This window comes from Oncorhynchus gorbuscha, linkage group LG03 (genome assembly GCF_021184085.1).
Source record: "Oncorhynchus gorbuscha isolate QuinsamMale2020 ecotype Even-year linkage group LG03, OgorEven_v1.0, whole genome shotgun sequence".
NCBI classification, from domain to species: domain Eukaryota; kingdom Metazoa; phylum Chordata; class Actinopteri; order Salmoniformes; family Salmonidae; genus Oncorhynchus; species Oncorhynchus gorbuscha.
In genome coordinates, this window is record NC_060175.1 from 37821446 (window position 1) to 37893534 (window position 72089).

General features: G+C 45.3%; 2 protein-coding genes across 5 annotated transcripts in view; both read left to right on the forward strand.

Annotated features, from left to right (window-relative positions):
• The first annotated feature begins 10030 nt into the window (after positions 1-10030).
• LOC124031343 (kelch domain-containing protein 8A-like) lies at positions 10031-31064 on the forward strand. Of its 4 annotated transcripts, none has more exons than XM_046342442.1 (8): positions 10031-10388; positions 20755-21176; positions 21384-21594; positions 21757-21921; positions 23006-23224; positions 25929-26030; positions 29043-29191; positions 29391-31064. In XM_046342442.1, exons 2-8 carry the CDS (start codon positions 21012-21014, stop codon positions 29439-29441), a joined length of 1062 nt encoding a protein of 353 aa, XP_046198398.1. In that variant the 5' UTR covers positions 10031-10388; positions 20755-21011; the 3' UTR covers positions 29442-31064. The 4 variants fall into 4 exon arrangements, with proteins under 4 accessions (XP_046198398.1, XP_046198399.1, XP_046198401.1 ...); XM_046342443.1 differs by having other exon boundaries at positions 10031-10229; XM_046342445.1 differs by lacking the exon at positions 10031-10388 and adding an exon at positions 10402-10922.
• A 34079-nt stretch (positions 31065-65143) lies between these two features.
• LOC124031345 (solute carrier family 41 member 1-like) overlaps positions 65144-72089 on the forward strand; it is a 43215-nt gene continuing 36269 nt past the window's right edge. Inside the window, exons 1-2 of the mRNA XM_046342448.1 lie at positions 65144-65406; positions 66670-67858. Coding sequence (XP_046198404.1) covers positions 67376-67858 — 483 coding nt within the window. The 5' untranslated portion in view covers positions 65144-65406; positions 66670-67375. The remainder of the gene's footprint in view (positions 65407-66669; positions 67859-72089) is intronic.

Consider the following 72089-nt stretch of genomic DNA (forward strand, 5'->3'; position numbering starts at 1 on the left):
CACACATACTACACTGACACACACACAAAACACACATGCATATTGATGCCACATTCACACACTCACTAGACTCTACCCACACATACTACACTGACACACACACAAAACACACATGCATATTGATGCCACATTCACACACTCACTAGACTCTACCCACACATACTACACTGACACACACACAAAACACACATGCATATTGATGCCACATTCACACACTCACTAGACTCTACCCACACATACTACACTGACACACACACAAAACACACATGCATATTGATGCCACATTCACACACTCACACATTCACACTTCACATATGCTCCTGCTACACTGTTTATTATATATATTGATTGACTAGTCACTTTTACCCCTACCCACATGTATACTGACCAACCAAAAAAATGTATGCAACATGCAACAACTTCAGATATTTTACTCAGTTACAGTTCATATAAGGAAATAAATGCATTATCTATGGATTTCACATGACTGGGCAGGGGTGGGAGGCCTGGGAGGGCATAGAATTCGTTTTTCCCCACAAAACAGCTTTATTACAGACAGAAATAATCCTCAGTTTTCTCAGCCTGATGTGGACGTTCTGGACTTGTGGTCTGCTGATGTGAGGCCGGTTGGACGTACTGCCAAATTCTCTAAAACACTGTTGGAGGAAGCTTATGGTAGAGAAATGAACATTCAGTTATCTGTCAACAGCTCCGGTGGACATTCTTGCAGTCAGCATGCCAATTGCATGCTCCCTCAAAACTTGAGACATCTGTGGCTGTCGCGGCCATCAAATGAAGAGTACCAAAGTGCAGCGTGGAGAGCGTACATATTTATTTTTATTAGGATGATGCCGACAAAAACAATAAACCCTTTATTTTTTTATAAACAATGTTTAAACAACCGTGAGGCTTAATGGCTAAGTGCCCCAAACAAAGTTAACTTCCCACACTGAAAGGAGGGAAAGGGCTACCTAAGTATGGTTCCCAATCAGAGACAACGATAGACAGCTGTCCATGATTGAGAACCATACCCGGCCAAAACATAGAAATACAAAATCATAGAAAACTAAAACATAGAATATCACCCCACATCCCACCCTGACCTATCCAAATAGAGAAATAAAACGGCTCTCTAAGGTCAGGGCGTGACAATGTCATTGTGTTGTATGACAAACCTGCACATTTTAGAGAGGCCTTTTATTGTCCCCTCATGCTGTTTCATCAGCTTCTTGATATGCCACACCTGTCAGGTGGATGGAATTTCTTGGCAAATGAGAAATGCTCACTAAATGGGATATAAACATATTTGTGCATAACATTTGAGAGAAATAAGCTTTTTGTGTGTATGCAACTTTTATGGGATCTTTTATTTCACCTCATGAAACATGGGACCAACACTTTACATGTTGGGTTTATATTTTTGTTCAGTATACATACTGTATTACCTGAATTACCTCAACTACCTCGTACCCCTGCACAAAGCCTCTTTGTTTTTCCTTGGTAGGCCTACAATGTGTTAAAACGCTCTGAATAATTCCCTTCTGTTATGTTACTGTTATATGTTCTGGTTCTCATTGGAAATGTTTGGTTTTTCCTCCTGGCTTTCATCCCTTTTCTGTGGAACGCTGCGTGTTCCCTATTCTTCAGCTTGCTGTTCTGTTTATTCAGATAACGAGCGCAGCCACTCACATCCTCCCTACAGAGACACACTGAAGGATTTTATTCTGAGACTACTACGTGTGTCCCAGTTTTAGCAAAATGGCCTATTTGTGTACAGCAATCTCTCACTACAACACCTCGCCCCAAGGCTTGGGTTATTTTAAACAATGTGTGTGTAGGTCCCCCAGTGTGTTATTATCAGTATGCATGTGTCGTGTGTGTGTGTGATGTGTTGCTTTGGGAGGCCAACTCTCGCTCCACTCATCTGTCAGCTCTGTGGGGTTGCTATGGGAACTATAGAAGGACACGCAGAAGTAATGAGCATCCCATAATTGTTTAAGGTGACCTTGAAGATTCCATTAAGGTTGCATATGTGCACGTGTGCTACGCATGTGTGTGCAGATGTGTGTATAAAGTTAATTTAATTCAGTTGATACCCTGTGAATAGTTTCATGATGCACCACTGCCCCAGTCTTTCCCCTACCTGTCACTTCTCCATTCTTTCTCTCCATCTCTCTCCTAGCTAGTTGTCTCCTGTCACCAGTCCAGGGAGCTTCCACCTGCCACTGTCTGTCTGCCATCATCATCTGAATACCCTCTCCCCTGGGACTGAGAAACCGCTGCCTGTGGAGGACTGGAGTGGCAGCCAACAGATACAGGGTAGCATATAATCTCCCCCACACTTGCCAGCTCTGTCATTGCCATAATGGACAGATTTTCATCATCACCATAACAACCAGTTGTGTAGTGTGTGGCATTCTAAACTGGGTGGTTCGAGCTCTGAATGCTGATTGGCTGAAAGCTGTGGTATATCAGACCGTATACCACGGGTATGACAAAACATTTGCTTTTACTGTTCTAATTACATTAATAACCAGTTTACTCCACGTTGCGTCGTGCATAAGAACAGCCCTTAGCCGTGGTATATTGGCCATATACTGTACCACACCACATCACGCCGTATTGCTTAATTATAGTGGAGCATTATAGTGTGTAAGTGTATAAATGTAAAAAAGCTCTTGCCAAGTGGTCTAGACCTCTATTCCCTCTCAATGGTTAGTTACATCATCCTTGATTGCTGTTGGTGTAGAAAATTGTTTTATACTGTTATGCGGGTGAATGAGGACCCAAAAGCGACTTGGCGAAAACAGAGTTTTTAATCCAGTAAAGTTACTTTACAAAACAAAAGGCATAATACTACTCGTAATGACGAGAACAGACTGGAGACTTGATCAAGAACTGCAGGTTGCCTCGGGAAGGCACTTGAACGTAGCAGACTCAGACACCTGCTCACCACGCAGCATCTGAGGGAAACACGACACGACAGGGCAATACATAGACACAACACGGTGAATTATAGACAAGGATCCGACAGGGCAGGAACGGAAAACAAGGAGAGAAATAGGGACTCTAATCAGGGAAAAGGATCGGGAACAGGTGTGGGAAGACTAAATGATTGATTAGGGGAATAGGAACAGCTGGGAGCAGGAACGGAACGATAGAGAGAAGAGAGAGCGAGAGAGTGAGAGAGGGAGGGGGAGAGAGAGGGATAGAAAGAGGGAAAGAACCTAATAAGACCAGCAGAGGGAAACGAATAGAAGGGGAAGCACAGGGACAAGACATGATAATCAATGACAAAACATGACATATACGTCTCACCAGGTGTGAACACATTAACTGATCAGTTAACATGTTCCAGGAAGAAATTAAAACCTGCAGGACTCTCCAGGAACATTATTGATTGCTCCGAGTCCTCCTCACCTTGCTCTCATTTGTCTGAATAATTTGCTCTAATCCACCACAGTAGTAGCTGCATTGGAATGTAAATTCATAACCTGCACATGGGAGAAACAACATGAAGAACTTTCAAGCAGAACAGAGATTTCACTGCTATATTATAGTTACAGTACCTTGACATTTATCTCCAATGTTCATTAGTGTAAGAATCACTGGCCAATTTATTCCATATTATTCATAACTCTAAAGTTTGTGTTGAAAAGGCTGGCACAGGCTAACATTCCAGCCTTCCCCTTCAGGCTTTTGCTACTTACGTATGTCTTCATTTCTAGATATTTCCCCTGTGGCGGAGTAGCGATATCTTAGACTGAGTCTCTGTCCACTTTCATGTGGTGCTGAACTTCAGAATTCTGGTTCTGTCACTGTTCGCTTCAATGGTGGTGAATTTCGGCTCTGCTTCCTATTACAAATTACACCCTCGGACCTTCAGGAATTTCTTACCGACACCAATGGAGTAAAAAAAAAAGAATAATGATCAGCTCCCATTCAATCAGCCCACAATATCCACACTTCCTCATGACACATTAATATCTTATCGCCTGTTGAAACCTGGGATTCCTACTTTACTTGTAACATTACTGTCCTTTACTTTCATTGAAATATCCTCAAACTTTGTTGCGCTCCTCAGAATTGAAGGCCAAGCTATTCTTCTCTCTACCCCCATTCATATCTCCATGAACCTAGGCCAAACTATTCTTCTCTCTACCCCCATTCATATCTCCATGAACCTAGGCCAAACTATTCTTCTCTCTACCCCCATTCATATCTCCATGAACCTAGGCCAAACTATTCTTCTCTCTACCCCCATTGATATCTCCATGAACCTAGGCCAAACTATTCTTCTCTCTACCCCCATTCATATCTCCATGAACCTAGGCCAAACTATTCTTCTCTCTACCCCCATTCATATCTCCATGAACCTTGAAAAGATTCCTTTGAAAAACAACCCCCCTTAATGAACAAATTACCATACAAAAGCCTGGTACTACCCCAGACTTCACTATACTGCATCTCATCACAAGCTTGGGATTGTCATCGATTGAAGCCAAGCCTTTCTGATTCCACGCTGTTCAGCTCGATGATCAAAGTGGATCAGGGCAGAGAGTTAGTGAGAAGCCCCCAGATGTAGAAACCTGCCTGGGGCACACTCGGTTCTGTGCATGGGTAATGTGTTCTCTGGTTCTCTACTCTACTCTACTCTACTCTACTCTACTCTACAGTGTGTGTGTGTGTGTGTGTGTGTGTGTGTGTGTGTGTGTGTGTGTGTGTGTGTGTGTGTGTGTGTGTGTGTGTGTGTGTGTGTGTGTGTGTGTGTGTGTGTGTGTGTGTGTGTGTGTGTGTGTGTGTGTGTGTGTGTGGTGGGGGGGGCTGAGAGGTCTCAGTTTAGGAACACACAAATGGAGTTACTATAAAAATAACCATATCATGTCAGTTGATTCTTGGCAAAATTACAGTAGTTAAGTAACGTCCGTCGGAAGAAGTGGACCAAGGTGCAGCGTGGTACGTGTTCATGATTCTTTATTTCTCAGAACACCAAACAAAATAACAAAGGAATAACGACCGTCATGTTCTGTAGGCTTCACAGAGCTAACAAAAACAACATCCCACAACCTAAGGTGGCACAACAGGCTACCTAAGTATGATTCCCAATCAGAGACAACGATAGACAGCCGTCCATGATTGAGAACCATACCCGGCCAAAACATAGAAATGCAAAACATAGCATGCCCACCCTACATCACACCCTGACCTAACCAAATAGAGAAATAAAACAGCTCTCTAAGGTCAGGGCGTGACAAGTTAACCATACTGAGTAATGCAAGGCTAGCATTAGCATTGATGCCCAAACTACAATCGGAGTGAATGGGATCCAGTTAGCATGCTAAAGTCAAGTGTAATTACATCAAGTGTAATTGTGTAAACTATCCCTCTTACTGAGAGATGTGTGTGTATGCGATACTATAGTTGTTCACTCCGCAGGAGTTCTGCTCTGCAGACCTAAGTTCTGGCCGATGGATTAAAGACAGTGACATTTTGACAAACCAATGATAGTACCTCCCACCTGTGATCCACATTACAAGGTGTCAGAGGTCAGCCCAGACACAACCTCCTCCTAGGTTGATCTGTTGATCTGAAACAATTTGATGGCTACAGTATATGGTAGTTGCTCCATCTTGCCCAACAGCAAGGGTCTTGAAGTGATCGATGTGTGTGTGTGAGAGACAGAAAGAGAGAAGCACCTAGATCTTCTGCACAAATTCTGTCAGACTTGGGCCCTTAAAATAAATCCCAGGAAGACAAAAATAGTGGTGTTCCAAAAAAGGTAAATTTGCAAGGACCACAAATGCAAATTCCATCTAGACACCATTTCCCTAGAGCACACAAAAAAGGCAGGCATGTAGGAAGAAATGTAGAGAGGAACCAGACTCTGAGGGTGTCTAGTCCTCTTCTGGCTGTGCTCGGTGGAGAATAGAAGAGTACATGGCCATTAAGGCCAAATTGTCTTCAAAATGTTCAAACGTTCATAGATGACCAGCAGGGTCAAATAATAAACACAGTGGTTGTAGAGGGTGCAACAGTTCAGTAACTCAGGAGTAAATGTCAGTTGGCTTTTCAAAGCCAAGCATTCAGAGGTCGAGACAGCAGGTACGGTAGAGAGAGAGTCGAAAACAGGTCAGGGTTCCATAAGCGCAGGCAGAACAGATTAAACTGGAGCAGCAGGACAACCAGGTGGAATGGGGGCAGCCAGGAGTCATTAGGCCAGGTAGTCCTGAGGCATGATTCTTGGGCTCGCTCAGGTCCTCCGGGAGGGGAGGAAGAGAGAATTAGAGGGAGCATACTTAAATATATAACAGACAGACCCTAGCCCCCCGGTACATAGACTATAGCAGCATAGATACTGGAGGCAGAGACAGGGGTGGGACGTGGGACAGTGTGGCCCCGTCCAATGATACCACCGGACAGGGTCAACCAGAAAGGATATAACCTCACCCACTCACCCAATTTAATTAAATAAACTGAATGGCAAAAACAACAAAGAGCGTGAACGACACAAAACATTCCTGTAAGGTGAAAAAACAGGAAACAACTACCCACAAACACAGGTGGGAACAGGCTACCTAAGTATGGTTCTCAATCAGAGACAACGATTGACAGCTGCCTCTGATTGGGAACCATACCAGGCCAAACACATAGAAATACAACACACAGAACAAAACATAGAATGAAAAACATAGAATGCCCACCCCAACTCACGCCCTTACCAAACCAAAATAAAGACATAAAAAGGGAACTAAGGTCAGGACGTGACAGCTGTGTGTCATCCACATACAGTGGGGGACAAAGGTATTTAGTCAGCCACCAATTGTGCAGGTTCTCCCACTTAAAAAGATGAGAGAGGCCTGTAATTGTCATCATAGGTACACTTCAACTATGACAGACAAAATGAGAAAAAACATCCAGAAAATCACATTGTAGGATTTTTAATGAATTTATTTGCAAATTATGGTGGAAAATAAGTATTTGGTCAATAACAAAAGTTTATCTCAATACCCTTTGTTGGCAATGACTGAGGTCAAACGTTTTCTGTAAGTCTTCACAAGGTTTTCACACACTGTTGCTGGTATTTTGGCCCATTCCTCCATGCAGATCTCCTCTAGAGCAGTGATGTTTTGGGGCTGTTGCTGGGCAACACAGTCTTTCAACTCCCTCCAAAGATTTTATATGGGGTTGAGATCTGGGGACTGACTAGGCCATTCCAGGACCTTGAAATGCTTCTTACGAAGCCACTCCTTCGTTGCCCGGGCGGTGTGTTTGGGATCATTGTCATGCTGAAAGACCCAGCCACGTTTCATCTTCAATGCCCTTGCTGATGGAAGGAGGTTTTCACTCAAAATCTCACGATACATGGCTCCATTCATTCTTTCCTTTACACGGATCAGTCGTCCTGGTCCGTTTGCAGGAAAACAGAAAGCATGATGTTTCCACCCCCATGCTTTACAGTAGTTATGGTGTTTTTTGGATGCAACTCAGCATTCTTTGTCCTCCAAACACGACGAGTTGAGTTTTTACCAAAAATAAATATTTTGGTTTCATCTGACCATATGACATTCTCCCAATCTTCTTCTTCAGTCTTTTTCTTTGTAAATTGAAATTTGTTAGCAACACTTCCGCCTTTGCGGGATTCGCGGGGGATATGGTCACTAGTGTAACCAGGAGGAGAAGCCTCATTACAAATTCATCAGCCTTGAGGCATGTTTCAGTCAGGCCAATCACATCCAGATTATGATCAGTGATTAGTTTATTGACTATATGTCACATGGAATGACGCTGGAGAGTTGAAGCAGGTACGGGGAGTAAAACATTTAATAAATAACGGACATGGAACGAGACAGGAACAGCATCAGCAAACAGGTAACAAAAACAAAAGACAATTAATGCATCAGCAGGGAACTGACAAATATAGGGGAGGAAATAAACAGATGACTGAGTGAGTCCAGGTGAGTCCAATATCGCTGATGCGCGTGATGAAGGAAGGCAGGTGTGCGTAATTGATGACAGGAGTGCATGATGCAGGGCTGCCTGGCGCCCACAAGCGCTAGGGGAGGGAAGAGCGGGAGCAGACGCAACAGTATCCCCCCCCTCTTGGGGCGCCACCTGCGTCCCACCTGGGTGAACCAGCCGAGACATGGGCGCTGGGCAAGCCGGTTGGGGCATGGGAGCCCAACAAACCGTCAGGAGCGTGAGAGCCTGGCGAGCCGGCTGAGGCATGGGAGCCTCGATCTCGCCCGAAGATCCGGTGGAGAGTGAAGTGGGATGGGAAGCCGCCGAGCCAACCGAGGCAAGGAAACCTCTCGAGCCAGCCAGAGTGTGAAAGCCCGACGGGCTGGCTTAGGCACCACCGGTTACATCGACAGCAGAATCCACCCCGAAGTCACCAACAAAACAAAAAAACAAACAAAAAACTCCTGGACCGGCTGGTCAAACAAGAACTGACGATCCGGCTGAGGCCCGACGTGGGATGGGCACCATCCGAGCCAACCGGGGCAAGGAAACCTCTCGAGCCAGCTAGGGCGTGGAAGCCCGATGAGGTGGCTAGGCACCCCCCTGTTCCATTGGTGGCGACCCTGAGCCGATGCCACCATACCAGTCCGGAGGCCTCTGCGATGATCCACGGTTTGATTCCTCCGGCGATAATTCACGGTCCGGAGCTTCCGGCGATGATCCCCGCACCAGAGGCGCCACCGAAGTTGGCGGAGCCACGTACGGAGCAGGGTCTGCATCCTGCACCGGAGCCGCCACCGAGGGTAGATGCCCACCCGGACCCTCCCCTATGGGTTCAGGTTAGCGGCCGGAGTCCCCACCTTGGGGGGGGGGGGGGGGGGCGTAATGTCACGCCCTGACCTTAGAGATCCTTTTAACTCTCTATTTGGTTAGGTCAGGGTGTGACTAGGGTGGGCAATCTATGTTTTCTATTTCTTTGTTGGCCGGGTATGGTTCCCAATCAGAGGCAGCTGTCTATCAATGTCTCTGATTGGGAATCATACTTAAGCAGCTTTTTCCCACCTGTAGTTTGTGGGATCTTGTTTTGGTACTGTGCTGTTTAGCCCTACTAAACTTTACGTTTTGTTTGTATTTGTTGTTTTTTCGGTGTTCATTGAATAAAGTAAGATGTACGCCTACCACGCTGCACCTTGGTCCGATCCTTCCATCCACAAGCACCACCCATCTACCTCATTCCCATATTGTTATTATTATTTTATGCTCCTTTGCACCCCAGTATCTCTACTTGCACATTCATCTTCTGCACATCTATCACTCCGGTGTTTAATTGCTAAATTGTAATTATTTTGCCACTATGGCCTGTTTATTGCCTTACCTCCCTAATCTTACTTAATTTGCACACCCTGTATATAGCCTTTTCTATTGTGTTATTGACTGTACATTTGTTTATTCCATGTGTAACTCTGTGTTGTTTCTGTCGCTCTGCTTTGCTTTATCTTGGCCAGATCGCAGTTGTATATGAGAACTTGTTCTCAACTGGCCTACCTGGTTAAATAAAAAATAAAAACATTTAATTAAGTATAGATGAACAAAAGTGAAGTTATGAGAAAAGCTTTGAGCTTCATGATGTAGGCCTGCTGTGGTGTATGGCATTCCAGGCCATAAAATGTGCCTACAGAGGATATTATGATAGATCTAAACGAGTTCATTCAATGGCGCTGATACACAGACATTGACAGAAAAAGTTGAGTTAAATGACAAACACAAACAAAAGGAATATTAGATATAACATTTTATTGACACAATTCTGCAGAGCTATGTACTCACTATAAAATATTCATGCAGTGATTTGAGTTGAGTCACTGAAGGCAATACATGTCAGTCATTTACTTTTTATGCTAAACTAAATACATAAAAGTGTGTCAAAGTGCGATGTGGGTTATCGGTACAGCAGTCTCTTTCCGATTTCTACAGTTAATGTATGAATGACAATTAGTAGGCTACGGTGAAGGCAGAAATGTATACTTCAAGTGTGACCCACATAATGACGATGGATGGAAGTGGCTGGGTTTGTTTGAAAATGTTTTTTAAGAGTGCGGTACCACAAGAGCCTGCCCGTTTCACAGCGAGGATAGAAGAGAGAGGGTGTGTCTATTAGGCTACTTGAGTGGCTTATTGCACTGAAACCTCTCTCCATGTCTCAGCCTGGCCAGGGGAAACGCCGACGGATAGAAGGCATGGGAGCACCTGGACCACGTGAAGATCGTAATGTAACTGAGAAGGATTCATATAAATATTGTCGCTTTTAATGTGACCGGCCGATCGTTTTGTGCGCCGCATCCGCTTTGTGATCAACTTCTCTGGGGAGTGTGGGTGCACCTCTCGGTGTTCCGAAAACTCAGTCGCCGGAAGCTCTACAGCCTCTTATTGTATGTGGGGTCTTCCTATTCATAATAATAGCCTTACTTCTACATACAAAACGTTGTTTCAGTATACCAGTAATTTATTTTTGGTTTCCTGTGTCATTCAGACGAATTGCGGCGTAAATAAAACAACGTTGAATGGATATTGTAGGCTAAAGAAACAACAAAGTTATTAGCATCCTTAACGTTGTTTTGTACATACTTCAGTGTATATTGCGCTGACTGGATACATTGTCATTCAATTAGATCATACAAGGCCTCAAATATTGATCGTGTTCATAAATCTTCTGTTTGAATTTATACCGCGTTCAGATCATGTCGGAAACTCGGGACGTCCGAGTTAAAATGAACGTAAGTTGTTTACGTAGAGCTTCCTATTGGTTGGTTCTGGTTTATCCCAAGTGTGAAACTCGGGATCCGAATCTTCCGCCTAGGTTAGCAAGTCGGACATTACGTCTTTCCGACATGATATACATATGGAATCACCATACACTTCCGCTTATGCTCAATTACCCTGGGGATGAGATCCGTTTGAACTATGTGAGTATTAAAAGACTTTCAGGTCCTCCTGATGCACCTTAATACAAAACAGATAAAAGTGTGCAATACATTCAGTAGATTATAAGCCTATTATTCACGGTGATACACCTATTATCTATTTTTATGTTCTAACTTGTTATTTTTTACAAGTGGTAAGATGATGATGAGGATTGTGATGATGATGATGGTGTTGTTGTGGTGGTTGTTGTTGTTGATAAAGATGATGATGACTGTACTTGTAGTGATGAGGAGAATGATGCTGAAGATAATGAATTATTCTGTCTGAAATGTCATCTGTTTGTTATGCTGTCTGAATGTCTCACCCCCAGCCTAATCGTACGCTATACAGCTAGGAGCAAGGCTGAGAGATCTGGGACACTCTCTGAGCTGAATATAGACTGAAATCCCCTTCTATCTTTTCTTCTCGTCTCATCTCCTCCTTCTCACCTCCTTCTGTCCTCTCAGTGCTTATTGATTACTTACATTCATAAAAACCTTATAGATCAGTGGTCTTGTGCATTGAGCTACCCTATGGGATTTATGGTAAATTAATAAATATAAGATCAAGGCCAGAAATTAAGACCTGGTCCTGTAGGCTCTCGTTTCTCTCTCTCTCTCTCTCTCTCTCTCTCTCTCTCTCTCTCTCTCTCTCTCTCTCTCTCTCTCTCTCTCTCTCTCTCTCTCTCTCTCTCCCTCTCTCACACACACACACATACACACACACACACTAGTAATTAAGTATAAAACCCTAGGGATTGTGTCCCAGGCTTCCCAACCATCAATAACTCTACTTGTTCTTTATTGCTCTCTCAATAATCTCTCTCTTTCTCTACCTAGGCAAAACTCTCTCCTTTATCCCACTCCTCCTCAATACTCTCCTCATCTCTCTTTCCTTCTTTCTGCTCTCCCTGTCTGCACTCATGCCTTCTCTAGGCTGCCACATTGGATAAAGTCATTCTAATGGGGCTCTTTCACATCAGCCAGCGTACTGAGTATCCGTGTGTCTCCAAGTGTGTATGCGTGTTTGTTCCCAGGGGTAATGTGCAATATGTCTCAATTGAGTATACCGTCCAATGGCTTACATAACAGAATGCCTAAAGTATGTGTCCTCCGTTTTATGCCTTGATACCTACATGCATACAGTTTATTCTAGAGGTCGGCCAATTATGATTTTTCAATGCTGATACTGTTACCGGTTATTGCAGGACAAAAAAAGCCGATAACGAGTAATCTCCCATTTTTATATATATATATGTGTAATAATGACACTTACAACAATACTGAATGAACAATGAACACTTCTATTTTAACTTAATATAATACATATATAAAATCTAATCTCAAATAAACAATGAAACATGTTCAATTTGGTTTAAATAATACAAAAACACAGTGTAGGAGAAGAAAGTAAAAGCACAATATGTGCCATGTAAAAACACTAACGTTTAAGTTCCTTCCTCAGAACATGAGAACATATGAGTCTTCAATATTCCCAGGTAAGAAGTTTTAGATTGTAGTTATTATAGGAATTATATAACAATTTGTCTCTATACCATTTGTATTTCATATGCCTTTGACTATTGGATGTTCTTATAGGCACTATAGTATTACCAGCTTAATCTCGGGAGTTGATAGGCTTGAAGTCCTAAACAGTGCTGTGCTTCAAGCATTGCTAAGAGCTGCTGGCAAACGCAGGAAAGGGCAGTTTGAATGAATGCTTACGAGCCTGCTCCTGCCTACCGTCAGACTGCTCTATCAAATATCAAATCATAGACTTAATTATAATATAATAAACACACAGAAATACGAGTCCTAAGGTAATTAATTTTCAATCATTCATTTTAATCTCTGAAGCTGGAAACACTTATCTCTCTCACTAACTTTAAGCACCAACTGTCAGAGCAGCTCACAGATTACTGCACCTGTACATAGCCCACCTACAATTTAGCCCAAACCACTACCTCTTTCCCTACTGTATTTATTTTATTTATTTATTTATTTTGCTCCTTTGCACCCCATTATTTTTATTTCTACTTTGCACATTCTTCCACTGCAAATCTACCATTCCAGTGTTTTACTTGCTATATTGTATTTACTTTGCCACCATGGCCTTTTTTGCCTTTACCTCCCTTATCTCACCTCATTTGCTCACATCGTATATGGTAAAATCCAGAAACTATTATTTCGAAAACAAAAAGTTTATTCTTTTAGTGAAATACGGAACCGTTCCGTATTTTATCGAACGGGTGGCAACCTTAAGTCTAAATATTGCTGTTACATTGCACAACCTTCAATGTTATGTCATAATTATGTAAAATTCTGGCAAATTAACTATAGTCTTTGTTTGGAAGAAATTGTCTTCACACAGTTCGCAACGAGCCAGGCGGCCCAAACTGCTGCATATACCCTGATACTCTGTTGCAGAGAACGCAAGAGAAGTTACACAATTTCACTAGTTAATATTGCCTGAATTTCTAAATATACAGGTTTTTAAAAATATACTTGTGTATTGATTTTAAGAAAGGCTACTTTGCACATTCTTCCACTGCTTATGGTTAGATACATTGGTGCAACGATTGTTCTCTTTTCGAGAATGCGCTTTTGTTAAATCATCACCAGTTTGGCAAAGTTGAAGTAGGTTGTGATTCGATGATAAATTAACAGGCACCGCATTGATTATATGCAACGCAGGACAAGCTAGTTAAACTAGTAATATCATCAACCATGTGTAGTTAACTAGTAATTATGTTTAGATTGATTGTTTTTTTATAAGATGAGTTTAATGCTAGCTAACAACTTACCTTAGCTCCTTGCAGCCACCTGGTCCATTTGATGCTGCACTCGCGTAACAGGTGGTCAGCCTGCCAAGCAGTCTCCTCGCGGATTGCAATGGAATCGGCCGTAAGTCTGTTAATTGGCCGATAGAATGTCTCCCTATCTAAGTTTTTGATTATTTAATTTCTAACTGCCACACCACCTTGTATCCGCTTGTGCTGCCTGTATGTACGCTGCTGGGTTGCTATGGAAACTATTGGTCTGCTTTTACAGCAGCTGTTTACTCACATGCAGACAGCATACAAACACACACACACACAAGCGATGCCAGGAGGGCGAGACAGACAATAGCCTTTTAACAGAGAGAGATTGGATACTTACTTGGCCAACTATTCCTCCAACTCTGTCAACAATCTATCCCAACTCTCTTCTTGTCCTATGTTCTGAAACCCATATTCATTTATTTAGATAGATCTATGTGGGGCTGCTAATTGCTAATAAGAAATGAAGACGTTTGAGAGAGAGAAAGAGCAGTAGCAGTGTAGTGGAGAGAGCTGACATTCAATTCAAGGCCTCCTCTCAGCGTTGCTGTTGTGTATAAACCATCAGTATCGGTGTATCAGTCATCAGATATTGGTCATCGGGTCAAACCCCCTGAGAGAGCGAGAGAGAGAGGTTAGATTTAATGAGGGTTGTGTAGAGCCACTCAGTGTTCTGGCCTCTGCCCACAACCTTACAATCAGCTATTCTCCAACCTTGGTCCTTTAGTCCAGCACCACTAACGCACCTGACTCAACTACTCAACTGCCGGGCCTTGACTATCTCTATTGCTGTGTGGTACTGTTGGGCTCTAACAAAAGCCTGCGCACCCTATAGATCTCCAGGACCAGGGTTGGTAATCACTAAGCTCGGAGTAGAGCAGCTCCAAGAGATGCATTTGTCTGTTAAGATGTAGAAGATGTTGCTGAGAGTCAACATCTGTCACTGTTAGTTAATGTGTTACTGTGTGTGATGATATTGGTACACTCATACTGTACAACATGTTGTGAAGGAAAGGGAACTGCGTCCTATCAACAGCGGAGCCATTTAAACGAAATCAAACATCAATATTGTTGTTATTGCAATGTTCCTAGACAACAACAACAGCGAGGCACAAGGCAGGCACCATTTCGTTTGTCAGAAAGCGGGAGAGCATTGCTGATGCTAATGAATGCAATCAGAACAGAGTATGAAATTCTTCGAATCAACTTTTTTAATGATGAGAAGTAACGATGAGATTTTCTATATTTGGGCCTGTAGGGAGAGTGGTCTTCTTGCTCTTGGTCTTGTAATAGGCAGTAATGTTAGCCTTCAGGGTGGTATGACGCTGTGAGAGACTGCCTCCCTGAAATGTACTGTATTAAAGCTGTGTAAACAACTAATAATAGCATGAGCAGTATACTGCAGTATAGCAAGCCCTCAAGCTGGTAAATCACTATGGTAAAACTGCTGTGAGGAGTAATGTATGAAAGGGTACTACATAAGCAGTTTTAACGAAGGTTTGATTCTATCCTCCTCTGGTCTCTGTCTGGGAGTTTGTCTAATGGGGCCAGGACTGTTATTGAAATGTGTTTGGCATGAGTCATCCACCTTATTGGGAACAGTCTTGTATGAGTGGAATGAAGCTGTGTTGGACTGTATTTACAATGAATGACCAGCAGTGTTAGCAATGAGTGGCTCTCCTGGGTGTCAGTTCACTTTCAGCCCACCCCAGCATGAACACTGCTATTAGAGCAGGATTAAGACCTGTTACAAAAAAACCTGACTACTACCTCACACACACACACACACACACACACACACACACACACACACACACACACACACACACACACACACACACACACACACACACACACACACACACACACACACACACACACACACACACACACACACACACACACACACACACACACACACACACACACACACACACACACACCCCTTGCTCTGACTCCACTGCTCACACTGCAGTGGTTCTGAGGTGTGGGGAGTAAAGCACTATTTGAATACTGCAGGCTAATTAAATGTTAGTCGTTAAACAATCCCTTGCTTCACCCTGTAGGGAGAGAGAGAGAGAGTAAAAAAGGGGAGCGATAGGGGACAGATGGAGTGGGGGAGAGAGGAGAGACAATAGGGAGACCGTTGGGAGTATGCCATCAGGATCAAACCAAGCTCCTTGTATTTGAAACATTGACAAATAGCTTTGCTGAGGATAACATTATAACTAAAGTTGGCAGTCGACTCGTGCCTATATAGGGATCGAAGGAGACTAACTAACTAATTAAAAGTATGAAAAGATACTCATGCTGATTGTGAATGACTTCCTTGGGTGCTGGTGGGACTACTGTTGATCTCAAGCTGTTCAAGCAGTTCATTTAAAAAAAGATGTGGCGAAGCAAATCGGTTACTGATTGCAATTAATACGCTCTGCAAGGCACACCAGGAGAAAGCCATTCTGTCTCACTAACAAGACTCTGCCTGCCGGGGTCAGAGTGGAGAACAACACCACAGCTTGTATTTGCTGTTATGCTTTCCTTCTTTAATCCATTATTAAAACCAAACCAAGAAATATACTGGCTGGCTGGCCATCTGTACCCTGGCCTCGCAACTCCAAAACATGTCACTGTTTCTATGGTAACCCACTCCTGCCCTCAAAAGTTACACAGTGGAGAATTTTTTTTTTCTAAAAGAAGCTTTCTTTATTCTCTTTGTGCATGCATCCTTCCTTTTATTTGTCTATGGAGAGAGAGAGAGAGAGAGAGAGAGAGAGAGAGAGAGAGAGAGAGAGAGAGAGAGAGAGAGAGAGAGAGAGAATATATCTGATGCTAGTTCTAGGTCCCAAGAAACAAAGAGATCTTCTGTTGGATCTGACAATGAATCTTTATGGTTGTACAGTCATCTCAAATAAAACTGTGAAGGACCTCAGCATTACTTTGTTCTGACCTCTCTTTTGACAAACATATCAATAATATTTCAAGGACAGAGTTTTTCCATTTCCGTAACATTGCAGAAAAGCTAATCCATGCTTTTGTCATTTCTAGATTAGACTACTGGAGGGCTCTACTTTCCGGCTACCCGGATAAAGCCCTAAATAAACTTCAGTTAGTGCTAAACACGGCTTCTAGAATCTTGACTAGAACCAAAAAATGTGATCACATTTCTCCAGTGCTAGCCTCTCTACACTGGCTTCCTGTTAAGTCTAGGTTTTACTGCTAACCTGTAAAGAATGACGTGGTTTTGCTCCTACCTATCTCTCCGATTTGGTCCTGCTGTACATACCTACACGTACGCTACGGTCACAAGACGCAGGCCTCCTTATTGTCCATAGAATTTCTAAGTAAACAGCCGGATGCAGGGCTTTCTCTTGTAGAGCTCCATTTTTATGGAATGGTCTGCCTATCCATGTGAGAGACGGAGACTTGGTCTCAACCTTGAAGTCTTTATTGAAGACTCATCTTTTCAATAGGTCCTATAATCAGCCTTGTCTCAGAGTAGTAAGTTGGTGATTTGCGGATATCCTTTTAGTGGTGTTGGGGCTGTGTTTAGGCAAGGTGGGAGGGGTTATATCTTGCCTAGTTGGCCCTGACGGGGGTATCGTCGGTCAGGGTCACGGTGTCTCCCGACCCCTCGTGTCTCAGCCTCCAGTATCTATGCTGAAATAGTTTGTGTCGGGGGGCTAGGGTCAGTCTGTTATATCTGGTGTAATTCTCCTGTCTTATCTAGGACCATGCCTCAGGACTACCTGGCCTGTCCCCAGTCTACCTGGTCGTGCTGCTGCAGTTTCAACTGTTCTGCCTGCGGCTATGGAACCTTGACCTGTTCACCGGACGTGCTACCTTGTCCCGGACCTGCTGTTTTCGACTCTGTCTCTCTACTGCACCTGCTGTCTCAAACTCTGAATGCTTGGCTATGAAAAGCCAACTGACATTTACTCCTGAGGTGCTGACCTGTTGCACCCTCTACAACCACTGTGATTATTATTATTTGACCCTGCTGGTCATCTAAGAACGTTTGAACATCTTGGCCATGTACTGTTATAATCTCAACCCGGCACAGCCAGATGAGGATTGTCCACCCCTCAGAGCCTGGTTCCTCTCCAGGTTTCGTCCTAGGTTCTGGTCTTTCTATTATGTTTTTCCAAGCCACCGTGCTTCTACAGCTGCATTGCTTGTTGTTTGGTGTTTTAAGCTGGGTTTCTGTACAGCACTTTGTGACATCGGCTGATGTAAAAAGGGCTTTATAAATACATTTGATTGATTGAGAGATTGACTAACTAAACATCCATTGTTGAATGTGCCAAACTCACACAAGTTACCTCACAGGAAAAAATACATACTGAAATAAGCCAATTATGTTTGAGTGATGTGGACCCAAGCACTTCGTCTACTAAAGGCTTTTTGTCAATGAAGCCTAATGATATCCATGTTTTATATTACCCACCCACACTCTGTGTGATGTGTGGGGGTGTTAATGGGTTGTCAATGCTCAGTAGAAATAGATATTTCGTAAGTAATTCTGTGGCTACCAGAGTTTTAGATGTGGACTCTTACGTAAATTACATTTGACTTTGTAGTCATTTATCTTACGTAAATTACATTTGACTTTGTAGTCATTTACTGTAGCAGATGCTCTTATTTAAGATACTCTTTGAAAAGCAAGGGTTTCAGATGTTTTCAGAAGTTGGGCAGGGACTCTGCTGTTCTAGGTTTAGGTGTAGAAGGGCCAAGCGACCAGAGTTGGCAGAAAGTGGTGCTAGAGTTGCAGTTGTCCAGGCCGGGGATGTCTGTGGCCCTTCCTCTGTGAGGTATGGTCATAACCTACAAATGTTGTAGAGCATGAACATGCAGGACCGAGTCACTGCTTTGATGTTTGCAGAGAACATGTTGTCCTGGGTCATGCAAAGGCTTTTTTAACTCTGGGAGGGGGACACTGTGGAGTTGATCCTCTCCACTACACCTGGTAGGAGCGGGGAACACCGTGGACAGATCCTCTCCACTACACCTGGTAGGAGCGGCCTGCCAGGTAGAACGCGATCCAAGAGTGTGCAGAACCTGAGACACCCAGCCCTGAGAGGGTGGAGAGGAGGATTGGATGGTTCACAGTGTCAAAGACAGCGGATAGATCTAGGTGGATGAGAACAGTTGAGAGAGAGTCAGCTTTGGCAGTGAGGAGAGTCTCATTGACACAGAGAAGAGCAGTCTGGGTTGAGTGACCCGTCTTGAAGCCTGGTTAGGGTAGCGAGAGAGATGATCAAAGACAGAATGCTCAAGTGTTTTGAAAAGAAAGAAGGAATACCGGTCTGTAGTTTGAGTCAGAGTGTTGTTGTTTTTTAAAGGTGGAATGACTGCCAGTTGTCGGGGATAAGGAAAGTGAGGAAAGTGAGGAATGGGAGAAAGTCTCCAGGGAAGGGAAGAGGTGATGGGGTCAAGTGGGCAGGTTCTCGGGTGGACGAACCTCGCTAGTAGCAAAATTTCTTCTGGAGAGAGAGGGGAGAAAGAGGTCAAGGCGCAGGGTAGTTCTGTGTGAGAGTGAACAGTGGATTCAATAGGCTGAGTGAATGAGGAGCAGATGTCGTTAAACTTCTTTTCAAAGAGGTTGACAAAGTCGTCCGCAGAGAGGGAGGAGGGAAAGGGAGGGGCATAGGATGAAGGAGAGAGGAGAAGGTGGAAAAGAGTTTTCTCGGGTTAGAGACAGAAGGTTATAATTTAGAGTAATACAAAGCGCATACAGAGCAACAGAAGGTAGAGAGGAGGGAGTGGAAGGTTGATAGGTCCTCTGGAAATGTAGTTTCCCTCCATTTTCACTCAGCTGCCCGCAACCCTGTTCTGGAAGCAGTGAGCCACTCAGACAATGTTTCAGGAGGGGAGGGCCAAGACGGGTAGGAGGAAAGGGGACAGTGCGAGTCATAGGATGCGGGAAGTGATGAGAGTAGGGTTGAAGAGGCAGAATCAGGAGAGAGGAGGGAGAAGGGTTTAGCAGAAGGGAGAGATGATAGGATAAATGAGGAGAAAGTAGTGGGAGAGAGAGAGTGAATATTGCGACATGGTGCATGACCATCTGGGTAGGGGCTGAGTGGCTAGGGTTGGAGGAAAGGCAGACAGAAAAGGAAAATAGTGATCAGAGACGTGGAGGGGGTTGCAGTGAGATTAGTAGGCGAACAGCATCTTGTAAAGATGAGGTCAAGCATATTGCCAGCCTTGTATGTGGGAGGGGACTGGCAAAGGGTGAGGTCAAAAGAGGCAAGAAGGGGAAACAGAGTTGGAAAGAAATTACTTGAAGGCAGATGTCAAGAGGTTGGTCTCCAGGGAACGAGTGGCAGTGACAGCATGGAATTCAAATGAGGAGATGGACAGGTGAGTGAGGGAGAAAATAAAAAATCTCCACTTAGAAGAAACAAGTAGTTCTGTGCCACCACTGTGACGACCAGATGCTCTCGGACTATGAGAGAACACTGAGCTGATCCACCATGCGGCTGCTGCTGCTCAGTCACACTGTCTGTGTGGGTAGAAGAAATAGGATACAGGCAATAACTAGACACGGAGAGAGAGGAGGAAGAGGGTAGGGGGGGACTGGTTGCCTGGTTACTGATGGATGTTTCCTCTGCTTGTAAAGCCCAATTCATCCTGATTGTGTACACAGCTAAAGAGGGCCATGACACACACAGACACACACACACACACACACACACACACACACACACACACACACACACACACACACACACACACACACACACACACACACACACACACACACACACACACACACACACACACACACACACACACACACACACACACACACACACACACACACACACAGCCAAAGGCCACAACAGAACATCCAATCTATTCAATAGTAAATGGCTGTAGGTTGCTTTGATTAGAAGCATCTGCTAAATGACCATATTATTCTGAGTCAGTGGGAACTTAGATAAGTACTCTTCTATTGGATTATATTACATTGTCTTTCCTGTTCCATACCAATCATCCTTCCCTCTCATTTCCTCCAGGACGTAGTACGAGCCGGTGGTCAACTCCAGGGAAAGAGCCTCCGGTTGGGCTTTGCTGACCTTGCTCCATCCACTATCTCTGGTCCTCCACCTAGTTCTTTGGATCTCCTGACAACACCACTCTCTCGACTCTTCCCGTTGACACGGCACTATACCCAGGGGTGCTAACCCTGTCCATCTCCATCTCTGGTTTCCTGGACCCACCACTCCCTCATCTCTCCCCCAGCAACCCTTCCCCTCCCTGGTCCGAGATATAGATGTCTGTGCCCTCGGCCTTGGAGTTCCACTGGCAGAGCCTGGCTCGGCTGCCAAGCGGGCGTGTCTACCACTCCCTGGCGGAGGTGGGGGGGCAGATGTACATGCTGGGGGGCTGTGATGCTGCAGGGAGGCCCTCCCCAGCCCTGGAACTCTACTCTCCAGAGGTAGGTTGGAGCATACACACCTGCACGCACACACACACACATACACACACACACAGACAAACACACAACCCACACACACACAAACACACGACCCACACGCACACAAACACACAACGCACACAGGATTAAACACAGAACGCATCGGTTCAAACATTTACACAGGACTAATCGACCATGTAATTAATTACACTTTTTTGTTGTTTTCAGGGGGACCAGTGGTTAAGCTTGCCCCCCATGCCCACCCCTCGGGCGGGTGCGGCAGTGGCGGTGCTGGGCAAGCAGATCCTGGTGGTGGGTGGTGTGGGGGAGGACCAGCGCCCTCTCAAGGTTGTGGAGGTGTACAACACAGAGGAGGGGAGGTGGAGGAAGAGGAGCGCCCTCAGAGAAGCACTGATGGGGGTGGCCGTCACTGTAAAAGGTGTGTTGGGTAGGAGGTGGCTGTCGCTGTGAAAGGTATGTAGGGTGGCGGGTGACACAAGGACATATATACTTGCATTCTGTACATGGCCAGATCCATGTTAATGGCTTAGTTTCTCACCTCTCACTCCTCCACCTTTCTCTCTCTCACCCTTCTCTGTAGATGGGCGTGCGTTGGCAGTGGGTGGTATGGGTTCAGACCTGCTCCCTCGTAGTATACTACAGCAGTATGACCTGAGGAAGAATGTGTGGGCACTACTGCCCCCTATGCCCACACCGCGATATGATGCTACAGCACACCTACTGGGCAACAAGATCTACGTGGCAGGTAAGGAAAGTGTATGCGTGTTTGGGTGTCTGTTCATGCTTGTGTGCGTGTTTGGGTGTCTGTTCATGCTTGTGTGCGTGTTTGGGTGTCTGTTCATGCTTGTGTGCGTGTTTGGGTGTCTGTTCATGCTTGTGTGCGTGTTTGGGTGTCTGTTCATGCTTGTGTGCGTGTTTGGGTGTCTGTTCATGCTTGTGTGCGTGTTTGGGTGTCTGTTCATGCTTGTGTGCGTGTTTGGGTGTCTGTTCATGCTTGTGTGCGTGTTTGGGTGTCTGTTCATGCTTGTGTGCGTGTTTGGGTGTCTGTTCATGCTTGTGTGCGTGTTTGGGTGTCTGTTCATGCTTGTGTGCGTGTTTGGGTGTCTGTTCATGTTCGCGTTTGGGTGTCTGTTCATGCTTGTGTGCATGTTTGGGTGTATGTTCATGCTTGTGTGCGTGTTTGGGTGTCTGTTCATGCTTGTGTGCGTGTTTGGGTGTCTGTTCATGCTTGTGTGCGTGTTTGGGTGTCTGTTCATGCTTGTGTGCGTGTTTGGGTGTCTGTTCATGCTTGTGTGCGTGTTTGGGTGTCTGTTCATGCTTGTGTGCGTGTTTGGGTGTCTGTTCATGCTTGTGTGCGTGTTTGGGTGTCTGTTCATGCTTGTGTGCGTGTTTGGGTGTCTGTTCATGCTTGTGTGCGTGTTTGGGTGTCTGTTCATGCTTGTGTGCGTGTTTGGGTGTCTGTTCATGCTTGTGTGCGTGTTTGGGTGTCTGTTCATGCTTGTGTGCATGTTTGGGTGTCTGTTCATGCTTGTGTGCGTGTTTGGGTGTCTGTTCATGCTTGTGTGCGTGTTTGGGTGTCTGTTCTTGTGTGCGTGTTTGGGTGTCTGTTCATGCTTGTGTGTGTGTTTGGGTGTCTGTTCATGCTTGTGTGCGTGTTTGGGTGTCTGTTCATGCTTGTGTGCGTGTTTGGGTGTCTGTTCATGCTTGTGTGCGTGTTTGGGTGTCTGTTCATGCTTGTGTGCGTGTTTGGGTGTCTGTTCATGCTTGTGTGCGTGTTTGACAGTTTGCACGTGTAATGTGTATACTAAGTGTGTGTGTGTTCTTTTTAGGTGGGCGTCATTTTAAGCGCACGTTGAAGGTCTTTGAGGTATTTGATTCAGAGACACGCTCCTGGAGTACACTACCCAACATGCCGTGTAAACGTTCGTACGGTGGCGTGTTCTGGGACAGTTCGGGGAGGCTGTGTCTGCTGGGGGGGCTAAGGAAGGGAGGGGGCCACCAGAGCTCCAAGTTCACCAAGAATGTCAACATCTTTGATACTAACCAGGGTAAGAAGCACAAAAAAACACATACACAAAACACATACATATGCATTTAAGTGCACTGATTTCCTCTCCAGGTACACAATAAAGTTATATTTCTCTCCAAATAAAAGCTAGGTGCATGCTGCATACACACACACACACACCTCAAAAAACAACTTATCTTCCGTCTCACAGAAAATGAATATCAAATGGTCAAATTGAAAAGAGACCAGGAAGAGAAAAGAGCCATACCCAGGTAAAAAATTGATAAGTCATTTCAAACAATAGGGTGTTTTGTCACGCATTTTGATTTTTCTATTTTTACCAGTCGAAGCCAAATGAAAGAAGCAGTGGGAGTCTGAATACTAATCTAACACCACGGTGAGAATGTCTGTCTGGCCAGCTGGCAGGCTGGCTGGGTTTTACTCCAGAGATATCAGATAGACATTTACAATACCTTCCTCGTTACCTTCCTCCACACACACACACACACACACACACACACACACACACACACACACACACACACACACACACACACACACACACACACACACACACACACACACACACACACACACACACACACACACACACACACACACACACACACACAGTAAGCAATAAACAATAAGGCCCATTCACTCCCCCTCCCAATCTAATCTAAGTGGAGATGAGATGGGAGATGAGCTACAGTGAGGAGGAGGGAGGTGTTTAAATTACAGGATTCAGAAACAGATTGTGTTATTATCTGCCTTCCTCCACAGATGGTCATGCTGTCTGCAACTCTCACACTGGGATATTATACTCTGTAGCTCACTCATTGTTAGATTTACCCAGGAGACCTTTATTTAGACATCTGAATATATGGCTCTGGATTGACCTAGTATTCAATGTCTTGACAGAATGCTGACAGAATGTTGACAGAAAATGGGTGTGCAAAATAGCAACAACAAGGAAGTCCTGTGGGAGAAAACAGCTTGTTAATGAGATGTCGAAGGAAAATGGCAAGAATCGTGCAAGCTAACAGGCAGGCAAATAACGGAGCAGAATAGTGGTGTGCAGAACGGCATCTCAGAACGCACAACTCGCCAGTCCTTGTCATGGATGGGCTATTGCAGACCATACCAGGTTCCACTCCTGTTGAGGAGTGGAAAAACAGTCCCTGGTCCATTGAATCCCCGTTCCTGTTGCGCCATGCTGATGGCAGAATCAGGATTTGGCATAAGCAGCATGCGTCCATGGCCCCATCCTGCCTTGTGTCAACGGCACAGGCTGGTGGTGGTGTAATGGTGTAAGGAATGTTTTCCTGGCACACATTAAGTACCTTGATTCCAATTGAGCAACGTTTTCTTGCCCCAGAGAATTTGGGCTGTTCTGGAGACAAAGGGGGGTCAGACCCGATACTAGATGGGTGTACCTAAAAATAAACTGGCCACTGAGTGTAGATTACATTGATAAAAGTAGAATATTAAAATGACTCCAATATACAAAGACAGACATTGTGTAATATAACATAACTCATAACAAATTAGAGCACCGAATTTTCTAGTATCCAGAATTGGGTTCTCCATGTCTGACTGTAGCTCATCATGATCTGTTCAATGGAAAACCACTAACTACCAAAGCCTCTACAAAACTGTAGAAAATACATCACACTAATGCACACTCTCTGTAGACAAGATACACTCACACACAGCCCAGCACATACATTAACTACACAACTGCAATATCTCCAGTCCCTTCTAGTTCAGCTATCTGTAGTAGAGCAGCTAAACTCTGACCCGTTCTTCCCGCTAGTGTGTTAGTGTGTGCCCCTCCCTCTGAATCTGAAGGAAAAAGGGAACTTAGTGCTGAATATGATATGTTTTTAAAAGTTATTTGGAGGAAGCCCCTGAGAGTGCCAGCCAGCCAACACTTCAACAACAAAGGCCTTGGCAGTGAGTCGCAGAGCAGTGTGCCCGTCGCCAGCTGTGCTCTGCCTTATTCCCTTTCAAGCTCAAATATTGCCTGGATTGGCAACAGTTCATTAACAAAGTGCTTTTATCTGCTCTGGTTATGTTTTCGTCTCTGTGTCTCCCTCTCTTTCTCCCTCTGTATTTCTCTTCCTCTCTCTCTGTGGAGCTGATTGTGAAGTCAGAGACACTAAACTCACGCAGGCTTGGGTTTCTTACAGACAACATAAAAGCTTTAAAAGAGTCTTTGAAAAAGAAAAAAAAATCTCCCTAGTCGCTGTTTCTCTGAAATAGTTTCACTGTCTTTAGCAGCACAAATGTTTGCCTAAGTAGAACTGTAAATAATATGCCAATTTACTGTCATAGTCATCCCCTGCCAGACTGCTGGAGGAAAATAACTTGTTTTTCTCCTTTGCAATTGAAGTGTTCAGATTGGGTGGTTTTACAGAAATGTACCCTATTTTCTTATTTCCAATATCTGGGGTCATGACCTGGTAGCTTGGTGTGTGTGTGTGGACATTTGTATTCAAGGTGCACACTGTATTTCTTGTTGAGTTGTGGTGCCACCATCATTCAGGCACACACCAAATTGTAACTTGCAGAATTCAAAAACAAATGGAAAAAATAAAATTGTCACCTTGCTGGAGTTTTATGCAGTGGTCAAAGTTGATTGTATACACACTTCCCTGCCTCCCCCACCCTCATTAAAATGTGGTTTACACTTGCACACACACACACACACTCTGACATCGTCCTCTCCTGTCTCCCTCCAGGGTTGTGGTTGAAGTCAGAGGACACGGTGGCCATGAAGACTAAGAGGGCTGACTTTGCCTCATCTTTCCTCAGGGGCAGGATGGTCGTAGCAGGAGGACTTGGTGAGGGAGTGTGAATGTGTGTGTATATGTGCTCATATATGTGTGTTTTTGTTGAACGTTAGTTGGTCATGACAATGTGCGATGACCATACAGTGCATTCAGAGAGTATTCAGACCCCTTGACTTTTTCCACATTTTGTTACGCTACAACCTCATTGTAAAATGGATTCAAATTTTTTTTTTTTTATATTCATCGATCTACACACAATACCCCATGTTAACAAAGTCAAACAGTTTTTTAGAAACTTTTGCTATTTTATAAAAACAAAATAACAGAAATACCTTATTTACATAAGTATTCAGACACTTTGCTATGAGACTCGACATTTAGCTCAGGTGCATCTTGTTTCCATTGATCATCCTTGAGATGTTTCTACAACTTGATTGGAGTCCACCTGTTGTAAATTGATTGGACATGATTTGGAAAGGCACACACCGGTCTATATAAAGTCCCCCAGTTGACAGTGCATGTCAGCAAAAACCAAGCCATGAGGTCGAAGGGATTGTCCATAGAGCTCCGAGACAGGATTGTGTTGAGGCACAGATCTGGGGAAGGGTACCAAAAAAGGTCAGAGAGGTTTGGACATGATTTGAACAAGAACCCGATGGTCACTCTGACAGAACTCTAGAGTTCCTCTGTAGAGATGGGAGAACCTTTCAGAAGGACAACCATCTCTGCAGCACTCCATCAAACAGGTCTTTATGGTAGAGAGCCAGACAGAAGACAGAAGACACTCCTCAGTAAATGACAGCCCGCTTGACAGGACTCTCAGAAGATGAGAAACAAGATTATCTGGTCTGATCAAACCAAGATTGAACTCTTTGGTCTGAATGCCAAACGTCACGCCTGAAGGAAACCTGGCACCATCTTCACGGTGAAGCATTGTGGTGGCAGCATTGTGCTGTGGGGGTGTTTTTCAGTGACAGAGACTGGGAGACTAGTCAGGACCGAGGGAAAGATGAACGGAGCAAAGTACAGAGAGATCCTTGATGAAAACCTGCTCCAGAGCGCTCAGGACCTCAGACTGGGGCGAAGGTTCACTTTCCAACTGGACAAAGACCCTGAGCACACAGCCAAGACGCAGGAGTGGCTTCAGGACAAGTCTCTGAATGTCCTTGAGTGGCCAAGCTAGAGCCCGGACTTGAACCCGGTTGAACCCGGTTGAGAGACCTGAAAATGCCTCTGCAGCGACGCTTCCCATCCAACCTGACAGAGCTTGTGAGGATCTGCAGAGAAGAATGGGAGAAACTCCCCAGATACAGTTGTGCGAAACATGTAAAGTCATACCCAAGAAGACTCTAGGTCGTAATCGCTGCCAAAGTGCTGAGTAAAGGGTCTGAATACTTACAGTGCCAGTCAAAAGTTTGGACACACCGACTCATTCAAGGTTTTTTTTTTATGTTCACTATTTTCTGCATTGTAGAATAATAGTGAAGACATCCAAACCATGAAATAACACATGGAATCATGTAGTAACCAAAAAGGTGTTAAACAAAGATTCTTCAAAGTAGCCACCCTTCGCCTTGATGTCAGCTTTGCACACTCTTGGCATTCTCTCAACCAGATTCATGAGGAATGCTTTCCCAAAAGTCTTGAAGGAGTTCCCACATATGCTGAGCACTTGTTGGCTATTTTTTCTTCACTTTGCGGTCAACTCATTCCAAACCATCTCAATTGGATTGAAGTTGGGTGATTCTGGAGGCCAGGTCATCTGATGCAGCACTCCATCACTCTTTTTCTTGGTCAAATAGCCCTTACACAGCCTGGAGGTGTGTTTTGTGTCATTGTCGTGTTGAACAAATGATTGTCCCACTAAGCGCAAACCAGATGGGATTGCATATCGCATCAGAATGCTGTGGTAGCCATGCTGGTTAAGTTTGCCTTGAATTCTAAATAAATCACTGACGGTGTCACCAGCAAAGCACCCCCACATCATCACACCTTCTCCTCAATGCTTGACGGTGGGAACCAGACATGTGGAGATCATCCGTTCACCAACTCTGCGTCTCACAAAGACACAGCAGTTGGAACCAAAAATCTCCAATTTGGACTTATCAGACCAAAGGACAGATTTCCACCGGTCTATAATGTCCATTGCTCGTGTTTCTTGGCCCAAGCAAGTATTTTCTTATTATTGGTGTCCTTTGGTAGTGGTTTCTTTGCAGCAATTAGACCACGAAGGCCTGATTCATGTAGTCTCCTCTGAAAAGTTGATGTTGAGATTTGTCTGTTACTTGAACTTTGTGGAGCATTTATTTAGGCTGCAATCTGAGGTGCAGTTAACTCTAATGAACTTATCCTCTGCAGCAGAGGTACAGTAACTCTGGGTCTTCCTTTCCTGTGGCAGGTTTTTGTGACTGCACTTGAAGAACCTTTCAAAGTTCTTGAAATGTTCCAAATTGCCTGTCCTTCATGTCTTAAAGTCATGATGGACTGTTGTTTCTATTTGCTTATTTGAGCTGTTATTGTCATAAATGGACTTTGTCTTTTACCAAATATATTCTGTATACCACCCCTACCTTGTCACAACACAACTGATTGGCTCAAATGCATTAAGGAAAGAAATTCCACAAATTAACTTTTAACAAGATACACCTGTTAATGGAATTGCATTCCAAGTGACTACCTCATGAAGATGGTTGAGAGAATGCCAAGAGTGTGCAAAGCTGTCATCAAGGCAAAGGGTGGCTACTTTGAAGAATCTCAAATATAAAGTATATTTTGATCTGTTTAACACTATTATTGCTACTACATGATTCCATATGTGTTATTTAATAGTTTTGATGTCTTCACTATTATTATACAATGTAGAATATAGTCAAAAAAGGTTTTTGCTTTGTCATTATGGGGTATTGAGTGTAGATTGGAGATTTTTATTTTTTTAATCCATTTTAGAATTAGGCTGTAACGTAGCAAATGTGGAAAATAATCAAGGGGTCTGAATAATGTACTATCGAATGCACTGTATATTGACTGTATGAACACCGTATGATGACCGTGCGTGGTCCCCAGGTCACCAGCCTTCAGTTCTGGACACAGTGGAAGCCTTCCACCCTCAGAAGAGGAAGTGGGAGAGACTGGCTCCCATGGCAATGGCGCGATGCTCTGCCTCATCCATTGTCATCAGGGACCGCTTGCTGGTGGTGGGAGGAGTCAACCAGGTGCTGGAATATTGCTGTGCTTGTTGTCACACACACACACACACACACACACACACACACACACACACACACACACACACACACACACACACACACACACACACACACACACACACACACACACACACACACACACACACACACACACACACACACACACTCGCCATTTACTATCTGTCTCTGTCTAACTGTCTTTAAGGTCCCTAGTTCAGCCCATGAGATCCTGTATGTGAAAGAGGAGTGTCTGTAGGCTTGAGGACATGAGCCTTACAGGATGATTGACAGCAGGATGACCACAAGAAGATTCTGAATTCTAGAACATTCTATTCAAGATCAGTGGTTACAGTGCTTTCATAATGGCTGCTGGTCTGGGACAAGTGCAATATGTTTCCTAAGATCTACAGAGGAATAGAAACGATGGGGAAATAATGCCACAAACACAGAACAGTGCCCTCTCCTGGGTTGTCTATGCACACTCAACTCCAACACACAGTGAGAGAACTGATATCACACAGGCTACACACACAGAGAATAGATCCCAATTATCACCATACTGACTCACATCGTACAAAATTTTCTACACCAGGGATGGCCAACTTTGATGGGCGTAGGCCCACTAAAAATCTGAACTCATCATGAGGGGCTGTAGTTACTCGCGGGTCTGCGTACCCACGTGGGCACAACCACATTTCGAAATTGCGCCTTGTTTATTCTAAAAATCAAAGGTAGCCAGTTGCACATCCCTGTTCTACACACACGAGGAGCTGGCTTTCTCTGTAAATAAGTTATTCAGAAGAGTTTTAGTCATGTAAAGATTCCTCTTCACTGTGTGTGATCTCCCTATAGAGATTCTCAAGGTATTCAATATTTTTTTTACTTTTGCATCTATAGTTGTAGATTTACTGCTTGCCTTGCCTTAAACGTTTTTAACTGGACATATAGATGTGATCTTAACAGGGAGTAAAGACAAGAGCAAGGTAATACATTTTGTATTGTTACTGAGATAAATACTGTTTATTTGTTGTGTATGAAATGTGTGCAGTTTGTAAACAGTTTGATATTCCCTACTGTAGATGCAAGTGACATGTTAGTGTACACCCATCTCTAAGACCTAAGTTAGCCAACTCCGGACATACTGTACAGTACAGTATGCAGTCGCTTGGACTAGCATGAAGACATGCACTTAACTGGAGTGTGCTTATAGCATGCATGCAGACATAGCATGCATATATCTGGAGCAAGTCAAAATAATGTATATGAATTAACTGCACTACTGAAACAGAGTGTGCAATCATCAGGAGTTGACTATATCCACTGATGGAGGCCGCTGAGGGAGGACTGGAATGGCTGGAATGGACAGAATGTATTGGTATCAAACACAACCATGATACCATTCCATTTACTCCATTCCAGCCATTATTATGATCCATCCTCCCATCAGCAGCCTCCACTGAAACCTACATATTTGAATGGGTTGCCTATGGATTGCTATGGCAATAGGAATTATATAGGTGTGAGAAGGTTAATCATGTCATGTCTGGTTTAAAGTATATATCAAATGGTGTATGTTCTTTAATCCTATTTAAGATCTGTTGCTCTTTTTAAAATCCCCATTTAAAAAATATATGTTATACTCGTGATTACATGCAATACTGGTTTTCGGTTCATCTGTTTTGGTTTGTAATTAGTGCACTGTGTATTGACAATTGATTTCTGTCAAATGTACGTATTAATGAATAGCTTCATTCTCAGGATGTTATTAAAAAGCACAAACTACTGGATGAATACTTCTACAGTAAGTATGGCTTTAATGAGGTATTCTTCTAACTTGATTAGAAAATAAAAGCTTAACAAAAATAAAAATAAAGCTTAACAAAAATAATTCCATGGAGTGCATCCACTTCCTACCTGTATGTAGATTTCTTCTATATCATTCTTGTTTCATTCTTATTCTTGTTATGCAGGTGAATGAGGACCCAAAAGCGACTTGGCGAAAACAGAGTCTTTAATCCAGTAAAGTAAAAATACAATCATAAAGCACAATTTCCACTCGTAATGACGAGAACAGACTGGAGACTCGATCTTGAACTGCAGGTTGCCTCGGGAAGGCACTTGAACGTAGCAGACTCAGACACCTGCTCACCACGCAGCATCTGAGGGAAACACGACACGACAGGGCGATACACAGACACAGCACGGTGAACAATAGACAAGGATCCGACAGGGCAGAAACGGAAAACAAGGGGAGAAATAGGGACTCTAATCAGGGGGAAAGATAGGGAACAGGTGTGGGAAGACTAAATGATTGATTAGGGGAATAGGAACAGCTGGGAGCAGGAACAGAGCGATAGAGAGAAGAGAGAGAGGGAGGAAGAGAGAAAGAGGGGAACGAACCTAAAAAGACCAGCAGGGGGAAAACGAACAGAGGGAAAAGCAAAATGACAAGACAAAATAAGACAAAACATGACAGTACCCCCCCACTCACCGAGCGCCTCCTGGCGCTCTCGAGGAGGAACACTGGCGGCAACGGAGGAAATCATAGATCACAAACGGTCCAGCACGTCCCGAGAAAGAACCCAACTCCTCTCCTCAGGACCGTAACGAAAAACGATAAAAAGGGAAACTAGGGTACTACTCTAAAAAAAAAAATGAGACACGGGTAGAGAACTGAAAGCTTTAGAGCAAACAGGACCAAACAGGCCAGGAGAGTAACAACTAGGGACAGACTGAGACACAGCAAGGGCAGGAACAAGAACAGGAGAGATGCGATGGCAGGGAACAGACTGAGACCCAGCAAGACCAGGAGCAGAAGCAGAAAAAAAATTACCAGACTTCTTCTGCGCGCAGTCTGAACACGCAGCCACGAAACGGCGCGTGTCACGCTCCTGAGTAGGCCACCAAAACCGCTGGCGAATAGAAGCAAGCGTACCCCGAACGCAGGGATGGCCAGCTAACTTGGCAGAGTGAGCCCACTGAAGAACAGCCAGACGAGTAGAAACAGGAACGAAAAGAAGGTTACTAGGGCAAGCGCGCGGCGACGCAGTGTGCGTGAGTGCTTGCTTAACCTGTCTCTCAATTCCCCAGACAGTCAACCCGACAACACGCCCAACAGGAAGGATCCCCTCGGGATCGGTAGAAGCCACAGAAGAACTAAAGAGACGGGATAAAGCATGAGGCTTGGTGTTCTTAGTACCCGGGCAATAAGAAATAACGAATTCGAAACGAGCGAAAAACAACGCCCAACGAGCATGACGCGCATTCAGTCGTTTGGCAGAACGGATGTACTCAAGGTTCTTTTGGTCAGTCCAAACGACAAAAGGAACGGTCGCCCCCTCCAACCACTGTCGCCATTTGCCTAGGGCTAAACGGATGGCGAGCAGTTTGCGGTTAGCCACATCATAGTTACGTTCCGACGGTGACAGGCGATGAGAAAAATACGCACAAGGGTGGACCCCATCGTCAGTATCGGAGCGCTGGGACAGAATGGCTCCCACGCCCACCCCGACGCGTCAACCTCAACAATAAACGGTTTAGTGACGTCAGGTGCAACAAGGATAGGAGCGGATGCAAAACGCTTCTTGAAGAGAACAGGACAACAATCATACGACCGGTGAGGAGGAAGGGAGTTGGTTCTGGACCGACTGAAGACCGTGCGCAGACCATGATACTCCTCCGGCACTCCTGTCAAATCACCAGGTTCCTCCTGAGAAGAGGGGACAGAACAAACAGGAGAAATAGCAGACATTAAACACTTCACATGACAAGAAACGTTCCAGGAAAGGATAGAATTACTAGACCAATCAAAAGAAGGATTATGACACACTAGCCAGGGATGACCCAAAACAACAGGTGTAAAAGGTGAACAAAAAATCAAAAAAGAAATGGTCTCACTATGGTTACCAGATACAGTGAGGGTTAAAGGTAGTGTTTCATATAATATACTGGGGAGAGGACTACCATCCAAGGCAAACATGACCGTGGGCTCCCTAACTGTCTGAGAGGAATGTCATGTTCCCGCGCCCAGGCTTCGTCCATAAAACAGCCCTCTGCCCCAGAGTCTATTAATGCACTGCAGGAAGCTGCCGATCCGGTCCAGCGTAGATGGACCGGTAAGGTAGTACATGTACTTGACGGAGAGGACCGTCTAGTAGCGCTTATCAGTCGCCCTCCGCTTACTGATGAGCTCTGGCCTTTAACTGGACATGAAATGACAAAATGACCAGCGGAACCGCAATAGAGACAGAGGCGGTTGGTGATTCTCCGTTCCCTCTCCTTAGTCGAGATGCGAATACCCCCAGCTGCATGGGCTCAACACCTGAGTCAGTGGGGAAAGACGGTAGTGTCGGAGAGAGGGGAGACACAGTTAACGCGAGCTCTCTTCTATGAGCTCGGTGACGAAGATCTACCCGTCGTTCAATGCGAATAGCGAGTTCAATCAAAGAATCCACGCTGGATGGAACCTCCCGAGAGAGAATCTCATCCTTAACCTTAGCGTGGAGTCCCTCCAGAAAACGAGCGAGCAACGCCTGCTCGTTCCAGTTACTGGAGGCAGCAAGAGTGCGAAACTCTATAGAGTAATCCGTTATGGATCGATTACCTTGACATAGGGAAGACAGGGACCAGGAAGCTTCTTTCCCAAAAACTGAGCGATCAAAAACCCTTATCATCTCCTCTTTAAAGTTCAGATAATTGTTAGTACACTCAGCGCTTGCCTCCCAGATAGCTGTGCCCCACTGCCGAGCCCGACCAGTAAGGAGTGATATGACGTAGGCAATCCGAGCTCTCTCTCTTGAGTATGTGTTGGGTTGGAGAGAGAACACTATATCACACTGGGTGAGAAAGGAGCGGCACTCAGTGGGCTGCCCAGAATAACATGGTGGGTTATTAACCCTAGGTTCCGGAGGCTCGGAAGAACCGGAAGTAGCTGGTGACACGAGACGAAGACTCTGATACTGTCCTGAGAGGTCGGAGACCTGAGCGGTCAGGGTCTCAACGGCATGCCGAGCAGCAGACAATTCCTGCTCGTGTCTGCCGAGCATCGCTCCCTGGAACTCGAGAGTAGAGTAGAGAGAATCCATAGTTGCTGGGTCCATTCTTGGTCGGATCCTTCTGTTATGCAGGTGAATGAGGACCCAAAAGCGACTTGGCGAAAACAGAGTCTTTAATCCAGTAAAGTAAAAATACAATCATAAAGCACAATTTCCACTCGTAATGACGAGAACAGACTGGAGACTCGATCTTGAACTGCAGGTTGCCTCGGGAAGGCACTTGAACGTAGCAGACTCAGACACCTGCTCACCACGCAGCATCTGAGGGAAACACGACACGACAGGGCGATACACAGACACAGCACGGTGAACAATAGACAAGGATCCGACAGGGCAGAAACGGAAAACAAGGGGAGAAATAGGGACTCTAATCAGGGGGAAAGATAGGGAACAGGTGTGGGAAGACTAAATGATTGATTAGGGGAATAGGAACAGCTGGGAGCAGGAACGGAGCGATAGAGAGAAGAGAGAGAGGGAGGAAGAGAGAAAGAGGGGAACGAACCTAAAAAGACCAGCAGGGGGAAAACGAACAGAGGGTAAAGCAAAATGACAAGACAAAATAAGACAAAACATGACAATTCTATACTGTTAGATTTCAGTGCAGCCTTTTGTTAAGGAAACTTTTCATCCTCTGCCATATCATGGATTCAGAGCTACAGTGAATTCGGAAAGTATTCAGACACCTTGACTTTTTCCACATTTCTTTACATTACAGTCTTATTCTAAAAAGGATTCAATTGTTTTTTTTTGCGCTCATCAACCTACACACAATACCTCATCATGACAAAGCAAAAACAGGGTTTTAGAAACGTTTGCAAATGTATTAAACATATCTAAACAGAAATACCTTATTTACATAAGTATTCAGACCCTTTGCTCTGAGACTCCAAATTGACCTCAGGTGCATCCTGTTTCCATTGATCATCCTTGAGATCTTTCTACAACTTGATTGGAGTCCACCTGTGGTAAATTCAGTTGATTGGATATGATTTGGAAAGACACACCTGTTTATATAAGGTTTACAGTTGACAGTGCATGTCAGAGCAAAAACCAAGCCATGAGGTTGAAGGAATTGTCCGTAGAGGTCCGAGACAGGATTGTGTCGAGGCACAGATCTGGGAGAGGGTACCAAAAATATCTGCAGTATTTTTTGGTACACTTAAGCAAAGGGTGGCTACTTTGAAAAATCTCAAATATAATATATATTCCTCATAAAGCTGGTTGAGAGAATGCCAAGAGTGTGCAAAGCTGTCATCAAGGCAGAGAGTGGCTACTTTGAAGAATCTTTGTTTAACACTTTTTTGGTTACTTCATGTGTTATTTCATAGTGTTAATGTCTTCACTATTATTCTACAATGCAGAAAATAGTAAAAAATAAAGAAAAAACCTTGAATGAGTAGGTGTTCTAAAACCTTTGACCGGTAGTGTATGATGATGATTCAACCATATTATCAGGTTTGAAGGTAAGACCCAGGTGCAGACAGTGTGGAAGTAAACAGGAGATAAAGGGCTGTGAGACATGGGTTTAACTCTGCACATATGAAAGGTAGGATGTATATGAAGGCCCGGGGCAACAGAAGATGAACAGCAGAGGGGCTAATGATTTTGGAGATGGGAAACGGGCCAAAAAACCGAGGGTATAGATTGTGGGATTCCACCCGGAGGGGCAGATTCCGGATGGACAGCCATACCTTCTGCCCAAGACGATACCGGAGAGCCGGGGTCCGGTGGCGATCCGTTAATCGTCGATACCTGGAGGTGGTGTTGCCATCAGATGGGGGAAGCCCCGTGAAAACGTCCAGGGAGATGTGAGACCAGGGACGGTGAGGGACAGGCAGAGGTTGGAAGAAACGAGCCGGAGTCGAGGATTCTTGTTTGTGCATAAACCATGCAAGCGGCGACAAATGAGAGACATCAGGGTCACTGGCGTTCAGCTGGGAATGCTGCGCCTCCCGGACCTGCTTCCCTATACCCCAGCTGAATGCCGTCGCCAGGCACAAGGTGGGCAGAATGGTGTCGGGCTCTGGGTAATAGCCGCGGGGCTATAGTGGTGATCCGGCTTGACATTCTTGGATGCCGGCCGATATGAGGGGGAGAAGTTGAACCGTGTGAACAGCAGGGCCCATCTGCCTTGCCTGGAGTTGAGGGATTTGGCTGTGTGGAGATACTCCAGGTTTTTGTGGTCGATCCATTCAATGAACGGATGCTCTGCCCCTTCCAGCCAGTGCCTCCATTCCTACAACACCATCCTCACTGCGAGAAGGTCACGATTCCCTACATTGTAGTTTTTCCCTGTGGCGTTGAGGCGGTGGGAGAAGAAGGTGCAGGGAAGTAGCTTCAGGTCCAGGGCAGAACGCTGGGACAGGAACACCCCCACTCCTACATCAGAAGCATTGTTCTCCACCACGAACTGACAGGAAGGGTCAGGTTGAACAAAGATGGGAGCAGTGGTGATGCAATGTTTGAGGTCCCGGAACGGCCGGTCAGCAGCAGGGGACCATGTGAACAGAACCTTGGGAGAGGTGAGTGCTGACAGAGGGTAAGCCAGAGGGCTGTAACCCCGGGTGAAGTAGCGATAAAAGTTGGTGAACCCCAGGAAACGTTGCAGCTGCACCATGAACGTAGGCTGGGGCCAATCCACCACCACTCTCACCTTCCTGGGATCCATGATGTACCCCAGAAAAGGGATGGTGGAGGAATAGAACTCGCATTTCACTGCCTTAATAAACAGCTGATTCTCCAGGATTTGTTGAAGAAACTGACGGACGTGGAGCACATGTTCTTGGGAGGAGCAGGTGAAGGCGATGATGTCATCAATGTAGACAAAGACGAACCATTTTAACATGTCACGGAGAACATCATTTACCAGTGCTGAACACAGCAGGGGCGTTGGTGAGGCCAAATGGCATGACCAAATACTCGTAGTGGCCGCTGGCCGTGTTGAAGGCGGTCTTCCACTCATCCCCCTCCCGTATTCTCACCAAATGGTAGGAGTTCCGTAGATCCAGCTTGGAAAACACAGTGGCCCCCTGGAGCGGCTTGAAGGCAGAGAAGATGAGTGGTAGTGGGTAGCGTTAGTTGATGCACCGGCACAGGGTCTTGTCCTTCTTCTCCACAAAGAAGAACCATGCGCCGGCGGGAGACGATGAAGGACGGATAGATCCTGCAGCTAGGGAGTCCCCAATTTAGGTCTCCATAGCCTTGGTCTCCGGTCCCAAAAGTGAGTACGGTCATCCCCGGGGCGGAGTGGTGCTAGGAAGAAGGACAATCCCGCAGTCATGTGGTCGGTGTGGGCGAAGCGAAGCTGCTTGGCTCTTGTTGAACACCTCCTGAAGGTCCTGGTACTCTGCGAGAATGACGGGGAGGTCCATGGCACCTTTCGAGCCCCCAGGAAGATGTCCCAGGGCAGGTTGTGCTGACTTCAGACAATGGGCGTGGCAGAACGGACTCCAGCCAATGATGGTTTCCCCACAGCAGAATGGCCTGAAAAGGGGTGCGAGCAAGGGAAGCAGAAAAGTTCTCCATATGGCCCACCAGAATACTCACTCCTGCCAGTGAGCTTGGTCTTTTTTAAAGGACAAATATGGCCGGCTGTTGTTCCCATACAGCAGTATCCCAGGTGAGGGCCCTCCCAGACATCAGTGTGATGAGGTAGGCTATCTTGGAGCGATCCAAGGAGGAGAGCTGAAGCTCGAAGATGAGTGCACACTGAGCTAGAAAAGCCCGACTGAAGCTTTCCGGGGGAGGTATGCGTGGCTCCCGAGAAGGTGGAGTGCCTGATGAGACAGCGATGCTAACAGCTGAGTTACTAAGGGGCTGTGGGGTTACCACCATGGTAGGCTGCCTCCCAGACAACCTGTGGAATTGCTCCATCAAACTGTCCAACACCCGGGCATGGCGTTCAGCCAAGGTTTGGACCCCCGCCATAAGGCCACAAAGCAATTCCTTATGCCTACCAATGGTGGCCCCTTGGGAGGAGATGGCATTGCGTAGCTGGCTCAGGTCTGCTGGGTCAGTCATGGCCAGTTCAAACTATCAGGTTTGAAGGTAAGACCCTGGTGCAGACAGTGTTGAAGTTTACTAAATCGAACAGTGGCAGGCAAAGGTACAGGCTGGCAGGCAGGCTCGGGGTCAGGTCAGCCAGAGGTCGGTAATCCAGAGTAGTGGGGCAATAGTACAGGACAGCAGACAGGTTCAGGGTTAGGGCAGGCAAAGGTCGGTAAATCCAGAGTAGGGTGGCAAAGGTACAGGATGGCAGGCAGGGTCAGGGCAGGCAGATCAAAAACCGGTAAAACTAGAAAACCAGGAACTAAAGACAAGACAGGACCAAGGTGGAAACCGCTAGTAGGCTTGATGAACAAAACGAACTCGCAACAGACAAACAGAGAACACAGGTATAAATACACAGAGGATAATGGGTGACACCTCTAGGGGGGTGGAGACAATCACAAAGACAGATCAGGGTATGATACATGTACTGTGTCAGTAACCACAGCTATTGAAGTATCTGACACCCTTAACAAGGAGTTGCAGTCAGTTGTGGAATGGACACGGTAATAAACTGGTCCTAAACATCTCTAAAACTAAGAGCATTGTATTTTTGTACAAATCATTTTCTAAGCACCAGACCTCAGCTGAACCTGGTAATGAATGGTGTGGCTATTGAACAAGTTGAGGAGACTAAATTACTTAATGTTACCTTAGATTGTGAACTGTCATGGTCAAACATATAGATTCAATGGTTGTAAAGATGGGGGAGGTCTGTCTGTAATAAAGATAAGCAGAACTTATCTGCTTGGAACCACACTCTACAAATCAAGTCCTGCAGGCTCTAGTTTTATCTTATATGGATTATTGTCCAGGCATGTGGTCAAGTGCTGCTAAGAAATACCTAGTTAAACTGCAGCTGGCCCAGAACAGAGCGGAACATCTTGCACATCATGCACGTCATTGTAATCAGAAGGCTATTATAAATACTATGCATGCCAGTCTCTCTTGACTAAGAGTTAATGAGCGACTAACTGCATCACTTCTTTTCATAAGAAACATTGATGTGTTGAAAATTCCAAATTGTTTGCATAGTCAACTTACGCACAGCTCTGACACACTTATGCAACCAGACATGCCACCAGGGGTCTTTTCACAGTCCCCAAATCCAGAACAAATTTAAGGAAGCGTACAGTATTACTGTATATAGAGCCATTATTGCATGGAACTCCCATCTCATATTGCTCAAATGAACAGCAGACCTGGTTTTTTTTAAATGGATAAAAGCAACACCTCACAGCCTCTCTGCTATTTTTACCTTCATGTAACTAGACAAGTCAGTTTAGAACAAATTCTTATTTACAATGACGGCCTAGGAACAGTGGGTTAATTGCCTTGTTCAGGGGCAGAATAACAGATTTTGACCTTGGCAGGTCGGGGATTCAATCCACCAACCTTTCAGTTACTGGCCCAACGATCTAACCACTAGGCTACCTGATCTAACCACTAGGCTACCTGATCTAACCACTAGGCTACCTGATCTAACCACTAGGCTACCTGATCTAACCACTAGGATACCTGATATAACCACTAGGCTACCTGATCTAACCACTAGGCTACCTGATCTAACCACTAGGCTACCTGCCGCCACATAATTTGACCTAGATATTTTATGTGTATTCATTGATACACTATGTAGGGCATGTATGCTGTTTTTAAGTGTATCTAGGTCTGTCCTTGAGCTGTTCTTATCTATTAATGTTCTGTATTATGTCATGTTGCATGTCCTGTGTTGGACCCCAGGAAGAGTAGTTGCGGCTTTCTCAACAGCTAATGGGGATCCTAATAAAATACACTACATGGTCAGAAATATGTCAATACCCCTTCAAATGAGTGGATTCGGCTATTTCAGCCACACCCGTTGCTGACAGGTGAATAAAATCGAGCAAACTGACATGCAGTCGCCATAGAAAAAAAATAGCAGTAGAATGGTCTTACTGAAGAGCTCAGTGACTTTCAATGTGGCACAGTCATAGGATGCCACCTTTCCAGCAAGTCAATTCATCACATTTCTGCCCTTCTAGAGCTGTCCCTGTCAATTGCAATTGCTGTTATTGTGAAATGGAAACGTCTAGGAGCAACAACGGCTCAGGCGCTAAGTGGTAGGGAAAAACAAGCTTCCAAAACTGGACCGTTGAGTGCTGAAGCACATAGCATGTAAAAACTGTCCTCGGTTGCAACACTCACTACCGAGTTCCAAACTGACTCTGGAAGCAACATCAGCACAATAACTGTTAGTCGGGAGCTTCATGAAATGGGTTTCCATCGCCGAGCAGCCACACAGCCACGCAGCCTAAGTTCAGCCTAAGTGTTGGCTGGAGTGGTGTAAAGCTGGCGGCCATTTGACTCTAGAGCAGTGGAAACGCGTTCTCTGGGTGATGCTTCAAAAATAATCTGAGTTTGGCAAATGCCAGGGGAACGCTACCTGCCCCAATGCATAGTTCCAATTGTACAGATTGGTGGAGGAGAAATAATGGTCTGGGCTTGATTTTAATGGTTTGGGCTAGGCCCTTAGTTCCAGTTACTGGATTTCAGTTACCCCCAATTTTAGTTACAGACTTGTCTCATCACTGCAACTCCCATACGGACTCAGGAGAGGTGATGGTCAAGAGCCTGGTCAGCATGCACTGTGCCTGGCCCACCACAGGAGTCGCTAGTGTGTAACCCGGACGATGCTGGGTCAATTGTGCCGGCCACGGCCACAACAGAGTCTGGGCTCGAACCTAGAATTGATTTTATTTTACCTTTATTTAACCAGGCAAGTCAGTTAAGAACGCATTCTTATTTTCAATGACGGCCTGGGAACAGTGGGTTAACTGCCTGTTCAGGGGCAGAACGACAGATTTGTACCTTGTCAGCTCGGGGGATTGAACTCACAACCTTCCGGTTACTAGTCCAACGCTCTAACCACTAGGCTACCCTGCCACCCCAGAATCTCTGGTGGCACAGCTTGCAGCAGTGCCTTAGACCACTGCGTTACCCAGGAGGTTGTGAATGTAAATCTTAACGCCACCGCGTACAATGATGCAGAGCCCTGTGCAGGTCAGTCAATATTAATGCCAATGATTTTGGAATGAGATGTTAGACGAGCAGGTTTCTACATTGGTCATGTAGTGTACGAAATACCAAAATTATTTTCAGCCTCTGCTGGGCATACAGTTGGTGTTGAAAACTGCCTTGTAATCTCACTCTTCACCACTAGATGACAATTAAACACAACACATAAGCTATAAACTGAAGAAGATGATTCTTCTCTAGGACAGAATTGACCCAAACATACTGAACAGGCTGGCTGACTCTTTATGGTGTACTTATCTTTTTGTTCAACAGTCTTTTTATCGCAGTATAGCCATAGGTCAAAGCCTCACAATAACTATGCAAACACACGCTCAGTTCTGAACCTTCCCCCTCAATGTCAACAATACAGTGGATTTATACATGGATACACACAGTGCTCTGAAACACTTGTCTTTAAATGATACTCCTTCCTCACTAAGGTGAGAAAAATAGGCGACATTGGCGCCATGTGGAGTTGTAGAATGTATCGTGAACAGTTGAAGTAAATATGGCCTCATGTTATAAACATCAGTTACATTAACATTCTTCCAAATAGTATTTTTTCTGTTCATCTGCCACGGAGGAGATTTGTTGTGAATGGAAACGTTGGTTCTATTGATTCTAATGCTGTAACCAAGACTTCCTGTGCATGATGACTTCCTGTCATGTTTTGTCATTTATTATCTTGTCTTGTCCCTGTGCTTCCCATTCTATTCGTTTCCCTCTGCTGGTCTTATTAGGTTCTTTCCCTCTTTCTATCCCTCTCTCTCCCCCTCCCTCTCTCACTCTCTCGCTCTCTCTTCTCTCTATCGTTCCGTTCCTGCTCCCAGCTGTTCCTATTCCCCTAATCAATCATTTAGTCTTCCCACACCTGTTCCCGATCCTTTCCCCTGATTAGAGTCCCTATTTCTTCCTTTGTGTTCCGTTCCTGTCCTGTCGGTTCCTTGTTTAGTATTCACCGTGCTGTGTTTGTGTATCGCCCTGTCGTGTCATGTTTTCCTCAGATGCTGCGTGGTGAGCAGGTGTCTGAGTCTGTCTGGTTCAAGTGCCTTCCCGAGGCAACCTGCTGTTCACCTGCTGTTCAAGATCGAGTCTCCAGTTTGTCCTCGTCATTTCGAGTGAAAGTTGTGTTTTTTGTTTGTATTTACTTTACTGGATTAAAGACTCTGTTTTCGCCAAGTCGCTTTTGGGTCCTCTTTCACCTGCATGACAGAAGGAACCGACCAAGGAATGGACCCAGCGACTTCAGACGCTCGTTACACTGCCGTCGAGATCCAAGGAGCCATGCTCGGCAGACACGAGCAGGAATTGTCTGCTGCTCGCCATGCCGTGGAGAACCTGGCCGCTCAGGTTTCCGATCTCTCTGGACAGTTCCAGAGTCTACGTCTCGTGCCACCTGTTACTTCCTGGCCTGCCGAGCCTCCAGAACCTAGGGTTAATAACCCACCTTGCTACTCCGGGCAGCCCACTGAGTGCCGCTCCTTTCTCACGCAGTTTGAGATTGTGTTCTCTCTCCAACCCAACACATACTCTAGAGAGAGAGCTCGGGTTGCTTACGTCATTTCACTCCTTACTGGCCGGGCTCGAGAATGGGGCACAGCTATCTGGGAGGCAAGGGCTGTTTGCTCTAACAAGTTCCAGAACTTTAAAGAGGAGATGATTCGGGTTTTTGACCGTTCAGTTTTTGGTAGGGAGGCTTCTAGGGCCCTGGCTTCCTTATGCCAAGGTGAACGGTCCATAACGGATTATTCTATTGAGTTTCGCACTCTTGCTGCCTCTAGTGAGTGGAACGAGCCGGCGCTGCTCGCTCGTTTTCTGGAGGGACTCCACGCAGTGGTTAAGGATGAGATTCTCTCCCGGGAGGTTCCTTCAGATGTGGACTCTTTGATTGCTCTCGCCATCCGCATAGAACGACGGGTAGATCTTCGTCACCGGGCTCGTGGAAGAGAGCTCGCATCAACGGTGTTTCCCTGCTCCGCATCGCAACCATCTCCCTCCTCTGGCTCAGAGACTGAGCCCATGCAGCTGGGAGGGATTCGCATCTCGACTAAGGAGAGGGAACGGAGGATCACCAACCGCCTGTGCCTCTATTGCGGAGTTGCTGGACATTTTGTTAATTCATGTCCAGTAAAAGCCAGAGCTCATCTGTAAGCGGAGGGCTACAGGTGAGCGCAACTACTCAAGTCTCTCCATCAAAATCCTGTACTACTTTGTCGGTCCATCTACGCTGGACCGGTTCGGGTGCTACATGTAGTGCCTTGATAGACTCTGGGGCTGAGGGTTGTTTCATGGACGAAGCATGGGTTCGGAAACATGACATTCCTTTCAGAGAGTTAGAGAAGCCTACGCCCATGTTCGCCTTAGATGGTAGTCATCTTCCCAGTATCAGATTTGAGACACTACCTTTAACCCTCACAGTATCTGGTAACCACAGTGAGACTATTTCTTTTTTGATTTTCCGTTCACCGTTTACACCTGTTGTTTTGGGTCATCCCTGGCTAGTATGTCATAATCCTTCTATTAATTGGTCTAGTAATTCTATCCTATCCTGGAACGTTTCTTGTCATGTGAAGTGTTTAATGTCTGCCATCCCTCCCGTTTCTTCTGTCCCTACTTCTCAGGAGGAACCTGGCGATTTGACAGGAGTGCCGGAGGAATATCATGATCTGCGCACGGTCTTCAGTCGGTCCCGAGCCAACTCCCTTCCTCCTCACCGGTCGTATGATTGTAGTATTGATCTCCTTCCGGGGACCACTCCTCCTCGGGGTAGACTATACTCTCTGTCGGCTCCCGAACGTAAGGCTCTCGAGGATTATTTGTCTGTGTCTCTTGACGCCGGTACCATAGTGCCTTCTTCCTCTCCGGCCGGGGCGGGGTTCTTTTTGTTAAGAAGAAGGACGGTACTCTGCGCCCCTGCGTGGATTATCGAGGGCTGAATGACATAACGGTTAAGAATCGTTATCCGCTTCCCCTTATGTCATCAGCCTTCGAGATTCTGCAGGGAGCCAGGTGCTTTACTAAGTTGGACCTTCGTAACGCTTACCATCTCGTGCGCATCAGAGAGGGGGACGAGTGGAAAACGGCGTTTAACACTCCGTTAGGGCATTTTGAGTACCGGGTTCTGCCGTTCGGTCTCGCCAATGCGCCAGCTGTTTTTCAGGCATTAGTTAATGATGTTCTGAGAGACATGCTGAACATCTTTGTTTTTGTCTATCTTGACGATATCCTGATTTTTTTCTCCGTCACTCGAGATTCATGTTCAGCACGTTCGACGTGTTCTACAGCGCCTTTTAGAGAATTGTCTCTACGTAAAGGCTGAGAAGTGTTCTTTTCATGTCTCCTCCGTTACTTTTCTCGGTTCCGTTATTTCCGCTGAAGGCATTCAGATGGATTCCGCTAAGGTCCAAGCTGTCAGTGATTGGCCCGTTCCAAGGTCACGTGTCGAGTTGCAGCGCTTTTTAGGTTTCGCTAATTTCTATCGGCGTTTCATTCGTAATTTCGGTCAAGTTGCTGCCCCTCTCACAGCTCTTACTTCTGTCAAGACGTGTTTTAAGTGGTCCGGTTCCGCCCAGGGAGCTTTTGATCTTCTAAAAGAACGTTTTACGTCCGCTCCTATCCTCGTTACTCCTGACGTCACTAGACAATTCATTGTCGAGGTTGACGCTTCAGAGGTAGGCGTGGGAGCCATTCTATCCCAGCGCTTCCAGTCTGACGATAAGGTTCATCCTTGCGCTTATTTTTCTCATCGGCTGTCGCCATCTGAGCGCAACTATGATGTGGGTAACCGTGAACTGCTCGCCATCCGCTTAGCCCTAGGCGAATGGCGACAGTGGTTGGAGGGGGCGACCGTTCCTTTTGTCGTTTGGACAGACCATAAGAACCTTGAGTACATCCGTTCTGCCAAACGACTTAATGCCCGTCAAGCTCGTTGGGCGTTGTTTTTCGCTCGTTTCGAGTTTGTGATTTCTTACCGTCCGGGTAGCAAGAACACCAAGCCTGATGCCTTATCCCGTCTGTTTAGTTCTTCTGTGGCTTCTACTGATCCCGAGGGGATTCTTCCTTATGGGCGTGTTGTCGGGTTAACAGTCTGGGGAATTGAAAGACAGGTTAAGCAAGCACTCACGCACACTGCGTCGCCGCGCGCTTGTCCTAGTAACCTCCTTTTCGTTCCTGTTTCCACTCGTCTGGCTGTTCTTCAGTGGGCTCACTCTGCCAAGTTAGCTGGTCATCCCGGTGTTCGAGGCACTCTTGCGTCTATTCGCCAGCGCTTTTGGTGGCCGACTCAGGAGCGTGACACGCGCCGTTTCGTGGCTGCTTGTTCGGACTGCGCGCAGACTAAGTCGGGTAACTCTCCTCCTGCCGGTCGTCTCAGACCGCTCCCCATTCCTTCTCGACCATGGTCTCACATCGCCTTAGACTTCATTACCGGTCTGCCTTTGTCTGCGGGGAAGACTGTGATTCTTACGGTTGTCGATAGGTTCTCTAAGGCGGCACATTTCATTCCCCTCGCTAAACTTCCTTCCGCTAAGGAGACGGCACAAATCATTATCGAGAATGTATTCAGAATTCATGGCCTCCCGTTAGATGCCGTTTCAGACAGAGGCCCGCAATTCACGTCACAGTTTTGGAGGGAGTTCTGTCGTTTGATTGGTGCGTCCGTCAGTCTCTCTTCCGGGTTTCATCCCCAGTCTAACGGTCAAGCAGAGAGGGCCAATCAGACGATTGGTCGCATACTACGCAGCCTTTCTTTCAGAAACCCTGCGTCTTGGGCAGAACAGCTCCCCTGGGCAGAATACGCTCACAATTCGCTTCCTTCGTCTGCTACCGGGTTATCTCCGTTTCAGAGTAGTCTGGGTTACCAGCCTCCTCTGTTCTCATCCCAGCTTGCCGAGTCCAGCGTTCCCTCCGCTCAAGCGTTTGTCCAACGTTGTGAGCGCACCTGGAGGAGGGTGAGGTCTGCACTTTGCCGTTACAGGGCACAGACTGTGAGAGCCGCCAATAAACGCAGGATTAAGAGTCCAAGGTATTGTTGCGGCCAGAGAGTGTGGCTTTCCACTCGCAACCTTCCTCTTACGACAGCTTCTCGTAAGTTGACTCCGCGGTTCATTGGTCCGTTCCGTGTCTCCCAGGTCGTCAATCCTGTCGCTGTGCGACTGCTTCTTCCGCGACATCTTCGTCGCGTCCATCCTGTCTTCCATGTCTCCTGTGTTAAGCCCTTTCTTCGCACCCCCGTTCGTCTTCCCTCCCCCTCCCGTCCTTGTCGAGAGCGCACCTATTTACAAGGTACATAAGATCATGGACATGCGTTCTCGGGGACGGGGTCACCAATACTTAGTGGATTGGGAGGGTTACGGTCCTGAGGAGAGGAGTTGGGTTCCGTCTCGGGACGTGCTGGACCGTTCACTCATTGATGATTTCCTCCGTTGCCGCCAGGATTCCTCCTCGAGTGCGCCAGGAGGCGCTCGGTGAGTGGGGGTACTGTCATGTTTTGTCATTTATTATCTTGTCTTGTCCCTGTGCTTCCCATTCTATTCGTTTCCCTCTGCTGGTCTTATTAGGTTCTTTCCCTCTTTCTATCCCTCTCTCTCCCCCTTCCTCTCTCACTCTCTCGCTCTCTCTTCTCTCTATCGTTCCGTTCCTGCTCCCAGCTGTTCCTATTCCCCTAATCAATCATTTAGTCTTCCCACACCTGTTCCCGATCCTTTCCCCTGATTAGAGTCCCTATTTCTTCCTTTGTGTTCCGTTCCTGTCCTGTCGGTTCCTTGTTTAGTATTCACCGTGCTGTGTTTGTGTATCGCCCTGTCGTGTCGTGTTTTCCTCAGATGCTGCGTGGTGAGCAGGTGTCTGAGTCTGTCTGGTTCAAGTGCCTTCCCGAGGCAACCTGCTGTTCACCTGCTGTTCAAGATCGAGTCTCCAGTTTGTCCTCGTCATTTCGAGTGAAAGTTGTGTTTTTTGTTTGTATTTACTTTACTGGATTAAAGACTCTGTTTTCGCCAAGTCGCTTTTGGGTCCTCTTTCACCTGCATGACACTTCCGTTATCCATTTTGGGTCTACATTTGCCCCATGACCCCTCTTTGCCCTGCACACAGGCTGAGCTGCCAGACACATATACACACCACAAACACCGTATATGAATCACCACTGTCAAATGGGTTAATTGCATTCCGAGTGGAGAGGTTGGCTGTTCTCTGTGGCAAGTGTATTCTCCCCTCTGCTTTTCCCACATTATTACCATTTTTCTCAATTGCTAAAACACTAAAACCCATTGGCTGAACAAAGTTCTCAGTTGCCTGGACTCATTTAGCTAATTATGCCATCTGTTGTCAATACCTTAAACCATTTCACATGGTAAAACACAATTTGCAGATCTCATTTAGACTTTTCAGAAAAACTCTAAACACATTCTCATTCTCAAAACACTCTAATGCACTCTAATGCACATGTCAGCCATACTGGTAAACACAAGTGGCAACAATCAAATACAAATAGAGAAAACATGTCATTCATTGAAAACAACCACTCAAAATTGATTTAACCTGTTTCAAATGATGCGACACAACCAATATAAGCCAGTTCAGAGAGCAAACAGGTTGTTGAAGGTGGGAAGGAGAAAGTCTGAGAATGCATAGAAGAAACAATGTGAGAGGACGAGGACGAGTGCGTATGCGAGGTGGGTGACGAGGAGGAGGGCAAGGAAGAGGAAGAGGGGGACGAAGAGGAAGAGGAAGACAAAGACTGGAAATATCTGATGAAATTCGAGCAACAGTTATAGACCATGTTCTTGTCCATGGACTGACAATGAGGGAAGCAGGACTTAGAGTGCAACCCAATTTGAGACGATTTTCTGTGTCCACCATAGTAAGGACATTCAGAGAAGAGAACAGGTACAGTATACTACTGTACTTTTGTAATTGCAAATTTACTGTACTACACTATATGCAGCTGTTTCAATAGACATTAGTAAAGTTAATCACTGCATGTATTGTACTGCATGAATATGTTTTGTAACTGCCAACTACTTTTTGTAGAATTGCAAGGCTGCCACATGCAGGTAGAAGGACAGCTATATTCACTCGGGAGCAAGAGGCCGTTATAGTTGGCATGGTCCTTCAAGATAATGCAATACGACTCAGAGAAATCCAGGAACGAGTGATACAAGACAACACATACTTCCAGGGAATCGACAGTGTGAGCATTTCCACAATTGACTGTGTCCTCCATCGTAACAGGATGCGAATGAAACAAGTGTACAGAGTACCTTTTGAGCGCAACTCACCAAGGGTGAAAGAACTGCGAGCTCAGTATGTGCAAGTAAAGTATACATTCAGAAACATTTACTGTAATCCAGATTGTCTACAGTACTAACACATACTATGTGAATTACATTACTATTCAGTACATACAATGTGTGTGAATCAGAAGCCTAATTGTACTCTATAGTATAGCATTGTCTCTGTACGACTTACAAAATCCTACATACAGTATATTGTATTTCTACACAGACAATATTTGACTTGGAATCCTTGGACAGACCCCATGAGTTCATATTTGTCGGTGAAGCAGGTTTCAATCTAACAAAGAGGAGAAGGAGAGGCCCAAACATGATTGGACAGCGGGCCATTGTTGAAGTCCCTGGTCAACGAGGTGGCAATGTCACAATCTGTGCTGCTATCAGCAACCATGGTGTTCTACATCACCATGTTACACTCGGGCCATATAACACCCAGCACCTTCTAAGATTTATTGCCAATCTAAGATAGATTTTACTTGAGCAGCAGGTTCAAGAGCAGCAAGGTCAAGAGCTAAATGAGAATCCCATTCCCACCTATGTGATAGTGTGGGACAACTTTCCACCGAGCTGCTCAGGTAAGGGAATGGTTTAACATCAATGGGCAGTTTATGAACTTGTACCTCCCTCCATACTCGCCTTTCCTGATTCCAATTTTTCTCCTCTTGGAGATGGAAAGTGTATGATAGACAACCCTACACCAGAGTAAATCTGCTGCAAGCCATGGATTTAGCCTGTGGTGATATAGGTGAGGAATCATGTCAGGGCTGGATACGGCACACAAGAGGCTTCTTCACCCGTCACCTCAGGAGGGACAATATTGCTTGTGATGTCAACGAAGTGCACTGGCCTGACCCAGCCCAAAGACAAGAAGAAGCACATTGATCACATGTTCCACTGGATGTCATAAGGTAAATGCACCAATTTGTAAGTCGCTCTGGATAAGAGCGTCTGCTAAATGACTTAAATGTAAATGTAATGTTTACTCCTTTGATTTTTGTCCCTTTTAGTATTGTATACTGTAGTACAGTGCATTGTAGGCTGTATACTGTACAATGGACAAATTGTATGGCCCTGAACATTGTGCTTTCCATTTATTAACAGTACTGACTGCTCAATAGATTTTGACTGGTTACAGGTTCATATCAACAAAGAACAAGAATTACAGTATCACAGAGACAAAGGACAAGTTTGTGAGATGCAGGGTACAGTACTGTAAAAATAGGGGTACAACGAGGAGGAAGAACAAAAAACTAAATTGTATAGAGCAAAGCAGAGTAGTAATTTCTGATCAATTTTGAGCTACTATGATAGAACATGTTTTCATTCATCAAAAGACAATGACGGAAAAATATGAATAATTTTTTTTATTAGAAATGTACTTCTCCCGGAGAATTGTATGTTTTGAACAATGTGTTTTCTATTTTTCGGTGTATTGTTTACTGACTGCCTGAGAGTGTATATCATTTTGATCACTTTATTTATGATTTGAGTGCAGTGTTTGATTTTGAACACAACAACAGGCCATGATGTGGGTAGGATCCATATCTGCTGTATCCATTCAAATGATCACAGTTAGATTCAGTCATCCCTAATAGGACTAGTGTCCCATCGAAGGGGTGATATCAACTGTCAAAAGACAAGGTAGCTACTGAGGATAAAATAATGGAGGGAAGGATTGCTTCATCCTCAACTCGTCTGTATCAGAATGTGATTAGTTGAGAGCGTGTGACCCAGACAGGAAGTGGTTCCCTGTCAGTAAGAAGTAACAGTGTGGTCGGAACATCACACCTGTCCAGCCATGAGGGTTTCACTCAAACATTACTAACAATGGTGCCCATCCCAGATCCTCACCTACATAAGATAATTACTTTGTTTTACCAGTTTGTTGTTTTTCATATTGTATCATCATTAACCCAATACCTAGCGACCTTGTCAAGAGGAGGTTCGGACCTCTTGGAATAATGGTTAACAGTTGCATTTGCTACATTGGTGTCAGAAGTGGGATGGCACTTGTTAGGCCATCGGAGAGGCATGTACACGTAAGGGACTTGGTATAAAGAAGTGTGGGGACACGCTCTCCCGAAGGAAGGGGGTAATGTAGTGACCTTAACCAAACAACTAGAAAACCTTTCAAGTGGTCCGGACCTCTTGGCATAGCGGTTAAGGTTGTTGACTTGACAGTCGTTGGACCCGGAGTCCTGATTGCTTATAGCCAGAGAACTCCTGATATCTGTTGTTATCTAGTACTGTCTTTTTGCTAGCTATGACCATCTACTTTAAGTGCTGCCTGTCTTCCCCGTGGCCTACTTGGTGTGTGATCTACTGACTGCTCATAATTTGCAAATAGTTTTTGACACATCAACCAGGATCAAGGGGAGGGCAATTTGTGACTTGTTTTGCTAATCAGTGGCTGTGTCGGAGGGAGAGTGGCTTCACTTCTCCTAGGAAATCAGCAATTAATACAGGGGGCGTGCTCTCCACCTCTGCTTGGCAATTAACAATTAGTGTTAGTACTTTAGTCTCCCTTGGTTTCACAGTAGTAGCTGTAAGTTGCGGCTATGTCAGTTTTGTCACAAAACTAATACTGGTCTTTGGAGTTGTTTGAGGAAGGCTCCATACCACCGCTCTCTCACTTGAGTATCTTATCAAGTTATTTTCAGATCTAATTTTTCCTCTTTTTGTAGCTTTGGCAACTGTTTTCTAAACCTGTTCGCACTGCTCCCTGTAGGCTTTACAGAGTCTCCCCACCTCTTGGCTGCAACCCTCCTAATTTAGTGTACCCTGTGCACACAACCCATGTGGAATTCCAGGTCTCTGGCAGCATTTGGAACTGCTGACCTGTGGTTAAGAATGCTGACTTCATCTCCGCCTATGCTGCCCTTCAGTCCCTTGACTTTTTGGCCCTGACAGAGGCATGGATCACCCCAGAGAACACTGCTGCTCTTTCTTCATCGGACAATGTTCTCTCATAGTCTGAGAGCATCTGGTCGTTGTGGTGGTGGCACCGGTCTATTAATTTCCCCTAAGTGGAACTTCTCTTTTCTCCCTCTCCCCAGTCCATCTCCTCACTTGAATTCCATGCTGTCTTGACACCTTGATAAGTTCATTTTCTGACAATGGCTCTTCGTTCTTGGCAACTTCAACCTCCCGATGTCTGCCTTTCCCAATCCCCTCCAAATCACACAAGGCAGGCAATACGCTTGACCTAATCTTTACTAGAGGCTCCTCCCAGACTCATCTCACTGCAACCCCCCACAGGTCACTACTTTGTTTCCTTTTCTGTCTCCCTTTCCTCCAATCCTAACCACTCAGCCCCTACCCAGATGGTTGTGCCATGCAATCTTTGCTTTCTCTCCCACTACTCTCTCCTCTTCTATCATCTCTCCCTTCTGCTAAATCCTTCTCCCTCCAGTCTCCTGATTTTGCCTCTTTGACCCTACGCTCCTCCCTTTCCGCATCCTATGACTCGCACTGGGCCCTTTCTGCATCTTATGACAAGCATGCTTACAGAACAGGGCTGCGGGCAGCTGAGTGAAAATGGAGGAAAACTATCGAAGACTGATACTCCTTTCACTCTGTCCTCTACTTTCTCTTCCTCTATCTGTTAAAGCACTTTTCTACCACTCTAAATTTCAATCATCTTCCTCTAAACCTGGGACTCTTTTCCACTTTCCCCTCCCTCCTTAGTCCTCCCCCTTCCGCTCTTCGGACAACTGTCAACCACTTTGAAAAGAAGGTTGACTACATCTGCTACTCAGCCTAGAGTCCACTGGTCTCACTCACACAACTACCCTACGCTTTGACCTCTTTCTCACCCTCTCCAGATGAAATCCTGCGACTAGTGAGGTCTGGCTGCCTGACAACCTGCACATTCAAACCCATCCCCTCCTCCCTTCTACAGACCCTCTCTGGAGACCCTCTCCCATTCCTCACTTACATCATCAACTCATCCCTGACCACTGGCTGTGTCCCCTCTGACTTCAAAATTGCATGAGTCCCTCCCCTCAAGAAACCAACACTCAACTCATCTGAAGTCAACAACTATAGACTTGTATCCCTTTTCTTTCCAAAACACTTGAGCGTGCTGTCTCTAGTCAACTTTCTCGCCATCTCTCTCATAATGATCTTGGCCCTAACCAGTTAGGCACTGAGACTGCTCTTCTGTGTCATGAAGGCTCTCCGCCCTGCCTAACCTTGCTCGCTCTCACTCAGAACTTTCAATTCAAGGTGCTTAATTTGCATGGGGAAACATGTTTACATTGCCAAAGCAGGTGACATGGATGAAGTCAACAGTTCCAAAATAATGTTTATATAGTGTTGTAATGAGATGCAAATAGTTAAATTACAAAAGGGAAAACAAATATGGGTTGTGTTTACAATGGTGTTCTTCACTGCGCCCAATAGAAAAGGGAGTTTATCCAAAAAAACAAAAAAATGTTTAAATTATTTGTCTGTGTAATCTGAGGGAAATATGTCTCTATGGTCATACATTTGGCAAGAGGTTAGGAAATGCAGCTCAGTTTCCATCTGGTTTTGTGGGCAGTGTGCACACAGCAGACCTGGCTCAAGAGAAGACAGGCTTTCTGCAGCCTTTCTCAATAGCAAGACTATGTGGAGTCTGTACATAGTCAATGCTTTCCTTCATTTTGGCTAATTTACAGTGGTAAGGTATTCTGCCACTGTGTACTTACTGTTTATGGCCAAAGACTATTCTAGTTGGCTCTGTTTTTTTGTGAACTCCATTGTGTCAAGTAATTTTCCCATGATTTGGTTGGTTCTAATTGTGTTGCTGTCCTGGGGCTCTGTGGGGTCTGTTTGTGAACAGAGCCCCAGGACAAGCTTGCTCTTCTCCAGGTTAATTTCTCTGTAGGTCAAGGCTTTGTTATGGAAGGTTTACAAATCACTTTTAGGTGGTTGTAGAATTTAACGTCACTTTTGTGGATTTTGATCATTTGCAGGTATCTGCTTAATTCTGCTCTGCGTGCATTATTTGGTGTTTTACGTTGTACACAGGATATTTTTGCAGAATTTTGCATGCAGTCTCACTTTGGTGTTTGTCCCATTTTGTGAATTCTTGGTTGGTGAGTGGACCCCAGACCTCACAACCATAAAGGGCAACGGGTTCTAACTAAATAAAGAGAAACCCTTGACTGAATAGGTTTGTCAACATTTGACTGGTACTATATTTAAATCTCTTAGTTGCATGAATTTTGTATAATTGAAAACAATATTTTTTTATGCCATTTTGCGTATCCGTTCATAAACAATGTGCTATGGAATTGGTACATCGACTCTCTTCCCAGCTATTTTGCAATCTGTATGGATCTTAAATTAAACTGGTATACTTTCTATTTAGTAATTTTCTTTAACTAATTTTGGTCTTTAATGCAGGGCTGACAGACTTCTTTCTCCCTGTTCCACTTGCCTCATTCCATTGTTGCAGTAATGCTGCTTTTAGTTTGTAATTTTGGATAGAGCAGACATTTGCTTTTTTTTTTTTTGCTGCATGTTAGACAATAACTCCACCAGTCCTATTGATGATATATTTTACACAGATAATACTTTTTTATTTTTATTTATCCAGATTATTTAAAAAAAATGTTTTATACATTTGAGTTTAACCATAATATTTGTTCTATCTTTTCTGGTGGTTTAAACCGAAATATCAACCGACTTTCAACGGCTTGTTTTAAAAATGGCAATATGGTGGATATTTAATTTTCAAATAACCTAAAGTGAGAGGTTGTAATCTGAGGCCGTTTTTGAACACTGGGTGTGCAATTCTTACTAATCTGCTAGAGAACCAGATTTAAGTGTGGTTTATGTATGACTGAAACCTTTAAGGTCTAATGCTTTAATATCTAATCATTTCCGCCATCCGAATTCATATTCATTAAATAAATAGGCCTGTTTAAATTGTCTGGCTTGCTGTCCCAAATAAAGTGGATTTATATATTTTTAAAAATTCTCATAATTTAAAAAACAAGTTGTCAGCATGGCCATATGCAAATTGGTCATCTGGGACATGACTAAAGAGTAATCCGGGTGGGTTTTTTTTTTCCTGAATACTGAGTATGTCCACTTCACCATCAGACCGTTTTATTGGTCAGGTTACAGGAGACTACAACCCTACAGATTATCTCTCAACCCCAACAGAGGAGAGATCTAGGGGTCTGAAGATGTGGGTTTTTATGACCCCTCACATCCCTGGTAAATATCAGGCCACAGATCAATTCCTTTGTCCTGTTACTATGGAGAACCAGCCTCAGAACATTAAACATGAAATAAAGGGACTTTGGAACAATGGTTTCCGTCAGCCACAAGGGTGGTCATGATGATAGATGGAATATGAAAATGTATGTCATTTTTGTTTTATTATTAAAGGTTAAAAGATTACATTATTACAAAAACATTGTAACGTGAATAGTTTTCCTAGTATATGTTTGATGTTTATACATTGTACATTGTATGGAAATATATCCAAATCAAATCAAAGATGAAATGTGAAGTTGTCTCAAATTGGATTTGAGTCAAATCTAGACCTTGCCCTCATACCTTAGTACGCCCAGAGAATTGCCCTAAAGGAGGTTACGCCAACTCTGACACGAGGGTATAAAACCTGTGAGTAAAGAATTTCCAGAGAAGACTATGTGACCCAAGCTGCAGCCAAGGTCTAAAAAGTCAACGAACCCAAAACGCAACGCAAGTTTGAAGACAAAGAAATATTTTTCTACCCAAGCTACGGATGAGTTGCTGTGTCTAAACGGGTGAATTCAAGTCAAACCACCTAGCCTCCATCTCCCATCGAATCGTTGTATCTACACTGTTTCATTCCAACGCTTCCAGAGTTGTCTGTCCTCAGAAGACCCCTTCCAGAGCAAGGGTGAGGGAACAGACTCCTAAGCAAAAAGGACACTGACATTAGGAGGGCGATCAGAGAGGTGCGGCGGAGTAGTAGTGCATCATCGAGCAGCTGAACGGTCCACGCAGAGAATCCTCTGGGACTTCCCCCTCATAATTACATCATTATATTCTGACCCATAAGAGCGTCAGTTTGGCACGGCTAGGGTTAGAATAGCATAGCTGACAAATTCACCCAAATGTATATTTCTCTCGTGTACTTTCTTTTTCCTCTCTCTCTCTTTGAAATTCCCATTTTGGGTAACACGCGCCATAGTGAGTTGGCCCGTTATACTAAGTTCTAATCAATAGCCTATAATGTGTTTTGTCTATGTGTTTTTTTATCATAATTTTAGCTTTCTAGTAAATAAATATTCAACTAAGATTGGTGTGGTACGAACTCATTGGTGAGACCCGGGTCCGTGCAGATTCACGGACTATACAACATTCAGAACGAGATTGTAGAGGTAACTGGCTAATTAGCGGCTGTTGTAAAATCAATATCCTGATATTCTTTGAGTTAATTTGGGAAATAGAAACTCAATAAAAACTAGTTTTCCCATGGTGCCCTGGGTTAATGAGTTAATTGCTTGATTCAGTTAATCACGCAATTAGAAACTTTTAATCATTAGATGAACAACAGTCGTCACATTAAATAATATAACGTCACGACACCACCCTCTGGTAAGCCCTGTAGTTGCAGATGGTGCAAATGTAGTGTTCAGATTTGAATTATATGTACTGGACCATTTTTTTAATGTACATTCAATTTGCGTAGTGTTTTGTGCTATGTCCCTAATAGCACAAGTTTTTTAGTCAATCCTATTGAATGATTCAATTGAATTACCTTTCGAGTTCATTAGAACGTGCGTCGAAGATGTCGTTCCCATAGCAACGATAAAAACATTCCCTAACCAGAAACCGTGGATTGATGGCAGCATTCGCGTGAAACTGAAAGCGCGAACCACTGCTTTTAATCAGGGCAAGGTGTCTGGCAACATGACTGAATACAAACAGTGCAGCTATTCCCTCAGCAAGGCTATTAAACAAGCTAAGCGTCAGTACAGAGACAAAGTGGAATCTCAATTCAATGGCTCAGACACAAGAGGCATGTGGCAGGGTCTACAGTCAATCACGGACTACAAGATGAAATCCAGCCCAGTCACGGACCAGGATGTCTTGCTCCCAGGCAGACTAAATAACTTTTTTGCCCGCTTTGAGGACAATACAGTGCCACTGACATGGCCTGCAACGGAAACATGCGGTCTCTCCTTCACTGCAGCCGAGGTGAGTAAGACATTTAAACGTGTTAACCCTCGCAAGGCTGCAGGCCCAGACGGCATCCCCAGCCGCGCCCTCAGAGCATGCGCAGACCAGCTGGCCGGTGTGTTTACGGACATATTCAATCAATCCCTATACCAGTCTGCTGTTCCCACATGCTTCAAGAGGGCCACCATTGTTCCTGTTCCCAAGAAAGCTAAGGTAACTGAGCTAAACGACTACCGCCCCGTAGCACTCACTTCCGTCATCATGAAGTGCTTTGAGAGACTAGTCAAGGACCATATCACCTCCACCCTACCTGACACTCTAGACCCACTCCAATTTGCTTACCGCCCAAATAGGCCCACAGACGATGCAATCTCAACCACACTGCACACTGCCCTAACCCACTTGGACAAGAGGAATACCTATGTGAGAATGCTGTTCATCAACTACAGCTCGGCATTCAACACCATAGTACCCTCCAAGCTCGTCATCAAGCTCGAGACCCTGGGTCTCGACCCCGCCCTGTGCAACTGGGTACTGGACTTCCTGACGGGCCGCCCCCAGGTGGTGAGGGTAGGCAATAACATCTCCTGCCCGCTGATCCTCAACACGGGGGCCCCACAAGGGTGCGTTCTGAGCCCTCTCCTGTACTCCCTGTTCCCCCACGACTGCGTGGCCACACACGCCTCCAACTCAATCATCAAGTTTGCGGACGACACAACAGTGGTAGGCTTGATTACCAACAACGACGAGACGGCCTACAGGAAGGAGGTGAGGGCCCTCGGAGTGTGGTGTCAGGAAAATAACCTCACACTCCACGTCAACAAAACTAAGGAGATGATTGTGGACTTCAGGAAACAGCAGAGGGAACACCCCCCTATCCACATCGATGGAACAGTAGTGGAGAGGGTAGCTAGTTTTAAGTTCCTCGGCATACACATCACAGACAAACTGAATTGGTCCACTCACACTGACAGCATCGTGAAGAAGGCGCAGCAGCGGCTGAAGAAATTCGGCTTGTCACCAAAAGCACTCACAAACTTCTACAGATGCACAATCGAGAGCATCCTGGCGGGCTGTATCACCGCCTGGTACAGCAACTGCTCCGCCCTCAACCGTAAGGCTCTCCAGAGGGTAGTGAGGACTGCACAACGCATCACCGGGGGCAAACTACCTGCCCTCCAGGACACCTACACCACCCGTTGTTACAGGAAGGCCATAAAGATCATCAAGGACATCAACCACCCGAACCACTGCCTGTTCACCCCGCTATCATCCAGAAGGCGAGGTCAGTACAGGTGCATCAAAGCTGGGACCGAGAGACTGAAAAACAGCTTCTATCTCAAGGCCATCAGACTGTTAAACAGCCACCACTAACATTGAGTGGCTGCTGCCAACACACTGTCATTGACACTGACCCAACTCCAGCCATTTTAATAATGGGAATTGATGGGAAATGATGTAAATATATCACTAGCCACTTTAAACAATGCTACCTTATATAATGTTACTTACCCTACATTATTCATCTCATATGCATATGTATATACTGTACTCTACATCATCGACTGCATCCTTATGTAACACATGTATCACTAGCCACTTTATCTATGCCACTTTGTTTACTTTGTCTACACACTCATCTCATATGTATATACTGTACTCGATACCATCTACTGTATGCTGCTCTGTACCATCACTCATTCATATATCCTTATGTACATGTTCCTTATCCCCTTACACTGTGTATAAGACAGTAGTTTTGGAATTGTTAGTTAGATTACTTGTTGGTTATCACTGCATTGTCGGAACTAGAGGCACAAGCATTTCGCTACACTCACATTTAACATCTGCTAACCATGTGTATGTGACAAATAAAATTTGATTTGATTTGAACAAAGTTACAGTGAAGCACACAGCCTTATCCTAACTTATCAATACTTTGAAAGAGCACAAGTAAGTATTTTCAGCCAGAGTAATGCGGTGTCAAACAAAAACATTAAGACCCAAAAACCTGACGGTTGAAGTAGCTTGTTTAGGCCTCTCAACTAAAGGAAATAGTGGAGGGTGGAGGGGATGGTCGGTGGACAGCTATTCATCCAAGCCCAAGCGAAAGTTCCAAATCCCTCCTGACATTCTTCTGGGCTCAAAGAACCGCAGGGACTGAATTGGCACAGGCTGCCACACAGTTGCCATGGAGAAGCGCTCTCTTGAAGCGTTGCTGGGGTGAGCACTTTTGTGTCCCGTTGCCACCTCACTTCCTGTTGGAGAAAAGACGGGAGGAAAAAGAGGGAAGAGAATCATTAACCCTCTGAGCACCCCTACTGCCCAACCAGACCCCACCCCCAACAGTGCCAACACCATGCATCTCTGCAGTCTCACTATCCACTTTGGTTACCCATTTCTGTCCTCAAATGGAGCCTGCTGAGGGGGGACGGCTCATAATAAAGACTAGAAGGGAGTTAATGGAATGGTATCAACCACATGGGAACTACGTGTTTGATGTGATTTATACTATTCCATTGACTCCATTCCACCCATTATTATGAGCCGTCCTCCCCTCAGCAGCCTCCACTGCTGTCCTCTTTGGCAGCAATACTGAACAAAAATATATACGCAACATGCAACAATTTCAAAGATTTGACTGAGTTACAGTTCGAATCAGCCAATTGAAAAAACTAATTTAAGCACTAATCTATGGATTTCACATGACTGGGAATATTGGTCACAGATACCTTAAAAAAGGTGGGGCATTTATCAGAAAACCAGTCAGTATCTGGTGTAATCTGGCTTTTTCCATCTACGTAACATTGCAAAAATCAGAAACTTTCTGTCCAAAAATTATGCAGAAACATTAACCCATGCTTTTGTCACTTCTAGGTTAGACTACTGCAATGCTCTACTTTCCGGCTACCCGGATAAAGACCTAAATAAACTTCAGTTAGTGCTAAACATGGCTGCTAGAATCTTGACTAGAACCTCTTGACTAGAATCATATTACTCCAGTGCTCGCCTCTCTACACTGGCTTCCTGTTAAGGCAAAGGCTGATTTCAATGTTTTACTGCTAACCTACAAATTATTACGTGGGCTTGCTCCTACCTATCTTTCCGATTTGGTCCTGCCGTACATACCTACACGTACGCTACGGTCACAAGACACAGGCCTCCTAATTGTCCTTAGAATTTCTAAGCAAACAGCTGTAGGCAGGGCTTTCTCCTATAGAGCTCCATTTTTATGGAATTGTCTGCCTATCCATTGGGGGACGCAGACTCGGTCTCAACCTTTAAGTCTTTATTGAAGACCCATCTCTTCAGTAGGTCCTATGATTGAGTGCAGTCTGGCCCAGGAGTGCGAAGGTGAACGGAAAGGCACTGGAGCAACGAACCACCCTTGCTGTCTCTGCCTGGCCGGTTCCCCTCTCTCCACTGAGATTTTCTGCCTCAAAGCCTATTACAGGGGCTGAGTCACTGGCTTACTGGTGCTCTTTCATGCCATCCCTAGGAGGTGTGCGTCACTTGAGTGGGTTGAGTCACTGACGTGATCTTCCTGTCTGGGTTGGCGCTTCCCCTTGGGTTGTGCTGTGGGGGAGATCTTTGTGGGCTATACTCAGCCTTGTCTCAGGATGGTAAGTTGGTGGTTGAAGATATTCCTCTAGAGGTGTGGGAGCTGTGCTTTGGCAAAGTGGGTGGGGTTATATCCTGCCTGTTTGGCCCTGTCCGGGGGTATCGTAGGACTGGGCCACAGTGTCTCCCGACCCCTCCTGTCTCAGCCTCCAGTATCTATGCTGAAATAGTTTGTGTCGGGGCGCTAGGGTCAGTCTGTATATCTTGAGTATTTATCCTGTCTTATCTGGTGTCCTGTGTGAATTTAACTATGCTCTCCAATTCTCTCTCTTTTTCTCTCTTTCTTTCTTTCTTTCTTTCTCTCTCTCGGAGGACCTGAGCTCTAGGACCATGCCTCAGGACTACCTGGCTTGATGACTCCTTGCTGTCCCCAGTCCACCTGGTCGTGCTGCTGCTCCAGTTTCAACTTTTCTGCCTGTGGCTATGGAACTGACCTGTTCACTGGACGCGCTACCTGTCCCAGACCTGCTGTTTTCAACTTTCTAGAGACAGTAGGAGCGGTAGAGATACTCTGAATGATCGGCTAGGAAAAGCCAACTGACATTTACTCCTGAGGTGCTGACCTGTTGCACCCTCTACAACCACTGTGATTATTATTTGACTATGCTGGTCATCTATGAACATTTGAACATCTTGGCCATGTTCTGTTATAATCACCACCTGGCATAGCCAGAAGAGGACTGGCCACCCCTCATAGCCTGGTTCCTCTCTAGGTTTCTTCCTAGGTTCTGGCCTTTCTCTGGAGTTTTTCCTAGCCACCATGCTTCTACACCTGCATTGCTTGCTGTTTGGGTTTTTAGGCTGGATTTCTGTACAGAACTTTGTGACATCAGCTGATGTAAGAAGGGCTTAAAAAATACATTTGACTGATAGGTGTGACCACCATTAGCCCCATGCAGCACAACACTTTTACTTTGCATAGAGTTGATCAGGCTGTTGATTGTGACCTGTGGAATGTTATCCCACACTTATTTGATGGCTGTGCGAAGTTGCTGGATATTGGCGGGAACTGGAACATGTACTTCAATGCTATGATCCTCCCCCACTTAACATACTGCTTGATTAGTTGGGCCCGAGCTTAATGTACAACATTAAAGCCGATACAGTCTGTCTACAAACAGGCTCTCAAGGTGCATGATAGAAAGTCCATATAGCCATCACCACTGTAACATCCTCAGAAAGGAGGTACAGTCTCTCTCTCTCTCTCATTTAAGGCATGGGAAACATACTCTATGTTTACATTGCCAAAGCAAATTAAATAGATAATAAACAAAAGTGAAATAAACAATTTAAAATTAACAGTAAAGATGACACTCATACAAGTTCCAAAATAATAAAAACATTTACAATGTCATATGTCTATATACAGTGTTGTAATGATGTGCAAATAGTTCAAGTTCAAAAGGGAAAATAAATAAACATAAATATTGGTAGTATTTACAATTGTGTTAGTTCTTCACTGGTTGCCCTTTTCTTGTGGCAACAGGTCACAAATCTTGCTGCTGTGATTGCACACTGTGGTATTTCACCCAATAGATATGGGAGTTTATCAAAATTGGATTTGTTTTCGAATTCTTTGTGGATCTGTGTAATCTGAGGGAAATATGTGTCTCTAATATGATACATTGGGCAGGAGGTTAGGAAGTGCAGCTCAGTTTCCACCTCATTTTGTGGCAGTGTGCACATAGCCTGTCTTCTCTTGAGAGCCAGGTCTGCTTTCTGCAGCCTTTCTCAATAGCAAGGCTATGCTCACTGAGTCTGTACAAAATCTGAGATTTTTCTTAATTTTTGGTCAGTCACAGTGGTCAGGTATTCTGCCACTGTGTACTCTCTGTTTATTGTCAAAGAGTATTCTAGTTTACTTTGTGTTTTTGTAAATTCTTATCATAGTGTCAAGTAATTATCTTTTTATTTTCTCATGATTTGGTTGGGTCTAATTGTGTTGCTGTCCTGGGGCACTGTGGGGTCTGTTTCTGTTTGTGAACAGAGCCCCAGGACAAGCTTGCTTAGGGGGCTCTTCTCCAGATTTTTTCCAGATAATTTCTCTCTAGGTGATGACTTTGTTATGGAAGGTTCGGGAATCTTTTCCATTTAGGTGGTTGTAGAATTTAACGACTCTTTTCTGGATTTTGATAATTAGCGGGTATCGGCCTAATTCTGCTCTGCATGCCTTATTTGGTGTTTTACATTGTACACTGAGAATATTTTTTCAGAATTTTGCATGCAGAGTCTCAATTTGGTGTTCGTCCCATTTGGTGAATTCTTGGCTGTTGAGCGCACCCTAGACCTCACAACCATAAAGGGGAATGGGATCCTAATTGGTATGTCAAATTGTATGTTCCTTTTGATGGCATAAAAGGCCCTTCTTGCCTTGTCTCTCAGATAATTCACAGCTTTATGGAAGTTACCTGTGGCGCTGATGTTTAGGCCGATGTATAGTCTCTCTCTCACACACAGTTTCCCATCCTCAACTTGTTTATACAGAAATCAAACCCTACCAATGGGATAACACACTGTCTGCTACACAGATCTATGATCAGAAAAACATAACCAATGTCTTCAATCAGTTTGGGGCAACTGCGCTTCCCAAAAGTTGCTGCACTATGCTCAGCCTGTTCTAACGTAACATAGTAAAAGTAAATCCGGAACACTCAAATTAGAATGATATTATATTCCATTTGGTATGGTTACATGAGACAGATGGTTACTTACGGCAAAAACAGAAGCAGGGTAGTTGGCCTGGGTGGGGCGTATAATTTGAACGTCTAGCAACCCAAAGTTTGTGAGTTCAAATGTCAACATGTACAACTTTAGCATTTTAGCTAATTAGCAACTTTTCAACTACTTACTACTTCTTAGCAACTACCCTAACCATAACTCTTTTAGACATTTACATTTACATTTAAGTCATTTAGCAGACGCTCTTATCCAGAGCGACTTACAAATTGGTGCATTCACCTTATGACATCCAGTGGAACAGCCACTTTACAATAGTGCATCTAAATCTTTTAAGGGGGGGGGGGTAGAAGGATTACTTTATCCTATCCTAGGTATTCCTTAAAGAGGTGGGGTTTCAGGTGTCTCCGGAAGGTGGTGATTGATTCCCCTAACTTAGCTAAGCCTTCCCCTAACCCTAAGCTTAATCCTTTTAGCTAACCCTTCCCCAACCCTTACCTTAACCCTTTAACCTAACTCATAAATTTAACCCTAACCTTAACCATAAATACTAACCCTAATCCGTAGCCTAGCTAATGTTAGCCAGCTAGCTAACTTTAGCCACCTAGTTAAAATTCATAACATATCATATTTTTTCGTAACATATATGTATATATATGTTATTGTAATTAGTACATATTGTACATTTCACAAATGTGTAACATATCATATGACTTGTAATTCATAACATATCATAGGAAATGGCTGAAGGACACCCACAAATGAATACATACATACGAAATGTAAAATATCATACTGAAAGATGTGTCTCGAATTTACCTACACAATAATACAAAATGCTCTGAGACCAGGTTGCTACACTGCACTACCTGAAGCTTTTAGGGATGGTTCCCCGGTCCCCGAAACGGAATGAACCCCTATCCGGATTTCTAGCCAATCTCAGTCACCAACCCAACCACAATTCACCATCTGGGAAATATAATCTACAGAAGTAAACACTACATTACCAGCATTGTATGTTGTACCATAATACTGTAATGCTTTATGTAATTCTTGTTAAATCTCCATTGTGTTATAGCCCCACCTTCAATATTTACGTGGAAACCAGTCAATTAACAAACAACAGGAAACAGCACTGGGCCCATGCCTGCCATTGTGAAAATCCTTGGTGCAAACCAAAGCTAATACCTATACAGTGTATATAGACTTTAGGTCAGCGGGCAAACGCAATCTTGAGTTACACAGATGACCGGGGATCAATACACAGTTGATTCAGTTCATTTCACATAGGTGAAAAAAGGTCACATTGGTGCCTTGACTCAAGAAACACAGTTGATGTCTAGCCTATCAGTTACTGAGTTCAAAGTATAGCTGAGGTTATTCGGTGAACGCCTTAGCTTTATGCTCACTGGGCTAACACCGTCTTGGAAAGCATAGATGACCTGGGCTCAATACCATTTCCACTGTGACTATTATCTCTACTAGTGTACTACTTACTTTTAAGGTTATAAGAATATCATCCCCAACCGGCATGGCTAAGTGTGCTTCTGAATGAGCATGGTGGGGTGATGTGATAAGCAATACAGTTATATAAGGACGCATTGGTGAATGAGTTACCTGAATGTTCACTTCAGCTACACTGAATAATCCAGGCTAAAACCATCACAACTCTTCTCTCCATGGGTGATATTGTTAAATTAAGGATAGATAAACAAATCTAAATCTACTGTGGTAAGAAATCCATAACAAGACAAAGAACTCCCAGACAACCACACACACACACACACACACACACACACACACACACACACACACACACACACACACACACACACACACACACACACACACACACACACACACACACACACACACACACACACACACACACACACACACGCACAGCGTGCTTATCGGACACAGATGCGGCTGGCTGCACCGCGCAGCGCTCAACCGTGACAAATCGCAGGGGGCTATCACGCGCACGCGCTCACGTCATCTCTGGTTGCCCAGCCTTGTGACTTCCTATGCCATGAGATTGTTATATGCGCATGTAGCGGCTCGCGGTGTTCTAAATGGGACAATGTGACGGGTCGGAAGTGACAGCCTTAATCGTGTGGGGTTAACGATTAAGCCAGGTACGGACGGTTACCGTTACCAGGCATGCATACCGGCACCCACGTATCAGGCTGCAGCACACATTATAACGGAGTGCAGGATATGAGACAACAGTTTTGAGGCGTTCAGCAGTGCGCTCTGTTCAGCGTCTGTTCACTCGTCTCCTCTGTGGACTTCTGCGTTTTAGGTAAAGAACTGTCTGTTATACCTGATCTGCTGGTATCGATCCAGACATATTGGACGGGGATGCTTTTTACCTCATGCTATTTTCCTATTGTATTCCTCGCTGCTCTTTCTATACCACCCATATTTCTCTGTGAAGAAGGGAATCGTTGATTTTTGCCACTTTAGAGAATATTCCCTGCCTCATGTTACCGTTATGTTATGACTAGTCTACCTGTTACGTCAGTTGGCTGAATTATTTCATTATACATAGCTGGGCTACAGGTTTGGAGAACAAAAAATCCCCACGATCTATAATTTAATTCAACGGTCGTGTCGGCATTATCACAAACTCACAGAAGGGTTCCTTCCCCCTATTCATCCACGACCAAGCTTGTACTAATTTACGCCTTTGCCGTGTTGGGCGGCGGGGTATTGGTCTTGACTACTAAACAGGATTGTTTCAGGACCAGGGGGGAAACCAAATGCGCACTAAAGCCGGAGAGTATCTGACGTCGTAACATGCGGGGGGAGAATCAGCATTAGAGGATGTAGCCTACACCTCGGCTATTGGATAATTATTTGTAGCCGGCCAGAGGAATTTAGATGTTTGGCGCTGTATGAAACCGTTTGTAAACGCTTCCATAGGTAACCCGGCTTCATAACGCCAAACATAGTCCGAGGAAAGCGTGGAGGGTTGTTGGCACAACACGCTGCTTTTTTAACTGATAACATCCCACCCCTTCCTCAACTCAGCTTCTTTTTCTGGAGCGCTACCGTCTTGTAGATTTTCACTCCAACCCTATTCTAGAACACCTGATTCTAATAATTAGCTGGTTCATAAACTGAATCAGATTATTCACACCTGGGTTTGGATAAAACCGACAGGATGGTAACTCTCCAGGAACAGGGTTGGGGAGCCCTGGTCTATCCATATAACATGATAATGTCATGAAAGGATGCTATTGTGGAATTAGGTAACACTGTAGCTATAGACTTACCCTTGATGGACATAATGTGTTTGAGAATAACATACTTAGGCAAATAACCCCCCAGAAATGTATGTCTCATCATTTAGTAGGATATCATAAACATAAGTATTCCAACCAGTGCCTATACCAAATAAATCCAGTATTGTCATGTCCATTCCATGACAGTCATTTTGTGCTCAATAATGCGCATTTGTAAACTTGGCTACATAAAAAGCTGAAAGTTGATGAGATGTTCCCTGTGAAAGAGACAGGACATATAGCCTATTCTTAAAAGTTATAATTTTCTTCTCTTTTAGGTAAACAGCAGCCAGAGCGCTGAGGGGAAGTGTTCTCCTGTAGGGCTGCTCCGTAACTATATCCTTGTGCTGCAGACCTTTAAATACTCCTCATAAAATAGCCACTTGGTGAAAGGTGAGACCATCCCAGCCCAGGACACGGTCTGGAGCGAGCTAGTCTGAAAGCACCGTCAGAGCGCGTGCAGGACTGACCTGCGCTCTTGGATGACTTTCTGAAAAGAACTTCAGGCTACTAGCTGGACCTGCAATACTTCATGTACTTTTTCAAGCCAACTTTTCAAGACTTTTTGGTTACCAGTCGTTGTTGACCAGATAAACATTGGTTTGTTTGTTTTTGCTCTCTTTGAAAAATATATAATTGTTTCATTCTTCTATACATCTGCCTACGGTGCTTACGCAGTGAATGGAGGACATACTCCAGCTTCTCCCGAAGCACCGGCAAATTCTCACACACGCCTGGGGGAGAGCAGCTACTCACACCTGCCTTTGCAGGAGCTTAGTTGAGCTTTCAAAACGTTTTTTACCACTTCATTTTGCGTTCATGACCACAGCTGAGTGCCACTCACCAGCATTCTTTAATGGGATAAATTCACTTGCGAGATCAGGTTATTAAAAACCGATCAAGGGGAATCTAAACCAACCATCCCACACCTTTTGGCCATAGCCTATATTTGTAATTCAGTCTACTGTCCCCAAAAGCTTCCGCATGGTACTTTGGTCGAAAGAGCAAGACCAACCGCCGGACACCGACATGTCATCCGGGGCGATAGAAATGAAGAGAGTGGTACCACCAGTGTACCTCCACTCCAACGGCTCTGTTCACCCGGCCATCCTCACCGATGACCCCGAGGAGATGAGACCGGAGGAGATGAGACCGGAGGAGAGGGGCGAGTATGAGCTCACAGAAGTGACATCCTTCACAGACAGGTCTGGGGAACCGGGAGATGAAGGCCGGGAGATAGTGGTGATAGACTGCAGGGCGAATGCCAAGGGCCAGCGCGAGGAGGACGCTCTCCTGGAGAATGGCAGCCAGAGCAACGAGAGCGACGACATAAGCACTGACCAGAGCCCAGAGCCACCAGCGCCGTTAAAAGAGACGTCCTTCTCCATCGGCCTCCAGGTGGTCTTGCCATTCCTGCTGGCCGGGTTCGGGACGGTGGCGGCGGGCATGGTGCTGGATATTGTTCAGGTGAGGAGAAACTGTTTTGATTCACACCAATATATTTTGGGTCAGGTGACAGTTCCAAAACTCCTGGACCAAAACTCCTGAACATATTGATTCTATCTGATTCTGCAGAGAGAGGAAGAGGAAAAGTGAGAGGGATAACTGAAAATCTGTATTCTCCAGCAGGTGGTGTTTTTTCCACTCACCAAGCAAGGAGTTTTTGTATGGAGGTCAATAAGTGTCGAATTTGGTCAACATAAAATCAAATGGCTCATTTGCTATGTGAGCTTTATTTGGTCGAATATAGGTTTTTTAATGTTGTTTTTAAGTTGTTACGAGTGTACTGATATAAGTAGGACACGTGACATCCCGACAACTTTGAGAAAAAACACTTGATTTCAGAGTTGTGCCTTGCGACATCCCTACCCTAAACCCTAATCCTAACCTTAACCCCTATTCTAACCATAACCCTTACCTGAAACTACCTCTAACTCGTACCTGAACCTTTTTAAATGTAAACTTCAATGGGGTGGGGATGTCCCAAGGATACTACATTGCAAGGACCATTGTGGATGTTCACATGCATATCTGCCCTCTCATTTGCTAGAATGGTCCCACCTGATTTTGTTTCCTCCCGACTGCCTTCCGTTTTTGAAGACATTTATTTTCATTGTTAGAGCAGCCAATGGAGTACCTGGTCAATATAATGGAACGTCTTAGTTCAGCAGTATGGACTCAGAAACAGAATGTTGAGGCTACAGACAACACTTGCCTTGCTTGTGCTAGGAGCTGTACTGTAATGTGTTTATGCTACCTCCTCCACCCTCTACTCACCTTAGTCCCAGTCCCGTTAAAGACAATAAGGAAACAGTCTTCAGCGTTGTGCTAGTCATGTTAAGACATGCTCCATAACTTTTGCGCCTACTAAGTCTTTATTAAACCTCCTACTTTGGGCTGGATGTGTCAATGTGTTCTTCATACATGCATAATGTATGAGCAGAATTACTGTCTTACCTCAATTAGCCACGAAATCCCTAGTTTGAAAGCAACTGTTTTTTTTTTAGAAGCTGTGCTGCACAATTTTCACTAAATCTTCCCCCATGTGGGCCAGCCCCTAGCAATTTGAGTTCAACCAATGAGCTTCAGCCCCTCGCCATATGAGTGACAGCAAGCAAGAGTCAAATGATGCACACAAGGTAGAGAGAGAGAGAGCAATGACTTGGTGCACATTTCTGCACATGTGACACTTTCACTTTTAGCCTGTGAACACTACTTCAGAACTGCTGGCTAAAAAGTATAAAAAGTACTGGAGAAGGCTTCTTACTGGCAGAGGGTAGGAGGACATTTTGACCTTATGAAGGGAGGAATGGACACAGTTGCTTATCTGACTGATCTAGTCGCATATATTATTATATTAGTCTGCATAACAAACACCAAACTAAAGCACATACATGTTTGGCTTTAGCTGTGGTCATCAAGGTACAACTTCTTCTTAGCGAGGTCACATTATGTGATGAAGACTACTAAGGGGTTGGTCTTGGGCATGTTTGAATGAAGTGATCTGTCAACTGATTGGCCCTGTACATGTCAATCACTGCTCTGCCAGCCAATGTGATATCTCAGCTCTGAGTATAGACAGAATGGGAGGTCATCAGAGAATATGGGGTATTTACATAATATATTACACTCCTTACACCCCATTTACTTTACTTGAAACATCGGAAGCCATTGTAACGGTTTTCTAATGGTGAAGGAGAGTCGGACCAAACTGCAGCGTGTATATTGCGATCCATGTTTAATTAAATAAACGTAACACGAATCAATGCAAAAACACTACAAAACAATAAACGAAACGAAAGCCGAAAACAGCCTATACTTGTGTCAACTAACACAGCACAAGGACATCAAGACACTAAGGACACTAAGGACAATCACCCATAACACAACCAAAGAATATGGCTGCCTAAATATGGTTCCCAATCAGAGACAACGATAAACACCTGCCTCTGATAGAGAACTATTTCAGACAGCCATAGACCTACCTAGAACACCCCACTAAGCTACAATCCCACTACATACACACCACATACAAAAACCCATGTCACACCCTGGCCTGACCAAATTAATGAAGATAAACACAAAATACTTCGACCAGGGCGTGACAGAACCCCCACCCCCCCCCAAGGTGCGGACTCCCGAACGCACCTCAAAGCAATAGGGAGGGTCCGGGTGGGCGTCTGTCCATGGTGGCGGCTCCGGCGCGGGACGTGGACTCCACTCAACCACTGTCTTAGTCCCTCCTCGCGTCCTTGGATAGTCCACCCTCGCCGCAGACCATGGCCTAGTAGTCCTCACCCAGAACCCCACTAGACTGAGGAGCAGATCGGGACTGAGGGGCAGCTCGGGACTGAGGGGCAGCTCGGGACTGAGGGGAAGCTCGGGACTGAGGGGAAGCTCGGGACTGAGGGGAAGCTTGGGACTGAGGGGAAGCCAGGGAGTGAAAGAAAGCTCAGGAGTGAAAGGATGCTCAGGAGTGAAAGGATGCTCAGGAGTGAAAGGATGCTCAGGAGTGAAAGGAAGCTCAGGAGTGAGAGGAAGCTCAGGCAGGTTGATGAATCTACCAGATCCTGGCTGACTGGCAGATCCTGGCTGACTGGCGGATCCTGGCCGACTGGCGGATCCTGGCCGACTGGCGGATCCTGGCCGACTGGCAGATCCTGGCTGACTGGCAGTTCTGGAAGAGTCTGGCTGACTGGCAGAACTGGAAGAGCCTGGTTGACTGGCAGATCTGGAAGATTCTGGCTGACTGGCAGATCTGGAAGATCTGGCTGCTCCATGCTGACTGGCGGCTCTGACTGCTCCACGCTGACTGGCGGCTCTGGCTGCTCCATGTAGGCTGACAGCTCTGGCGGCTTCTTACAGACTAGCAGCTCTGGCGGCTCCGTGCAGACTGGCAGCTCCTTGCAGACTGGCAGCTCCTTGCAGACTGACAGCACCTTGCAGATTGACAGCACCTTGCAGACTGGCAGCTCCTTGCAGACTGGCAGCTCCTTGCAGACTGGCAGCTCCTTGCAGAGTGGCAGCTCCTTGCAGACTGGCAGATTCTTGCAGACTGACAGCTCCTTGCAGACTGGCAGCTCCTTGCAGACTGGCAGCTCCTTGCAGACTGACAGCACCTTGCAGACTGACAGCACCTTGCAGACTGACAGCTCCTTGCAGACTGACAGCTCTGGCTGCTTCATGCAGACTGACAGCTCTGGCTGCTTCATGCAGACTGACAGCTCTGACTGCTCCATGCAGACTGACAGCTCTGACTGCTCCATGCAGGCTGGCAGCTCTGGCTGCACCATGCAGACTGACAGCTCTGGCTGCTCCATGCAGACTTACAGCTCTGACTGCTCCATGCAGGCTGGCAGCTCTGACTGCTCCATGCAGGCTGGCAGCTCTGGCTGCGCTGAACAGACAGGGGACTCCGGCAGCGCAGGAGAGAAGAAAGGCTCCAACAGCGCTGAACAGGCGGGCAGCTCTGGCTGCGCTGAACAGACAGGAGACTCCGGCAGCGCAGGAGAGAAGAAAGGCTCCAACAGCGCTGAACAGGCGGGAGGCTCCGGCAGCGCAGGAGAGGAGAAAGGCTCCAACAGCGTTGAACAGGCTGGCAGCTCTGGCTGCGCTGAACAGACAGGAGACTCCGGTAGCGCAGGAGAGGAGAAAGGCCGCAACAGCGTTGAACAGGCTGGCAGCTCTGGCTGCGCTGAACAGACAGGAGACTCCGGTAGCGCAGGAGAGGAGAAAGGCTCCAACAGCGCTGAACAGGCGGGAGGCTCCGGCAGCGCAGGACAGGCGAGGCGCACTGTAGGCCTGATGCGTGGTGCTGGCACTGGTGGTACTGGGCCGAGGACACGCACAGGAAGCCTGGTGCGGGGAGCTGCTACCGGAGGGCTGGTGTGTGGAGGTGGCACAGGATGGGCTAGACCGTGAAGGCGTACTGGAGATCTTGAGAGCAGTGTTGGCACAGGACGTGCAAGGCTAGGGATGTGCACAGGAGGCCTGGTGCGTGAGGCTGGCACCAACTTCACCAGCCGACTAACACGCACCTCAGGACGAGTATGGAGCTCTGACCCAGGTGCCATCAAATCCCTGACACGTTCCGTTGGGCGAATTCCATGCAAAAAGCACCAACACAGCAACTCCCTCATTTCTCTCTCCTCCAATTTCCCCATTAACTCCTTCACTGTCTCTGCTTCGCTCACCTCCA

Excerpts from the sequence above, each read along its gene's own strand:
- LOC124031343 (XM_046342442.1), top strand. The coding sequence starts at position 21,012 with ATGTCTGTGCCCTCGGCCTTGGAGTTCCACTGGCAGAGCCTGGCTCGG. Across the intron at positions 21,922-23,005 it reads CAACAAGATCTACGTGGCAG|GTGGGCGTCATTTTAAGCGC; the intron begins GTAAGGAAAGTG and ends TGTTCTTTTTAG. Across the intron at positions 29,192-29,390 it reads TGGTGGGAGGAGTCAACCAG|GTCCCTAGTTCAGCCCATGA; the intron begins GTGCTGGAATAT and ends ACTGTCTTTAAG.